Source organism: Tachypleus tridentatus, chromosome 13 (assembly GCF_004210375.1).
Source record: "Tachypleus tridentatus isolate NWPU-2018 chromosome 13, ASM421037v1, whole genome shotgun sequence".
In the NCBI taxonomy this organism is placed as follows: domain Eukaryota; kingdom Metazoa; phylum Arthropoda; class Merostomata; order Xiphosura; family Limulidae; genus Tachypleus; species Tachypleus tridentatus.
This window is the reverse complement of record NC_134837.1, coordinates 52,197,412-52,257,720: the sequence shown is the minus strand read 5'-3', so window position 1 is coordinate 52,257,720 and position 60,309 is coordinate 52,197,412. Positions and strand designations below refer to the sequence as shown.

The following is a 60,309-nucleotide window of genomic DNA, read 5'->3' as shown; positions in this document are numbered from 1 at the left end:
GGTGATAACTAACTGCCTTCCCTCTAGTCTTACACTGGTAAATTAGGGACGGCTAGCGCAGATAGCCCTCGAGTAGCTTTGCGCGAAGTTAAAAAACAAAACAAAAAACATTAATATATTTTTTAGATAAACATTTAAAGCGGTATTATTTTTCAGTCAATGAGTTATTTATTCAAAAAATATTGTTACAAAAGATATACGGTAACACTCTATACATTATACTGACTACGATAAATGAGTGTGAAAAAAAGAAAAGAATAGTGGGACTGTACAGCTGATTGTATTTTGTTTGCTTATTGATTTTTTTTCGATTTGAGCGCTTCCCTGCGTCAATCTCTGTCGTCATATTCTGTCGTGTTTGAAGGGCGATTTATGTTTAGCTATTGATAACGTTTATATCAGCAGTTTTTGTATTTTAATGTTTAGATAATTTATTTTGTAAATGTTTATGTACTTTTGAGAGCGTTAAAAGAGAAGTGAAGCGCTGAATATTTACGTTTTAGATCGCTAATGATAAGGTAGGGTTAACGTAATCTGAAGAGTACAGAATAGCGCCCTCATCAAGATGGGTTGTGTGTTACGGACACCTTTGCCAAGGATATCCTCATCAATTCGTGAATGTTGTGGATTTTCATTTAGTGTTGGACCATTGAAGACTCAGAGATTAGTACATATTTCCGCAATGACTCCCAAAACATTAACTTTGGACAATATGAATCCAAATGTAATTAAAATGGAGTACGCAGTTCGAGGACCGTTGGTAATTAGAGCCACAGAAATTGAGAAAGAATTAGAAAAGGTATGTATTTTATAAATCTGTATTATTATTTGTTATTCAGTGTTAAACATAAGAGAAAGAGTTAAACAGTTATGCTATAATTATTAATATTGAATTGACAAATTATGCTGTATAACGATAATGAAAATTATTTTACGTAGAGAACATACCACACTGAGTTATCTGGAGAAAAACTGTCTGGCTGTACCTGTTACAACTTTTTTTTTTAATCTATTATTATTAGTATATACACATTTGTTTTCTTGAATTGCTGATTTTAGGAATGGCAATTGGTCAGCAGCCCACCACTACATTTGTTTTAATTGCTTCTAAGTTCTAAGCACCTTGTTTTAGAGAACACTGTACTTATCAATTAATCATATATAATAGATTATTGGGACTATTAATTAACTGATTAGCAAATACCACATTTTGTCCAGCTCTACAAGTAGATGAAAATTATGTGATACGCAAATATTATATTTTTCTAATTAATGGTTTAATCTAATTGAGTCTGCTTTAATCAGTAATTTGCTAAATAAAATAGCAGCACTGACATTGTAAAATAAACTTCATATACTTTCTTTTTTTTACATAAGACACTTTCTTTTAGAATTAGCATATCACATTGAACTCATTAGTTATTTAAGGAACATGTACAGCATTGTTCATTTTCTAATTTCTAACTTGTATCTTCTAGCAACCTACAGCAAGTAGTAAATTATTTCAAAGTTAATAAACAGAAGAGAAAATTGTTTGCTTTACATCCTTATTTACTGTTCTATATCTTAAAAAAATAAGTTTGAGAACTTGTTTGTAAATAGTAAGAATGTATAGACATGTATAATAATTGAAATGTTGCTGTATTTTACACAACACTAGTCCACCAAAATACAACCAAGATAGGTCACTTTGTAAAGTCTAAAGGTCAGTTTTATATTAATGGATATGATAATATGGGTGCTTGTGCACTTTGTCATTCTAACTTCTGTATTGTTAGCCAGGCACAGCTGAATGGCCAGTATAGTAAAAAAAAAAAAAAAAAGTATAAATGTATAATGTTACGAAATTTAAGCTGTTTAATCTAAACACTTGTGTTTTCAAATTATAATTTGTAGTAATTCTAGAACAAGAAAAGCATAATGTATATTTATTTCCTAATTTTTTATGGTGGTTACGAGATTTGTCAAATTGACTGAACCCGTACAGAAATTCATTTGTGAAAATAACATATGAAGTTTTTCTTAAGGAACATTTGATAACTATCTGAACATTATAAGATTTAGTGTGTGAAATTTGAAATCCTTCTGATGCATAAAAGTGTTTTTGGTCTTAAAATGAAAATTACTTTGCATGTTAGATAGGCAATATGTAAAAAGAAAAAAGGCATAATAAAAACACTGCTTAACAAACCTTAAGGCTTCATAAAAAAATGTTATTTTGCACAAGGAAGCCTTGTAATTTTTCTGGTGATAATCTGAACATATGCTTACTAATTTAAAAGTAATAGAATAAAAATTATAGCAATTACAAAATGTTTGAGGTCAGTCCCAAAGAGTGAGTCCATGCTGAAAGAGTTAACATGGTATACTTCAGCAATTTCTGCTAGGTCATTTGTTGTTTCTCATTTTTATTAATGATATGGAAAAAGAGATAACCAGCAAAAAGGTAAGTTTGCAGATGATACTAAATTGTGCTATGGATTTTGGAGCTTTGCAGACTGATTTAGAGTGTGCAGTCAGTTTATTAACACCTGGTAGTTGCCTTTTAACACATTGGCTCCTAAGCCTATTTTGCCGATACTTTCCAGGGTCTCATTAGTCATTTAACAGTTACTTTTTTAAGAAGAGTGTATATGTAGCCATTATGTCCCAGCCAATAAATGGTATTTTAAAAAGAAAATAGAGTGAGTCTTACTGGTAGACTGTCACCACCCACTGCAAGACCCACTGGTGGGTCCTGTAGGAGCCAACATATTAATCTTGATTAAATTAAGGATATTGATTATTGGTTACCACATTGTTTATTATTATTATAGCTTTGCAGGGATATTTGCAGGTTTAGTTAAGAAAAAGATCTGGTATAGCTTTTACAAGTAATTTAAAAATGTTTGTAGACAATATACAATGCAAACAATATATTAAGTTGCTTATGTGGAAATGTTTAATACAAGTTGAAAAAGGGGATCATTCTATAATGTACTAATTAAACATTCATTTGTAATACTGCTGTGGCTACTGTATTTGAGAAACGATGTTGAATTATTGGAAAGGGTTCAGAGAAAAGTTATTAGGATAAATCCAGGTTTGGAGTGGTTTATACATGTATTGGGGATAAATTTAAAATTCTTGACATATTTCTGTGTGGTAGAACATGATTAAATGTTTTGGATTGTTAGAAATTTGGAATCCACTCAAGTTCAGAGGATATTTTCATATTCTTAAAATGTTTTAGGTAGAATGAGAAATTTAAGGTATGGAAATTTCAAACACAAATTAGGTTGAAATTGTTACTTTTCTAATAAAGTAGTCAGTTTATAAGATAGTTTCCCGTCAGTTGTTGTTATAGTTGGAGAATTGAAAGAAGTCAAAGAGCAGATTGCATTAAGCAGCACTGACCCTTTAAACTGGGCAAATTTACATGCTGAAGAAACAATGTCAAACATTTTGAATAATCTTCAAGTTGAGCATAAAACAAAAGTATGATATTGAATTTTCTGGAAGCCCACATTCATATATGTTATATGCATAATTAATGTGGCAGGGATAAGTAAATATATAACAAACTGCTTTCACACAGCAACTAACTAATTTCTTCATTAGTGGTAATTAGCCTTGTATCAAGACAGTAAATATTTTTGAATTTTAAAAATTTAAACTATGAAGATGTTCACAAAGAGCACATGTATTAATTTTTATATCCATGTCAAGTTTTTAACATTGAGCCTTCCCATATAATTTTTTAGCAACACCCATGTTATCAAAGGTATTCTCAATATAAAAATATATATCAGTAACGATGCCTTTATCCAGGAAGGTGGTAAAGCAAAAAAGTCCTTTTGGAAATCATGCTGAGACTCATTAACTACCATCTTTTCAAATGTCTTTCTAAATGACTGAGAATTGACTCCACAATCCTGATAGCAACACAAGTTAGATTAGTAGGCCTAGAATTTTATGGAACCTTTTGTTTAAAGTAGAGATCACATAGGTACTCAATCTAGAATGCAAAAATGTGGTTACAAGATTGGTCAAATCAGTTGAGCACATACAGAGATTTGTCAGTGAAAATAACATAAAATGTAAAGTTTTTCTAAAGAAACATTTTGATAAAACTGTCTGGACATGATAAGGTTTTCACATGTGGAATTTGAAAATTTTCTAATTTAAAAGTATTTTTAAATCTTAAAATACAAATTACTTTACAAAAAGATAAAAGGCATGAGAAAAACAATGCTTAATAAAAATGATATTTTGCATATGAAAGCATTGTAATGTTTACTGATAATTTGTCAAATTTTGTGAACATTCACTTACTAATTTAAAAGTAATAGAACAAAGATTATTACAAGCCCAAAATGGTTACAGGGTCAGTCCCTGGGACTGACTCTATGCTGTAAGGGTAAAGAACAATCTTCTGGAATGTTTCATGACCTTTACTAGCCTGTGCCCTGTGAAATATTAACTTGCATCTTGTTTGGTATGTTTTAGTTTGTGCAATAAGTGCTGATTTGCAAGTTAAAAACTTGATGTTGATGTAATGCTGGATAAGTAAAAGTCTTTTGCCCTAATTAAGGATATAATATTGATTGAAATGGCTCAGTAAATATTTATAAGAAGTTTTTATTAACTTTACATGCAGATATAAATTTTTGTATATAGATGTAGGTGTTGATTTAATCAGTAGTTGTTAGAGCCAATATTCTGTTTTTATAGTAACTTATCTTTTTACAGATGTGCTCTTTTAAAAAAGTTTACTTATAAGAATAATATTTAAAAATAATTCCATGTTCTAAATAACCATGAAAAATATTCATTTTTAGTGTGCAGGTATTGGAATGATGATGGTATACAGGGTGGCCCATATATCCCTACCCATCCATATATCTTATGTATCCAGTGTATCTGTGGGGTGTCACCAGTATTCTTGAGCTCATGTACCCACGTACTTGTCACAATACGCTCTTCAAGTATAAATGGGCTTACATCAGCCATATTTCTCTGAAAAAAAAAGAAACAAATTTATAATACATGCATAATTGAATATAACATAACATATGGATGGGTAGGGACTTACGGGCTACCCTGTATTATATGTTCTGTGTACATCTCTTTGTACCATCAGCAAATTAGATAAAACTAATACTAGTGTTGGAGAAGCACACTTGTACTGACTATCGAGACTGCTGATCACCTTTCAGGTACTGAGTACATATCTGAGTACCAAATTTCAAATTTCAAGTTAAAATAATAATTACAACTCTATTTCAACAATTTTTTACTTGAAAAAATTTATAATTAATATTTACTACACAAAAACAATGAAAACAGTTTGTAATTTATATTTCTGCATATTTCCATGAAGTTTTGCTTGTGAAATACAAGTTTACTGATTTATTTTTAAGAATTTTTCTGTACATCCCAAAGCATAGGTCTATGTTTGCTCTGAACCCTTCATCCATTGAAAATATAATTCTCAGGATTCTATTTTCATTTTCTTTGGTTTTATTAGTACAGCATCTCTTTGGCACCATTTTATAACCTTTAAGTATGTAACCTGAAATTCTAGTAATAAAACTGTTCTTTGAAAATAGCTAGATACAAATTTTAGATATCATTAGATAGAACATATTTTGAAATGGTGTGAGAAGTCTTCTTTGATAGTATGTACGGTAAGCTTATTTAGGTTTAAGGAATATTTAAGTGTTGGTAAAAAGCCCATTGACTGAAGTTCTTTATTATTGAATGTTATTATTACCCGTTTATAATATTCAAACAATTTAAATAAATGAGGTAACTTTTTTATTAAAAAAGAAACTAAATTTATTAGACATAAATTGATCTTGATGAAGAATATTGTGAGAAAAAAAACCTGTTACTTGGATTGTCACCATTGTGAAAGGTCATGTTATTGATAAATCTATTTAAATATTTGTTTTTTTATGATTTATAACCAAAATGAATTGCTTTTACAATTAGCCAAATAAAGAATTAAAAGAAATGTGTTAATGAGTATCAGTCAAATTGATGGTTATTGGGTATTTTTATCTTTATATTAGAAATTTCTGATCAGCAGTAAAAATATTTAAATTCAAAGACAGAAAAATAAATATTTTAATGCTTTTTCAAAATGGTTTTAAAATAAAATTTTGGATATTGCATAGTATAAAATACTGTAGAAAAAATAAAATATATAATTTTTCTTAGAGATGAAACTAATTACTATTTAGTAGATTTTACTATGTTTCATTCAGTTTGGGTGAGTACTCTTATTGTGAGAAGAAAAGAAAAATGAAGACCTTCAATTTAGAAAATATTAGTCAAGGACTGCTAATTATAATTTAATGGAAAAACCCTGCCAGAAGCTTGTAAAGTATTTTCAAGATTAGTGAAGTTTTAGGATTTGTGCCTTAAGTATTGTTTTGCAATATCCCATTGGCTCAGTTGGATTCATGCTCGGGCTGACTAAAGTACTTGTAGCATCTGACAGTTATCTCAAACCTCTACTAGATGTAGCATGTGATACAGTATGGTGAAAAAAAGATATTATCCTGCTCCAAGGAATTCTGTTACAACAGACATTGCAGAATTCACCAAAACAAATTATTCATGACTCCTTTAACCTCCACCAATAGTCTATTTCCAAACTGGCTAAACCAATTGTGCATCATTCATTAGGATTTGGATAACACAGCTATGTTAAAATATTTTTTTTAATATTTTAATTAGACTCAAATACATTCAAAGGTAATTTTGGTAAGTAGAATAAATAATTACTTCTTTTGGTGAGAACTGCAGTTCACAACTTCATACGGTGAGTTTTGGCATTTATTACTCTATAAGTAAGTGGGGATTCATAACTCCATTTGATAATTGAGATTCATTTCCATGTAGCGAGTACTGGAATTGTTAATTGTTATTGTATATAATGTTTTCCATTTTCAATGTGAGAATGCACACATAAAGAATACACATAAATTTGACATATACTTGTGTACCAATACAAACATATTGTGTATAGGGAAGAGTATGAAGATGTCATAAAAGCCAAAAAAAAAAGGCAAAAACTAAATCTGTATAATGATATTTCCAAAGACTTCTGTGGTATATAATCAACAATTTTCCTGTCAGACAAAGAATATGGTAATCAAATATATCACACTGCATTAGCTGGAGGTGAGTTTTATGTGTATTAATACTAAATGTAAATATCACATGTTAGTAAATAATTTTACAACAGTCATTGATACTGCCTTTAGCAAAGTGAGCTGGTAGAATTGAAAACAGAGTATGTTTACCTTTAGCAGTTGCTGTCAATTTCATCATTGTAATCATGGGATGTCAAATAATTGCAAGTTTTTGGTTTTGTCAAGTCTTAACGTCTGATTACAATTCAACAGACCAATATTAAACTTGCACACTCATAAAGAATGAGGTTTGTTTCATTATATGTGTGTATGTATATACATATGTATGTTTTTTTCTTATGATGATGACATAAAACATAATTAATTCTTAAACAATTAATATTGGCCAATATACATAATTAACAATTGATATCTGCTGACATAATTGTAAAAATGGAATTTGCTTCTTGGTCTTGAAAATTCCTAGTTGAAGCTTAGAGGAAATTGTGTTGGATAAATATTTCTAGTGAAATTAAACTGTTGGGTATGGTTGTATGTAAAGGTGAACTTTTGGGAAACATTTGGACTTATATTAATATCAGTTTGTTTTTTTTTACCCCTTTTCCAGGGTATGAAAAAACCATTTTCTGAAGTTATAAAAGCAAATATTGGAGACTGCCAGGCTATGGGACAGAAGCCCATTACATTCCTGCGTCAGGTGAGTAAGCTGATAACTTTTTACATTAAGCATTTAAGGTGTAGAAACATCAATTTCAAAAGTCAAATGTTGCACACACCACTATTCTAAGGATAGGTTATCTTTTATTCTACAGGTGACAAAAATTCTTTCAAAGTGTTAAAGTTGAAAATTTTATTACTTCAAGTAGCTTGGCACATGATGTTGTGATTGTTCAATAAATGTTAATATTGTCTTGTACAAAGTTGAAGGTTAAAACACTTTTTACTGTTTATTCGAATATGGTGCATTATCTCCACTCACATAAATGGCTATTCTCGTTCATTTCTGCCCTCTATATGCAAAACAAATTTGTCCACACACCACAATCCTTGAGTTCCCATATATATACCTTACAAATCAACTAGCCCAAATGGGTATCACATGTAAATAATTATGTGACAAACCTCTACCAGAAAGAGTGCAACACACTCTCTTGATTCATTTGACTCTGATTCCACCAAACTGTTACTTCTCATTTGGCAATACTGATGTCAAAACATTTTAGTTGTGATCTTCATATTTGTTCAACTTCATATTCTTGTTTCATTATTATTTCAAGATGAATTATATTTTTGTTTTTCAACAGTTAATGACTTTTCAGATAACTTATTTGGTCCCTTTGGTGGGGATTCCTGAACATGGTGAGGGGGACCTCCCAGGGAAGGTTCTGTTCTTTTAGTTCACATCCTCTGGGATCTAAACATCCACCCACGTGTTTGCCGTGCATGGTGACCCATGAAGGGGAGGAGAGGGTCCTGTTGGTTTAGGGGTCCAACCCTAACACACCACTTTGGCCTTGAATTCCTGTAGACGGGTGGCCTTGGGGTGGCCCTCTAGGGTCAATTGGCTGGTCCACTTGGCCTGGGATCAATCAATTACCAGTGTTGGATGTTCTCAAAAGGTGTTGTGGACACTGTATCTGATGCTGGTGTTTGGGTATAGTGCTCACAAAACCCTGGCATTGTTGCAGTGTCCTTGTTTGGAATTGTAGTGTGTCCCCTCGTAGGGCTCCATGGTGGGTGGGGTCAGAGGGAACTGAAATTTCCTTTATTTATTATGGATCTTTCAAATAAAAACTTAAATAAACTAATGGAAAAACAGTCCATTGGTAAACAACCACATCTTGAAGATTCTGAGCAGCAATCTTCAGTATCTGTAACACATGTACTTGATTTTCTTATATTACATTCTCTTTCAGACAAATCTTCAGGGCAAATTTCTCCCTTTTTTATTCAGAAGGGACTAGAGGTACTTGCTGACTCTTCAAAGTCAATCAAAAAGTTTTGCTCTGGTGACATATTGGTGGAAACATTCACATCTAAAAACAGTGAACTCCTCTTACATTCAAAGGTGATTGGGGATATACCTATTGAGGTCATGCTCCATGCTACTTTGAATTCATTACAAGGAGTTATTTGAGAGGGATTTGAAGAACATCCCCAAGTCAAATATATTTCTGCAACGAGGCATATCTACACTTACATAGATGGAATTACGATGCCAACCAATGTTCTCATTTGAACATTCACATGACCACATCCACCTGCCATCATCAAGGCAGGTTACTTTAATTGTAAGATACAGTCATACATTTTAAATCCTCTCAGATGTTTCCAGGGTCAGTGGTTCAGTCACTCAAAGTCATCATGTCATGGTTCCTTGACATTTGCTCATTGTGGTGGCAAGGACCACAATGCCTATAATTGTAAAACAGACCTTCATTGCTTCAGTTGCTGTAGCTCTCATACATCCGAATTTCATTCTTACCCTAAATAATTGGAAGAAAATGAGGTTCAGCATTTGAAGAAGAGTCAAAACATTATTTACCCTGAGGCTCGAAAGTTGCTGTCCACCACTTCATCTCAGACGTATGCTGCTGCACTTTGTCCCACTAGTACAGTGGGAATGCAGATGGATCTCTCTGTGCCTCCAAAAGAATCATTCTCAAACCATATGAAAAGCCTTTTGACCTCCATGGTTAAAAAAAGTTGATGAATCAATGTCAACACCCATCTCTGTCCCTGTCATTCATTCCAGCAAACCCCAAGATTCACTTTCTTTGGTTCCAGGTATGGGCATTTCCTCAGCTATATTTTCTTTTCCAGCCCCAAGGTTGAAAATGATCATTCATTCATGTTCTCAATTGCTGGAATCCTCTTCCAACAACAAAGACCTGCCCAATCGACCCAGGTCAAGATTCATGGAGGTTGACAGACCTGCTTCAAATAAAGAAAAAAGATGTCATTAACAGAAGGGCTCTCCACCCAATTTGCCTACGTATAAATAAAAATGGTCACCTTGATACAATGGAACTGTCAAAGTTTATGTTCCAACCTGAATGACATCAAAGCACTGATTGCTTCCTACCATTTTGTATATATTTCCTTACAGGAAGCATTTCTGAAACCTGCTGATACAGTCTTCTTTTGGCAGTTTTCTATGCACAGAAATGACAGGCTGTGTGATGGACGAGTGCATGGAGGGGTGGCATTGTTGGTTTATTGGCATGTGCCCACCCTGTCTTTACCACTTGACACACCCTTGGCAGCCGTAGCCATCCATGTTTCCTTGGGTCATACCATCACTGTTTCTTCTCTCTGCTTGTTGTCTGGAGAGACATATGATCAATCAGACTTTGATGCTCTCATTGAACAGTTGCTGTCTCTCGTTTTAAACCTGGGAGACTTTAATGGACATAATCCCCTCTGGAGAAGTGCTGACATTGATGGGAGGGGTTACTCCATAGAGGGTATGCTATCTGATTGCAAACTTTCTCTTTTCAGTACTGGCTCTTATTTTCATGCACTAGTCAGTCACTTACTGCTATTGATCACTTAATTTGCTCCCCTTCAATATTCTCTCACTTTTCATTGAGGGTTTACAATAACTCATGAGGCAGTGATCATTTTCCTGTAAGTTTGAGAGAGACTGGCTGTGGTTGATGCCACCTGACCCACATGCCCAGGTGGAAGCTGGATCAAGCCAACTGGTCCTCTTTCATTGCTCTTGCATAACTTGATCCTGCCATCATCTGTAAGCCATCAATAGATTACTGCATGGCAGCAGTAACTGTGTTATACAGTTAGCTGTTCAATGTATTCCTAAAACCTTGACACATTTTTCATGATATCCTTGTCTGTGGTGGAATCCTGCCTCCCACATGGTATGAAAGGATCAAAAATGGGCTTGTGATACTTTTCATAGGTATCCCACACTCTTGGACTACATGGCTTTCCAGCAAGCCCGTGCACCTGCTCAGTGGGTAAGATGTCAAAGCCAGAAGGAATCTTGGATTAAGTTCACAGCATATCATCTGTCACAGTTCCATTGTCATTTGGGACAATATTTGAAAGGTCAGTGGGCAGTGTAATTCTGTTCCCCTCTCCATCTTGTTGTCTGATGGCCAGAAATTAGCTGGTACCCAGAGCATCACCATCATTGTAGGTGAAAACTTTTGCCGGATTTCAAGCACTTCTGCTTCATCCTTTACCTTCTTAGCTAGCAAGACTAGGGCAGAGTGATCACCTCTTTCCTTTTGAGCTGATTGTCTCTCTGACTATAATCACCCTTTTACACTGATGAAACTCAAACTGGCTCTTCATTGTTCTGGCAGTACATCGGTCAGACCTGATGACATACACTACGAAATGCTGCACCATCTACCTCATGCTTTTCTTGCTATTTTTCTGATTGTTTTTAACTGGATTTGGCAGAGAGCATTTTTCCTGATGCCTGGTTATTGTCCTACCATTCTCCAAGCCTGGGAAGGATCCCAAGATTCCTTCAAAGTACCGTCCAGTTATTTTAATGAGCCATCTCTATAAGACCTCGGAGAGGATGGTTAATACTTGTTTTGTGTGGTTCCTCGATTCAAACATCCTCCTCTCACCTACCCATTGTGGGTTCTGATGGCAGTGCTCCCCCATGGACCACCTGATTTGACTTGAAATATCAATCAGAGAAGCCTTTTTCAAATGACAACATTTTGTATCAATATTCTTTGACATTGAGAAGGCTTATGGTACTACATGGAGGTATGGAATTTTGCAAGACCTCCTTTTATGAGTTACATGGTCATTTTCCCATTTTTGTTATAAATTTTGTATTGGACAGGCAATTCCAAGTTTGTGTGAGCTTAACACTTTCCCATCCTTTTCTACAGGAACTAGGAGACCCTCAGGGCTGTGTTTTGAGTGCCACACTTTTCAGTGTAAATATTAGTGCCATCACTGAGGAACTCCCTCTTACTGTTGCAAATGGGCTCTTTGTTGACAACTTTCACATCTCATATCAGTTGTCAAACATAAGGTATATTGAGGGACAGCTACAGACTGCCCTCAATCATTTACTGAAGTGGACCACAGCAAATGATTTTAATTTTTCTCTTTCTAAATCTATTTGCATACACTTTTGCTGCCAATGGGGTATTCACCCTGATCCTGGACTCCTTATTGGTGAAATTGTGCTACCTGTGGTCCCTGAGACAAAATGTTGGGGCTTATCTTTCTACCACACATCAAGCAGCTACAAGTCAAATGTACAAGAGCACAAGATCCTCCATATTCTCTCTTCAACCATTTGGGGAGTGGATCAATGTTCTGAGCTAAAGATATATCGTTAGACAGTGGTATTAGCGATGGTAACACTGTTCACTTTGAAAATGTTTTAGTTTTTCAAAGGCCATTAATCTTTTTAATGCCAATTAAGTTTTCAGTTCATAAATTAGACCTCTTTTTTTTTAGTGTAATTCATCTTTAAGGGTTAAAGTACATCTAGTTCGATATGAACTTAGAAAATAGTTGTGATGTCAAATAACTTAAAACCAGGACTGGAAAGGCGAACTTCGGTGACTAATGCTGATGTTTGAACTTATCCATTATTCATCGTGGTAAGTTATGATGATCAAAATTGTGCTACAGAAAGTCTTTTAAAACTTGTATTACTATAGTTTCTCTCTTCGTGCTGTAAACTAGATATAAAAATTGGATTTAATGCTAGTTATGTTTTTAATTCAAAAATTAAACTTTGGTTTGTTTTACCTTAATTTCTTTTTATGAATTGTAATAATTTTACTTTAATTTTAACTTTTTTACCAGATGTTTGGTGCAGATAGCTTAGTTGCTTTGTGCCATAAAACAAACACCAAACCACCCAACTAACCAATTTATTTGGTTAGATTTTAGTCAAATTAACATCTGAGGTCTCTTCATTGGACTCTGCATGACCACTGGAATCTTTCATGGGATCCATTGAAGGTACTATTTCTCTTCCTTTCTATCCTTATAAACAACCAATATTGGTGGCTGGATAAGACTTGCACATCAGTGGATGTTCTACTTTTCTGCCTTCATCTGAATTTGCCAATCTTCACAAAAGCTTCCCATCAGGGTTGGGGGTGTAGGTTGATCAGCAGGAAGTTTCAGGTCGGTGGTTTTTGGTCAAAACATCTCACGTTATCAACACCCTATAGATTATGACTTTATTCCATACCTTGAATCATTTTTCCAGGAATTGTCAGATGATAATCCATTCTAACAATTTTAAAGTGGTGGCTTATTTCAACCACCAATGCAGCAACCATTCTTGTTCTTTTTTTTGATCAACCTTGGATTTTCCTTTCTTTGGGCTACAAATTCATTATTCATGACATTGCTTGTCTTGATCCAGGTGCTTTCAATCTTGTTGCATATTATCTTTTTTGTTCCAACAAAGTTTATTCAACAGAATGGTCTCTCAATTCTCTTGTATCAAAGTGGGTATGCCTTTAGAGGGATACTCCTCACCTGGATACATTTGCCACGTTTATCAATAGCAAATTACCTCTGTTTTGATCTTCAGTTCTTCATACTCTTGGTTTGGATGTTGATGTATTTAGTCAAAATGGAATCAACCAATACCCATATGTTTATCCTCCATATCCATTTTCTTCACAGGGGGCTCTCAATCATCCATGCCACTCTGAGTCAAGCCTTTCCAGTTGCTCCTTCCTGACTGGCAAAGCTGTAGTTCTTGTGGCTGCTCCAACTCCAACCTGCCCATCTGTTACCTCTTCCTATTACACCATCTCTCAGTCACCAGCATTTCATTCATCCCTTAATATCATTTATCTTCATGTCTGGTTTTTATCTGGTGTTTGTGAGGATATTTGGTTTGTCCTGGCAGATCACTTTCTTTTTAGCTTGTTCTAAAAATGTTCATCAGCATAATTAAAATGTTTCTGCCATTAGTCCTTGGGTCAGAAATACTTCCTTCACTCAACCCACTGTTTCTTATGTTATGAATTTTCTAACTTGGCTGTTTGATCAGGGTTTTTCTGTTTTTATTGTACGTTATTAGGCTTTTCTACCCCACACTTTTCATTTTTTCAGGTCCTGTAAATTTTTAACCTCTCCCACCACTCTTTCATTCTTGTTGCATTCCTTCTAGATTAGCTGGACACCTCAACATGCAGTGCTTTCAGATTGGGATGTTAATATGATTTTTCACTACTTCACTTTGGATTCATTTGAACCACTGTTTTCCTGCTTGATTTTTCACTTATCCCTTAAGACTAATTTCCTTTGCCTATTGGCCTGTGTATGTAGTCAGTTGGATTATTTATTTATTTGCCAACAATGTTTCACCTGCTTTATATTATTCCACAAATTTTCTCTCTGACCTGGATCAGTCTTTCCTTTCCAAAAACTTCAACAGCTCAGGAGACCAATTTCTTCTTGTTGCTAATTTTTCTTCTTTCCATTTCCAGTGATTATCTTTGGTTAGATCAAGATATAGGATACTATGTCTTGTCTGTGCTCTTTATTTTAAAGTTTCTCACACAGCCTTCTTCCATGATGCCCATTTTTACCTATTTATTCCTTGGTAGGCATCTTCTGTTCATGACATTTTTTCTTCCACCTTGACCAGTTAGTATTGGTTTTAATTTGATTGTCTTCTTGTAATTTGTTCTAGGTGTCTTCTTATCAAGTCAGACACCTTATCTTTTACTTTAAATCTCACCTCTGTTGCCCCTTGGAGGAAACATTTGCTATTTGAAAGTTTATAGGTCATGCCTGTAGAAGTGTATATCATTAGTTACAACTATTATCTTACCACAAAGGTGTTTATTAACCAGGCTAGGATGTTTAGAAAGGAACTCCAATTTCCTCACTGCTGTCTATTTCTTTAGTTGCCTGGTTGTTATGTTATTTTAGCCATTATTGATTATTCCTGAATAATTTCTATTCATACCTATTTCAGAAAAATTAAACACCCTGCACTGATTGTCTAATTTATGAAACTAGCATTAATTGTTCATCTTAGGGTTAATTAAAATCTTGTTCTGACTGGTATTTTTACAAGTAATGACTATGTTCACTGAAAGGATATATTATTATGTATTTTTTTAGAGGTTTTAGCCCTTATGAAGTGTATTTTAAATGTTCTAACTGTGTATTGTGGACAGAAACATAATACATTTGGAAGTTTCGGGCATTTTTGCATATATCTATTAATAATTATTTACTATTTTTCTTTTTCTTTGTAGGTTTTGACACTGTGTGCATATCCAGATCTTTTACAAAGTGACATATTTTCTTCTGATGTGAAGGAACGAGCACAAACTGTTCTTTCTCACTGTGGGGGTAAAAGTGTAGGTATGTGCAATGACAGGAAGTGCTTGTTTGTCAGTTGATGATGGTAAAAGTGTCTGTTTGGTAATAATAAAAGTGAAGAGGTGTGCAAAGACAAGCTTTTTAAATATTTGCTGCTTATTGTTAAGAAGTTTATTTAGAAAGTTAGTTAAATTTATGACTTATTTCATCTTAGTAATGAAGCAGGAGTCATAAAAACATTTGAAATGTATTACAAATATGTAAAAAACATATCAGTTGATTACAATGTTGTGAAACTTGCAACACATACAAGTAGAGATTATGTCAGGTAATGAGCATGTTATAAACATTTTTTAATATATCAGTGTATGTGTAGAGATTATTTCAGCTGATGAACTTGTCAAATTTCTATGATACATAAAATAGCAGAACTTAAGGGTTTCCTAAAGTAGTGATTGTGAGATGTTGAATTAAAAGTTGTGTATTCAATGTAATTTTAAATTTGTTAACAATGTATTAAAATATATACATTCATAATACTAATACTCAGCTTGTTGTACTCATCTGACAAGATATAGTGTTCATAATAATAATTTTTAAATTTAATGCTACATGTTATTTTACAGTTACCACACTGGTTATTTATTGTGGCATTTTGGTAAAGTTTTGGGTTGAGACAAAATCCTTTGGTTCACATTGTGTATATGTGCACAGCTATTTTGAAATCCTTTTGTAAAATATCAGAAATTATTTAAATGTAATTCAAAGAGTCACTTTTTTCTATACACTTTGTAGGAAAATTATATTAAAAAATTCAAATATTGAACTTTCTCCAGCACATCAATGTAAAGCATAGTACAATTTGTAACAATATTAAACCTGCTATATTAGTTCCAGTTACTTACTTCTGCTCACATTTTCAACTATCCTTGACTTAACTACCCTCTAGTGTACAAATTTCCAATTGCCTCTAACCTTGAAAATCCCACCTAATTGTACATGTATAACATAAGGTTCAGCTGCATTTAAGCATGCAAAATAGCATGCTACAGTCTACCGTTAATAGAAGTGCAGCAAATTGATAACTGACTCCCTCAATACAGTTAAATGAAATCTCCACTTCTCAATTTGGCACAACTGTGTTAAAACCTAGTGCTTGCTTTTCTTTTTTTATTTATCTTTAGTGCATTTTGGAAAATATTCATTTACTGATACTTGCATTTCAAAGTATTCTTTCTTATCTACTAACGAGTTGAATTTCTTTATTTGGTTGTGAATTCTATTTCTCACTCATTTGCTTGTAGTTAGTCATTGTTCATAAATTCACAGTTTAATATTATGACTGCAGTGGTTACTGATGGTGCTGGTGTTCAACAGCTCCCAACAAAGGCTGCAGATGCAGCATTATCAGTGGACCAAATGTCAGCTGTAGTTCATTAATATATAGCTTCTTTCGTTTTAGCCAAGGGATGTTTGGTCTACAAGCAATTCTTTTCATTACATGAAAATGTAGATAAGGACAGTGCAGACTTGGACATTTCCCCCTTTCTGTTGGGATGGGATTAATGCAGTAAAACCTGAGATTTCAGGCCATTGGTCTCAGAAGAAGTTAAGTCTTTGCATTAATCATTTGGGACTCTTTGGTATTCTTGAGAAATGGCTCATTTTCTATTATCTCTGCTGGGCATGACAGTTATGACCCATCCTAACAACTCAACAGTTGTTTTTGTATCACTAGTCAAGGGGATACTCATTTCTGGTCTGTATATTTCTGCACTCTAAATCTACTCTTCTGGACTCACAGCCATCAACTTTATGCACTGACTTGTCACATACTGGGTGCCTTAAGTCTTGTTATGGATTGATTAGACCATCTGAGTGATTTCTTGACCCCAGATATTATTCTGATGGCTATTTTCTCAGTTAGATTTTCCCCAGCTGGTTACATTTACCACTCATTTGAATGCCAAGCATTCTCTCTTTTGGCCCTCACTTCCACATCTATTGGTTTTGACCTTGGATGTATTCAGTCAGGATTGAAAAGACCTTTAGACATACTCTCCCGTGCATCTTCTACAATAGTAATTTCTCTCATCCAATCCACTTCATATGACTTGTGTCTGAGTGGCTTAACCTTGGTTTCTGTCCCTTCTTTAGGAACAACCTTAATACCTTTCCCTTTCTTTTGGGTCTTCCTCTGGCAACCTCACTTAGAGTTGCTTCATTTTTCTGATCCCACACTCTGGCTTTATAAGTGGCTTTTGTCTGGTTGCTTGCAAGGTGTTTAGTACTATACACACATGCAGCATCTCTGTTGTCTCTCACTGTCCTTTCTCCATCCATATCTGTATATCAACATAACTGGAGAATATTCTGTCATTGGCTTATCCGGCATGAATTCTACCCTTTCTTAGATATTTGATTTTGTATATGAGTATTTGACAATGGTGTGTTCTTTTCAACCATTGCAAGTTATAGGGCATCCCTGACTTCTACTTTTTGTTTTTTCTATTTTGGCTGTGTGTTTTCTTTTCCAGTTATTTCCTTTCATATCCCATATTTAATCTTGCTCTGACCCAGATTGCCTACCACATCTGATCTGTGCTTTACAGTGTTAAATCTGTGAAGTTGGATGTTTAATTCATTGTGAACAATAGTAAACCTGCTATATTAATTCTGGTTTCTCTGTCTATGAACTAGAATATGTTTATTTCAGTGTATGAAAACTTTAGTATAATTTATTTTTCTTGTTAACCTTTATTTATAGTGTTAAATAACTTAAGTAGTTTTTCAGTTAATATTCATAGCTACATTATTTCAGGTTTTGAAAATAATGTTAGTCTTGTATTGTTACAGCTTTTTTAAGGAGAACCTAAAATAGCACTACAGATAATTGGAGTTGATATTTTTAAACATTTATTGCTGTAGTTTTTTAGTTTGCTGATGATGTATACATTTGAAGTCATCAAAATTAAATCTGTATTTTTCAAATTTTCTTATTGTTCCTGTAGAGAAACTACAGATAACAGTATAGTGTCTATACTATTGTAACTTTTCTAAAGGCTATTATACTGAAACCATAGATAACAGTGTAAAGTTTATACCATCATAACTGTTCTGAAGGTTTCTTTACTGACATTACAGATAACAATATAAAATATATTATAGTTTTTATAAGCTTCCACCACATTGCACCAATGAATATAATTGAAAATAATTAAAGAAAAGGAGGATTTGTCAATTTTTTTCTACTGGGCAAACAGTAAAATACAGTATTTTAAATTTACAGTAAAAACTACTAGTATTTTTTACTTTTATACAGGTTCTTACAGTGACAGTGCTGGTGTGGAGGTGATAAGGAAACACGTTGCTCAGTACATTGAGAGACGTGATGGTATACCTTCAGATTATCAGAACTGTATTTTGTCTTCTGGGGCAAGTGAAGCTGTTAGGGTCTGTATTTTGAACATACTCTTTTATCTAAAGGAATTTAAACTTCATAGTATGAAAAAACAAAAATACAATCATTATTACTAGAATGAAGAGATAAACTTGTAGACCTGATAATGTAGAATGTAAATGAAATTACTGTAAAGGAAAGTAAAAGTTGGTTACTTAGTAATAAAATTAAATTGTTAAAACTGTTATAAAGAAACAAAATCTTGAAGGTTTGATAATATAAAGAAATAATTGGCATTTAGCATAAAGGAGTTAGAACATTGATGATTTTCTATTTATTTTCCATGTAGAAAATTAATATGTATTTTAATCAGTATCTTTTTAACTTATGATAGATTTTACGAAAGTGTAATGTTTGCAAGCAGGACTTGCTTTCACTTTTTTCTATATAAAAAGCAGGTTTTTCTTACATTATCATGAAACCTTTGTTTTATTGGTTACTTCATTCTAATACAAGTATTTAATGAAGAACATTCATTTTAATAATGATTGTATTGTGAAGCGATTACATTTTTGCTTTTTGTTCAGAATGTTTTAGTAAATTTTACTATAAACATCATCAAAAATATGAATATTACTTCCTGTACTGGTATTCAGTAGTTTGAAATATTCCTGAAATTTCACACTTGTTATTCAGTTTTTTTTTCAAAACAAGTAACTTTTTACAAATATTCAGTTAAGTTTGTTTGTTTGTTTTCTTATAGCAAAGCCACATAGGGCTATCTGCTGAGCTCACCAAGGGGAATCGAACCCCTGATCTTAGCATTGTAAATCAGGAGACTTATCGCTGTACTATCGGGGGGGGGAATTCAGTTAAGAATAATTGCTAGACAAATAGTTTTAGTGTGTGAGATTTTTTTTTTTTTCATTTTAAAATACTTAATTTACTAAGGAAATTCTGGCTGGAGGTTTGGCATAGTGATCCTTTAATTGAATAATTTTAAGACTTGATATCCATCTGTATTTAATATAAACTACGTTTATCAAGCAATACTTTTGCATCACAGCTAGTGAAGAAGAGAAAAGGTTAAGATAAAATACAAAGCCTTGTAGTTACCTAAACATTATGTGCTGAATTATTTGTTAGGTACTACTGATGTACAGTTTTGTAACATATCTAAAAACATCAAGTTTCTTGCTGAGTAGCAAAGTAAAAGAGTATAATGGGCCCTCATAATCTTATAATGAAGATAATGACATTACTTAATAAACAATTTATTACCTGTTCAAAAGCCTCCATGATTTCACTTATTATACAGATCATTCTTTTGTATTTAATTTTTCTTTTTTAATTAAGAAACAGTAGTGTAGCAGCTAAAGCCACGGTATTCTCATCTTCATAACAAAAATTACAGTGTGTGTTTACCTCTTAATTAATATATTAGAGATTTTGGACACTTTTGATTCCAAATTTATAATGAATGGATGTAAAGTCAAAGGCATGTAAAATTGTAATGTACTGAATACAAAAGAATTTAAAAAAATCATCTACAGTCTAATGTCTAATCTTTAATTTTAAACCTTTTATTGTGTTACAAGCTATCATCATTTTCATGTTACATTTTGTTTAAGAGCATTTTCTTTTATCGAATGAGTTTTTAAAATAATGTGCACAGATATGAATATCATATTATAATGGAGCTATTGCTTGAATGATACTGGAAAAAAATTTTTATTACATGATTTACAATCCACAACTTTGCAAAATTTTTATCCTGTGTACATGTAGACTTGCAATATGGGTCATGATTTTCTCATATTGCCTCAATTTCCTGTCACAGAGAACTTTATTTTTGTCCATTCTTAGGATGCAGATGTGAAATCATGAACACATTACATGCAGATTTAATGCACTTGTGCTATCTATATAAATGTAATAGTACTGCCTGTTGCAAGTCAATATAAGTACTTTGCAAGATATGGATGGATCTTCACCAGAATTGCTATGGAGGTTCATTAGGACCATGGGAAAATACACACAAATTTTCAATTTTGCGTTTTGCTGTTTTTATGAGTATTTTTGTAGGCTTTTTTTACTACTCCTTTGCCAAATTTGGCATGAAGGTTTGTTGGATCTTTAAGGAGATACGTTCAAATGTATGGTTTCACATTTTGTGTTTTTCTGTTTTTATGGGTGTTTGGTGTTGTTTTTTAAATTGTACATAAAGGAAACAACTTTTTTTGTTTTAAGGTAATCTTTCTTTAATCATGAATTTACATAATGTCTGTCCGGGTTATGGGTACCCCATCTAATAAAGTAATAAAGGAAGAATATACTTTTGTGGTATGAAATATTCATTATCAACCTTTTTTTTTCTCTTAACTTATAGTCTGTTATTAGCATTCTGAATCATTCAGAAAGTGGCAAGCCACCTGGTGTTATGATTCCAATTCCTCAGTATCCTCTGTACTCGGCAACACTAGCTGAATATGACATGTATCAGGTAAGATTTGCATGACAAAGTGTAATGATTCTCATTCTCTGATATCCTCTGTACTGAAAAATAACTGAATATAATAGATAGCAAGTAAGATTTAGTTCAGATGGTGTCACCAGGGAATGATATCTGAATATAACGTGTCAGGTAAGATTTGTATCGACTGGTGTAATAATTAATCTCATTCTCAGTATAATGATAATATACTACTGTAAGTAAATATCATGTATGTAATATAAGAATTGAATTACTTTGTATCATGATTTTATCATCTAAGAGTAAATGATGGTTAAAAGAGGTAATTATTAAATATTTTAGTCATAGAAGTTTTTAAAGATTTTTCACATTAAATCAGTAATCTTGTTGTTAAATTATCTTTAGTAAATTAAGTGATTGTGCATCATTGAATAATCATAGTGATGGAGGTAATTAATCATGTACTGTTGATCAAGTGCTATATTATTGGACAGTTTATTTCATTCAGTAAACCAACATTTTTAATATCATTTTCTAAATTGCTTGCATTAGGTTAATTATTACCTTGATGAAAAAAATGAATGGGCACTAGACATCAGTGAATTGAAACGAGCAATAAAAGAATCGAGAAGCCATTGTGAACCTCGAGGGCTTGTTGTAATCAATCCTGGAAACCCAACAGGTAGATAGAAATGAAATGTTTAAAACTCACATACATTTAGTAAGCATGAGTTCATTTGTAGACAAAAGAAGCTGAATTTTTAATTGAAGTATTTCCACAAAATATTTCTTGAATATATGGAGTCAAAGTATTGACTGCTCTCTGTGCAAACTGATTTTCATGTTGAGATTAAAAAATATTTTTTCCTCTTAAAAATCTCATATATTTGCATAATCTCTAAAACCTTCTAAATAAATCTCAGAACTTTTTTTTTTTTCAAATAAAATTTTGATATTTTCTCTAATCTATTTATATGAGGTTGGTAAGTTTCACAAGCCTCAAGATCATCATCGTGAGTGATACCATGTAGGAACAAACTTTCGTAAAGTGTAACATTTTGCAAACAGAAATACTCATAAGGGGTAGCTGTGTGGGACCTAACACTTATGAGGCTTTTCTGCTGACATTTTATTGTGATTGAAAAAACTAAAAGTTATTTATACTTTGTTTATTATCCAGAAAACACTTAAGTTACGAGTCGTTTTGCAAAAACTTTACTAACAAGAGAAACAATAAAAGAAAAAGAAAATATAATTTTTGTTTCTTCGTTCAGGATCTGTGCTTACACGAGAAAACATAGAAAATGTTATCAAATTTGCTCATGAAGAAAAACTTTTTTTAATGGCTGATGAGGTAAGCTCTTACAAGTATAATATGTTTTTTTAACTCTAAGGACATGATCTTGTAACCATTATGAAACTGTGAAGGTATACATACAAAAACTTGTAATAAACATCACAAGACAAATGGATACATTCTTAAATTATTTACACTGAAGATTTGTCTGTGAATATATGGAGTCAGACTTGACTGTTCTTAATGCAGTAATTTCAATATTAAGATGAAAAATAATTTTTTCATCTGAATATTTTCAAATTTCATATGTGTAACTTCTAAAACCTTCTAAATAAATATCAGTCTTTATTTTTTCAGTGAAACATTATTTTATCCAATTAAGTATGGACTTATTTGATTTAATTGATCTTGTAACCACCACAAAAAAGTGGGAAGTAAATATAAATTACCCTTAATATTTTGTCTTGAATGATTGCAGATTTTAACAGTAAACTATAATTGTGTGTCCTGAATACTTAAAATATATCCATGAAACAAACTGTATATCACTCTGTAAACACTGTGGATCAGGTTATTGGATTGTATGAACTAATTTATGAGCTACTCCCAAACATGGCTTGTGAAGAAATTTTTTATTTTACTTAATTTAATCTAATAATTTCTAAATTATATATTCTAGTTACTTGTATAAGAATAAATAAATATACATAAAAATACAATAAATTTAGTACTTACCTCTGGCCTCTTGTTTTTTGCTGTTGGCCTACAGATGAAATTTAAGACTACTTTTTTGTAGTAATAATATTTGTATACAGGATAATTTTTATCTATTTGAAAAATGCATATAATAAAATATTACTATTATAGTTAAAATGGTTTTCTAATTAAAGCATAAGTCAATATAATTTGGCAATAGATATTTTCAATCTGAAGATGAAATGTGTTAACACTGAGCTGAAAACAACATAGTTTTATATGACATTTGGTAAATTAAAACTTTTTCTTTCTATTGGTTGTAAATGAACTTATAAAACTGTCAGAGAAAGTCATTAGCAATTTGTGAAAATAGGTTGTGAGAGGTTAGCATGTCAGGTGGATCTAACTTTCTTGTTTTTGATTCCATAAACAAAGAAAAATAAAGGCTACACAAATTATAATTTGCCTTAGTAATTTCTGTGCTGTAATGACTAAATTACATTGAACTCAGGAAAATAAAGAAGGGTGATGGTAAATGAATGATGGGTAAAAATGATATTAATAAATGTCACTATTTTCATACAAGGTGAGGTTGAATATTTAAATATTTTCTTTTAAAATTAAGAAATTAAAACTTGTATTAAAATTTGGTTTATTAACAACATTTCAATATCAAGTTCATTTATATAAATTGATAATAAATATGAGTTTAATTAAATTTTAAATGTAACTGAAAAATCAGTGATATGCACACTTTTAACTCCCTGTAAATAAAGAGTTAATAACTGATAAGTTCTTGTGAGTATAAGATATTTCTTGGTTACTATTAATCATGAACCTAATGCCTAATGAAGTAAGTTGTGAAAGGTATATATACATTTATTTATTTATTAATGGCTGATAAAATATAAGTTCTTAAAAGTGTCATATGTTTTGTGGTTACTGTTATTCAGTTGTTCTCTTTGCGTGAAATGTATACTGTATGTACTTTCTGATGCACTTTAGGTGTACCAGCACAATATCTATGCAGAAGGGATGAAGTTTCACTCATTCAAGAAAGTGTTGACAGAAATGGGGCCACCATACAGTAAGATGGAGTTGGCATCCTTTATGTCTGCATCCAAGGGATATATGGGAGAGTACGTTCAGGTCATCTTAATAGATAAACATTGTTTGTACCCAGTGTTTCAACTTATGTCTTTATCAAGGGTTAGGTTATAACTCTTAATAAAGACATAAATGTGTCAGGTACATTAAAATTTTTACTTCCCATAAATTTGCAGTCATGTTTATTTTAGGAAAACTTATAATCTTCTAGTATGCATTTAGATGTCTGAATTTAAATTATAAACTTTGGTTGGCTGAGATGCTATAAAAAGTTTAGAAATGGCTGTGAAAGGCTAAAACAAACAGTGAAATACATGTATAAAAATATATGATGCATTAAAGTATAACCACAAATTTGATGAAACTTTGTAGAATGGATGGCAACTGCCTGTTGTGGAGACATAAGCATAGAGGACAACGTTTCTAAAGTCTACCGCCTGAAGACAAAATGTGGAAGACTTTCGAAACATTGTCCTCTATACTTGTGTCTCCACAACAGGCAGTTGCCATCCATTCTACAAAGTTTCATCATAAATACTCTCTCTAAAAAATCTATCAAAGAAAAACCCCAAATTTATTACAGTGTTGTTTTAGATATCCCACTGACTTTAAGAGTTACTTAAAGCAAATTGAGAATAAACTTAAACATGTGAAACCACAAGTTGTGAGACAAATATTGAGTTTAACTTAAGCATCTACAGCTCTGTAAATAATTATTGTTTTTAATGGTAGGTGTGGTCTTAGAGGTGGCTATTGTGAACTTCTTAATATTGATGCTGATGTAAAGGGAATGCTCTTAAAGTCCATCTCAGCCAAATTGTGTTCAAGTGTCCTTGGACAGGTAAGAATTGAGGTTGTCCCATACATCTTAGATTAGGTGTAAAATGGAGAATTTTGGGGATTATTAATGGTAATTAAACATTGACATAGTATTATATACTAGTATTCTACCTTAACTCTTTTGTAACAGAAGCCCCTTTAAATATCTTGCTGTGCAAGTCACAATGCTGCATTCTGATTTAATCAAATGCCTTTAATATCAGTGTATGTGAATGAAGTTAATATTATAGCATGTTTTATGTTTCAAGTTTTATTTTGTCCAAGTTTTATGTTCTTTATTTCAAAATAAACCTTTAAAGAACTACTTAAGTTTAGGTGTAGTAACTAACAGGCAATGAAAATTCTCTACTTTGACACTGTATTTTCAATAATATAATGACAGTACCATAGAGATTACATCTAAACAATAAATTAACCTTTTGACCCTGTCCTTTTAAAGTATTCTGAATGATTACAGTTAAAACAAGTAATAAATTTTCAATCCCTGACAACTGTCATGCCCTCCTTCAACAGAATTGTTTGAGCTTTATAATTTCCATGTAGACACTAAATATATGTGTCTGACCATTAAAAAGAGCTTATTTTACAGTATAATATAACAATTATATTTTGAAATTAGCACCAAGCTGTCATCATACAGTACATGAAATTGGCGATTACATGGTTTGCTGTTTGATTGACTATAGCATTTATGGTTGATTCTTACCAAAATATTTTATAGTTAGAGATACAGTTTAGATTGTATTTATATCTTATAATTATATTTTAGTAATTATGTATTAATTATGTTTTAAAATCCATAATTAAAAAATAAATGTTTTTTAAAATATACATTATACATCTCCTCTCAAGGCTTCTGATATTACACACTGAATAAAAATTTTGTCAATAGGTTATACAGCCCAAAGAAAGTGTAATGTATCTCAAGAGCATTGTTGGCTTGTACTGAAATGATTACTAAGTTCTAAAAGACAAGAAAGGAAAATAAAACATTAAAAATTAACTATACATGACAAGGAGAAGAGATGAAATTATAAATTTAACAAAAGAAAACTTTGTAATTTATTTTTTTCTGTTTCCTAATATCTCATTAGACTGTACATTAATGATAGTAGCTAGAGTTAGTGATATGGTGAAGAAAATAAAAAATAAAATATATATATATGAACATTTGCTTTGAAAAAGTTTTCCTTTTAGGTAGCTCTATAGGTTATGCAAAAAAAATATGAAAAATTATAAGATAATATTGTATTTTTATACTTAAAATATAAACTGCCTTGCACTCCACTGGTTAATAGTTTGAATGGGAGTAACTACAATAGGGAAGTTACATATTTTTAGTAAAAACAGTTAGTTTTATAAACCTGTCATTATTTGTGTACAAGATACTTACAATCTTTAACAAAATATTATCAGTTTTTGAGAGGATGCATTAAGAAAAGTTGTATTGTTGTACAAGTGAAATTTGCAACTTATTTTTTTGCAAAATATGTGAGCTTGACATGAAAGGGTTAACCATAGATACATGTATCGAGATTTTGGATTATTAAGTTTTTCATTTGTTGTGAGTTTTGCTTTAGGTCTAAAAAATTTAATAAACTTTATAAGCTTCATCTTTGTTCATTGTTGTGTAGAAGATTGCAGTAAATTATTTAGACATTGCTAAATTTTTTAGCAGTAGTTTAAGTACCGAGACAGCAAGTTAAATTTGATTTGCTGTAGAACTGATGGAAAAATACACAAAAACTTTAAAATTACTTTGCGTATATGTATATGTGTGTGTGTGTTTATATTCTTTTAAAATATAGTTTCTTTTTTCACACTATCTTTGCTGAAAGGGTTATTTAACTTACTACCAGTATTATATCCTTTCTTTGATAACATTATAGATTAGTTTTTCATGTTTATTTGAACCTTGTTATCAAAATACTTTGCACTTTATTGTTTTATATTTTTAATTTCTTGCAATTAAATCATAATTGATTATTTGGTTCTTTAGTATGAATCTGTCTTGTGAAAACTCATTGATAAAGTTATATCTATAAGCAGAGTATACCTTCTTCAATTACAGTTACTATTCTGGATATCCTAGACTGTTTGTTTTTTTTTCAAAAAAAATTATTGGCTAATTTTACCATTTAAAACATCTTAATAGATAAGATGAAATTCCGCTTATGTTCCAGAGGAGGATTACTATTAATGACTTTTTCTACTAAAAATTTTATAAATAATTTTAAACTGCCATTTGAATGACTGCTGTATTGTTAAGTAGAGTTCTGTAATAGTCACAGCCATGCGATGCCCTTTCAGTGCATGTGATCTGCATGAAACTTGAAAGAGCTTTATTTGCATTCATTTAAAATGTCAAAACTAGGTAAGTTTTGTGAATCACTAAATCTTCAAGAACATACAATGCTTAAATTTTGCAATATGTAAAATAGTTGCTGCTAAATTATTGATAAATACATCAACCAACACAGTATTTTAAAATAAATATGAGGTTCTTATTTTATATTCTAGCTTGATAATATTAGTAATTTTAGTTCCTAATTTGTACAAAACTATAGACTTAGTATTTTTACATCACAAACATCTAATTGTAAAAATGCTGCATTCAGCATCCAAACTGACTTACTAAAATCTATATTTACATGTTATTTTAATATTTAGTTTCAAAAATTGAAAAATATTAACTCGTATATAATATTAACATTTGAATTATAATCAACAATATGACTACAAGCTTACTGACATAAATTCATAAAATATTAGTTAAATAATATTTTGAATGCAAATTGCCAAATGTGAAGACATGGCCTTTGACCTGTAACCTGTCACAAAAGGGTTAATGGCATTTTTATTAAGATATTTAAATGTTATGGCTTTGAGAAAGTATTGTTTTACCAGTATATTACTGTATGTAACTTGCATTCAGAGGTTTCATTTTTAAATTTCTTACTGCTAGAATTATTATAATTCATTTCTGTGATGTAAAGGTGATCTAATGTATTTATTATTGATATTGAACAGTTTATACATTTTAATAAATCTTTTTATTGTGTTTAAAATTATGCTGTTCAGTTTTTAAAGTTTCAAAATAAGGTTCAGTGTCTTATGCATTTTCATTAGAAAGATGTAGAATCTACTTTGATTTTATTTGTATTAAATTATTATTTCTTAACAGGTGGCAATGGATTGTGTTGTTAATCCTCCACAATCAGGAGAGCCGTCCCATGAAATGTATATAAAAGTAGGTTTTAATGAATTTTAAGTCTTTTAAGAAACACAAACATGGTGGTGAAAAATTGGTAACATGATTTACTCCAGTCACTAAAAACACATTTTCTTGTCTATAAACTTAGATTAACCACATCATCTCAGTTTTAAACAACTGATAAAAGTTCTCTCTAAATGTAACTAGTTTGAAGTGATCAGAGGAGTGTACCTTTTATTATAAACAAATTTTACTAGAATTCCTATAAATAACTTAGTAAAAATTTATTTTTATGTTTGCTTAAATCTAAAATTTCCATGATAAATTTATGGTTATTTCTCAGGAAAAGAATGAGGTGCTAGATTCGTTAAAAGAAAGAGCTGTTCTTGTTGCAAACACTTTCAACAGTATTGACGGGATACAGTGTAACAAAGTAGCTGGAGCTATGTATGCTTTTCCACAACTGTTGCTGCCAGAAAAGGCCATTGAGAAAGCCAAGGTAAGAGGTTTCTTCAGCAATCACATGAGTTCAAACTGTTTGTGTTAAAGTGTTTATTTACAAAGTTTGAATAATTTATTTCCTTTATATAAACAAGTCAGAATGTTTTAACAGAAATCTTTGTCTCATTCTGGGTATGCTTGTTGATCATTTTCTAAATGATTAATGACTTGTGTAATGCAGGAGGGTAATATATGCTTGCTACCACTTAGTTAAGATGTATATTTAAAAAAGTAATTCTTATTTTTAAGAATTCATAGCTTAAATGATGAGTTTTATTTAAGTGAAACTAACTTTGTTTTAAAAGCTTGCAAGATTTGGAATCACCAACTTCCTTGTGATGTCCAGGAGTAGAAAAATTATCTTTCTTTTCAGTGAATTGAATAAGAGTTAAGACAGCCATTCTGTAGAGTTCAACTCTCAATGAGCATAGATCTTGAAAAGGAAAGCACATTACCTATGCAAGTCTGGCTTTCTGTATCTTGTGAAAATGTCTTCTCTTGTCCCTGGAAGAGACGATGTTTTAGGATTTTACAGATTTTTAGAGGATTTTTCAAGTGTAATAGATTTTGTAATGTTGTAAATTATAACTTTAGCCTGAAGTTTTTGAAGGATCTGGAGTAGGTAGATTTTTATATTATTTTGTACGTTTACTTTGTGAAGTGAATGCTGTGTTTGAACTGGAGAAAGGTTTAAACATTTTCATTTAGTTTAACATTGAGGTAATATTGGAACTTTTGGTTTAAATGCAACTTAAATAGTTATATTTCTGATTTTAACTCAGAGTTTCACTTTCAATTTTAACTCAGTATTTAGTGTAACTTACAAAACAGAACACTTGCTTAGTTGTATAACTTTTTTTTTACTCTGATGGAAGTGATTTTTGTTTCTGAGCTTTTAAAACTGTTGAGTAGTTCTTCTCAATGATCCAGCTATAGATCAGATTCATTGGTCAGATTGACCACCTTGTATGGAGTTAGAGCAGAGAAAATAACAAGATAAAAAGTGTTACTGAAAAAAAATTTCAAATTTATTTAGGAGAATCTTAGAGATTATGCAAATGAAATCTGTGATTTTTAGAGACAGGAAAGTATTTTTAACCATAATGCAAAAATCAGTTTGCACTTAAAGTAATCAACATTTTGAATCCATTTATTCATGGTGAAATTTTTGGTGAACATACTTCATTAGAAATTATAATTTTTTTTGTCTACAAGTGACTTAATATGTAATGAAAGTTTGTGACATTTCATGAAGATACAAAAAACACATTAAAAGTTATAGTGTGAAAACTAAATGATGGTTTGGGTTCATTTATTAAGTCATATTAATTGAGTCTGTAGTTAGAGAGTTTTTATATTTGTCATAGATAAAAATTGCTCTCATAAGTCCAACATCATGCTGTTAATGCCAAAATGCATCTTTTGTAAGCCTTTGAACTTGTGTTTTCAGTCATTAGGCCAAGCACCTGACTTCTTCTATGCTATGCAGCTTCTTGAGAGCAAAGGAATTTGTGTTGTTCCTGGTAGTGGTTTTGGACAGCAACCAGGAACATATCATTTTAGGTAAGTTTTGAAAAATATGTTACAAAAGAGTTTTTAAATACAACAGAAATATTAAATATTACTATGAATTATCAGTTATTAAGATAGTTATTTAAAAATTGTAAAAATATACCAGTTGTTATAGATTAACCCTTCATATCTCTGCCAAGCTGTTGCAAATGTCATGGTCTTTTCCAGTGTTATATTCAAAATTTAAGGAAAATCTTTTATTACTATATGTCAATAAACATGTTACGGAAATGTGGTTTATAATTCACATTTGTATGTTATCTAAGTTTTAACACTTTTATTTTTTAAAAAATCTGGTTGTTACATATGCAATGTTGGATTTTAATATGGAAATTTGAAACTTGATTATTAGTGGCATCATGATTTTCTGAGATTAGTTTATGAAACCCATTAGAGAAGCCTTTCTTGCATCTTTATGATGTTCAAAATTGTTTTTTTACTCAACTTTGCATGGCTAATGGACATTTTTACAACAAAGAGGAAGAACACATAGTTCTCTACATAACTCTCATGATTTTGTTGCTCATAGAATAACAGCCTGTCATAGTTTTTTTATGTATGCAACCATTATATTCCTGCTTGGAACTTGGAATGAAATGTTTGGACCTTTTTTATAGTTTTCTTAGAAAGCTCTGTAAATTATTGTATTTTGAGGACATTCTGTTGTAATAATTGTTATATTTTTGTGTTTAAAATACATATTTGAAAGCTATATTAATTCTGTTTTCAATACCAAAATTTGTGAGACTTGTGGAAGAATGTCTTCAAACAAATAAATGCTACAAATTCTTATCTTTATGTATGTATTTTCAGTGTTGTACACATGTTTTATGGCACCCTGTGCAACATATAAATTCAGTGAATTTATTCGTTTTTTCAGTACAAATTAGAAATTTTGTCAATTATATTAACAAAACTTCAATAGATTAAAAAGGTTTGACGATATGTGCAACATAATCATGTAGTTTACCTTCAACTAATGGTCCTTGTGCTATGATTTATTGGTTTGGATGTAGGACAGTTACTACTCCATTGTTACAAAGTACAGAAATAAAATCATAAAATTAAAAGAAGTCTATGTTAAAAGGTTAATAGGTGAAGCTGTTAAGACAAACACACACACATTTATGAATGGCAATGCCTTAGTATTCTTATTTTTATTTTTATTCTTAACTTCCCACAACTGTCTGCAGGCAGTGAAGGGTGATATAGATGTGTTGATGTTGTGGGTTTGAGCACCCACATCTCACTGTCCTAATTTCTAGTCTAATTGTATTTATTTCTTATGTGAGACTGGTGAATGGAGGTTAAGATTGATAGATGGTATATCCCCATTGCTGAGCTGCACTCTAAGCCATATTTAAAGTCACATAAGTCAGGTATATTTTTTGGCCTCAGTATTTTCAAGTTCTTTTTCACATTTTTCATTTATAATTATTCACCCACAACTCTATAGACATTGTCTTCAGTGGAATTTAGGTCTAATTTTAAGTTGCTTAGCTCCTTCTTTTGAACCAACATAATTTGTTCACTCTATCATCTTCTCTGAAGATTTATTTTAATATTTGCTTCAGGGTAGAGATGTGTAGACTTTATTTTGCTATAATGTTTTTATACTTTTTTTTTTTCTTGAAAGCCTATATTCTTATAATTATGTCACAGCTTTCCTGTCCTATGGATCATTCTTCCCTCATATTGACAAGTTTTATTGTGCAGCTGATCCATTTTGTTTACCATGATCTCACTGACCAAATGTATATGTAAAAATGGCTCGTTTGGGTTTGTGAATTTTTTTATTATTTTTTATTTTTACGTAGAGAAATACTTTTCTCAACCCAAATGAGCCGTTTTTGCATATATATTTTTTCTACAAGTGGGTTTTCTCGGCATCACTGATCTTACTGAACACATTATGTGTGGATTTCAGGTTATTTCTAATTACATTCATCATTTGGTGTTGTGTTTGATATCCTTGTCTTTGTACCATTTACTGGGCATTTTGTAAGTTAACGTGGGTAGAATCTGCATTTTTACCTTCATCACTTCACTACATCTTCAATTTCAGGATTCTAATTATTACTTATGGTTATTCTTTTGGCTCTATGAAATATATTTCTTACAAAATGGTCCAGCATGGTCAGGTGATTAGGGTGCTCATCTTACAATATGATGGTCATGAGTTCAAACAAAAATGCTTACCCGTTCAGCTGTGAATGTGTTATAATGTTACAGTCAATCCCATTATTCATTGGTAAAAGAGTAGGCCAAGAGTTGGTGGTCGGTAGTGATGACTTGCTGCCTTCCCTCTAGTCTTACACTGCTAAATTATGGATGGTTAAAACAGATAGCCCTCATGTAGCTTTGTGCAAAATTCAAAGCAAACCTATTGTGAATTTTTGTATATTCTACTCAACACCCATTGTTAGCTGCTTCCAGGATGTGTGGGATTGTGAATAATTTTTACCTCAATATAACAAGCAAAAGTGACAATAATTCTTTTTATGTATCAAGGTATTGTATTTTTTTGGAAAGTTTATTTTAAAACTATTTAGGAAAAAAATTTAACAGTACTTTTGTCTTAGATTTTTGTGTCTTTTTTTATTATGTGTCAAAAGGTATGTTTTTTAATGACTATGATTGTTATATTTGTGTTACTCTGATAACTGCATACTTCTCGAACTCAAAGCTGTTAAGTCATAATAGGGTGCAAGGATGTACTCTGCTAAGAATAATGCCAGTGAACAGAAGGGAGACGTTTTATTTTTCACAAAACACCAATCTCACTAAAATATTACATAGTTCTGATGGCATACTAAAATAACTGTTGCTTCTTTTACACAATACAGCACTCTTACCATAGTCACAAATGTACTTCTGCATTAGTGTATATAGTATTGATAGTGTTGAAATAACCATTATTTGTTTGTTTCACAGAAATCAACACTCTCACGAAAGTCAAACATGTAGTTCTACACCAGGGGTTCCCAACCTTTTGGCACTCGCGACCTCTTACCTAGAAGTTTGAAACCCATGTGACCCCCTACTTAGGGCTTACTATCAGCAGCTTAATTTTTCTTTTATTTTCTGTGAAGGAGAGGGAAAGAAACATCTAAAAAAAATATTTAAAAATTCTGTAATTATTTATTAGCAAATTAAATCACATTGGTCCAACCTGAATTCACAAAAAGAACATATATTTCTTAAAATAATATTAACATAGGTTTGAACAGCTATCCAACCCAGCTAGTGAGATGCCTGATGTTGCATTTCAGCAGCAAGCTTTGAAATTCATGGCCAAGCGTTTGTTAGAGCCAGTCTCATATCATCTCCAACATCCAATCTGTTCCTATTCTTTGTTTTTATATTGACAAGAGTGGAAAATCCTGCCTCACACAAGTAGGTAGAAGCAAATGGAACAAGGACACGTAAAGCTATCATGCTGACTTTGGAGTATGACTGATACACAGCACACCAGAACTGAGTCACGGATTTCACCTTGAAGAGATCACGAGCTGAAGAGTCATTCCTTAGATCCAGAAATTCATCTTGGATATCATCTGGGATGCTGGATACATCAACTTCAGTACAAAATGGGTTCCTTACCAGGGCCTCCTGCTCCTGTGATAGCTCAGGGAAGTAACGCTTGACTTCCTTTTCTAGAGACTGAAGATGTTCGGTAATCTCATCCTTGAGGAACTGATCCAGTTGGATCTGAGACTCATCCGTCACTCCACAAAGTTTTTAAAACATAGCGATGTTTCCAAGATTGGTTTTCCGACGCCAGTTCTGCAGTTTGGAAACAAAGGCCCAAAGACTATCTTGAAAAAGGAGAACATGTGTTTCCCTTCCTTGAAGCTTCAAATTGAGCTTGTTCAGCTGGTCAAAAATGTCGGCTAGGTAATGCATAACCCTTTTATTCCATGCTTCATCTTCAAGTGAGCTACAAGATCTTTCCTTTCTTGAGTCTCCAGTAATAGCTTTATTTCATCTTTCATTTCAAAGACACGATTAATAACGTTTCCTTTCGACAACCAACGTACTGCTGTGTAGAAGAGAAGGACTTCGTGGTCAGCATTCATGTCTTTGCATAGTTCTTTGAATGGGCGAGTGTTGAGTGCTTGAGTCTTCACATAATTTACAATTTTGATTACAGATTCAAGCACTTCCTGCAGAGAGGCAGGGAGAGTCTTACTGGCGAGAGCATATCGGTGAATCATGCAGTGGATGCCCTTGCTTGAGGTGCTAGCTTCTTCACTCGACTGGAATCCTGATTTCGATCCCAGCATAGCCGGTGCCCCATCCGTACAAACCCCACACACGTTTTCTCATTGAAGATCTTCGTCTTGAAAAAAAGTTGAAACTTTTTCCATGACATCATCAGCTTTTGTTGTGGTTTCAAGTGCACTGCAAAATAAGAATTTGTTTTTGATGTCACCTGAATTAATGTATCTCACGAAGATAAGCAACTGAGAACATGAACTTACATCTGTTGACTCGTCGAGCTGAAAGGAGAACAAAGGGGAACCCTTGATTTCAGTCAAAACCTGTTCCTTCACATCCATAGACATTTTAGAAATGCGCCTCTGTATAGTATTATTTGACAGGGATACTTGCTGCATCTTCTTTGCACTGGCTTCTCCAAGAATAAGATTTACTGCTTTCATCGTGCAGGGTTTAAGAAGTGTTTCTCCAATCGTGTGAGGCTTTTTTTGTTTAGCAATTTCGATTGCAATCTTATATGAAGCTTCCACTACAGCTGCACTCTGCTGCTGAAACGACCCACTTCTATCGATTCTTTGGCTTTTAAGACACCGTTCATGCCGTTTGAAGAAATCCAAACCCTTCTTTGCGTGTTCTGGATGTTTCGTCTCGAGATGACGCTTGAGTTTTGATGGTTTCATTGACTCTGCACTCAGGACAGCATGGCACAAAACACACTGTGGTTTCTTGATGCCATCGTTGGCGAGCACAGTGGTAAAGCCAATGTTGAGGTAGCATTCTGAGTATCTGCGCCGTTTAGCCATGGACACAACTCACCTCTACTGCTTACTTATCTTCTTGTTAAAATAAAATAAAAATGTTGAATAATGAACGCTTTGGCAACTGTAGATCTTACACTGACTACTTGTGGGGGGTGCAGGTAGAGTAATGATGGGGTAAGTATTGGGAGGGAATGGAGCGTGGCCAGTCGCACGATTCGTCATCCACCAATCAGCAACGGACATGTGACTCACGTGTTGACAGCGAGCACACACACACTTAACCACAGCTAAATAGACGCACAAACATACGTACATGCGTGTGCACTCACATACTCGCTACTCACTAGTACACACATACATACAGTTGCAGACAAATACACATTCACACAGGCACATTCACTCACAGGCACGCATACATACACCCATAATATCACCTAATGACATTGAACTAACATAGCACACGTTTTGCTTTGCACCGAAACAAAAAAAATGTAAGAGCATGAAATAAAATTAATGTTATCCCAAGCTAGTTCTAACAAGGCTTCGCGACTCCCCTGCCAATGTATTCTACACGAATACATACACAGTTTTTAATAGTCTTAAAATAACTATTTGTGTCTTTCACAAAAAGTAGTAATCATTCAGAAAATTAGATAAGTAGTTCTACCTTGATATGGATTTTATTGTGCTGAAATAACTGACAGTTTGTTTCACAGAAAGCATCAATCTTATCACAGTCAGAAATGTTTATTCTGAATTTTACTGCAGATTTTTTAGGTTTTGTAATGGTTTTGTTTTCTTGATTTATATCCAACTTTCAGTTTATCATTTTAGTACTTCTCAGATACTATTTCTGGAATGTACAAAGATAATATATATTAAAATTCTGAAACTGACTTACCTTCTTCTTGCACAAAAGCTATCTCAGTCATTGGCTGCCCTTTAAGCATTGCTAAAAGAATTTTCAGTAATAAATGCATCAGTCACTATATCTTGACAATTTTTCACTATTACTGAACATACACATATCATGTAATTACTCTCCACCAATAGTACTGTACCATCTATATTGGCACAGATAGCTTCCTCTGCTCTTCCTACACAAGAGTGTAGGAATTAGTATGACATAGTTTATACATGTGTTTAATTTTTTTTTCAAATGTAACTAAATATTTTTATTGACATTGAGCTTTGTAGCCATTTCTAACATAGTTTATTCAACAATTTGTTGAATTGTGCTTGGTTTCATTTGTTTCCATGAATTTACATTCAAACTTTTCTCATTTCAAAATTCCATGAGTTTTAGTATGAATTCAGTGTTCTTTGGGGTGGACAACGATATTACCGTGACAGGCAACAATGCACATGGCACAGCTTTCCAGAAAATAAGGTCAGTTTTACCTGCTGATGATGTACATACCTTGATTCCTAGGGAGTTAGATTCATATGTTTGGTTGGCATTTTCTTCTTCCTTTCAACATGATCTTGTTTCTTAGAAAGAGGACAGCCATTGAGTTGCTACTTTGGTATCTCCTCATTATTCCTCATATGTCATCCTCTGTCCTGTCCTCGGTCCTTCCTCCCTAGGATTTATACTATCAGTGATTGCATTCTTGCTTTCACAACCATTTCCTTGCCTTCCATTTTCCACCTGTACTTTTATTCTGATTAAGATAGGCTTTCTTGTTCTATATATATTTCTTCAGGTTTTATGTTACATGTTCAGTCTCCTTTCAGGGTCCTTATTCCTTGCTCCCTGGTAACTCTCAGTTTCCAGTATTCTGTAATCTTTTACTCTCACTGGTTGGGTTTAGTCAACTGATCTGCTGTCTTATTTTATCCATGGAAGGTTGCTGACTCTATAATATTTCTTCTCATCAAATTCATCACATTGCCTTGTTCTTTTGTTGTTCATTCAAATTGTTCTTTGAAGGAAACCAATCAGCTAAAATGTGAACTACTCCCGATACCTTCATTGATCATTATCTGCTAAATCTGGCTGTGTCTTCCTGTGACAATTCTACACATGTCCTTTCACCTTTACATAGAGTAAGTCTTTTTGCTTACTTTCACCTCTGTTTTATTTTGATCTTTCCTAATCTTAGCATCTTCTTTACAGATCCTACCTTGTGGTGGGTGTTGCCTGGTCAAGTGTGCTTTGTCTCAAACCCACACTAATTGAAGTAACTAAATAACACTCAAGGTTGAGATGGAGTGTTTTGATGGCACAACTAGGTGCTTTCCTGTTGGTGTATATGTATATCTATACATTAGAAATCATTAAAATTATATATTTGGGGGATTATCATTCCTGAATGTCATGGGTAAAGCAGAAGGGGTTTTGCTTATTCCTACCAATCCTTTGATTCCTTAATTTGGTTTGATCTGCTTTTCAAATAGGGAATCACAGTCACTCATTGTACTGTCTCCTGTGTAACATTTCTCTGGTCTCCCCAATACATTTAACTTTTTACATCTTTTTCTTCTGGTGAAGCATGAGCACCCTTACCACTCTCATTTTCCATTTGCTTGGGTGATGGACCATAGAGGCTTCCTCTTGAGTGTAATTCCATGTTGTTATACTTGCGCTCATTTAGTCAGTTAGCAAGAAGAGGATGAAGCTGGTTTCCTATTGGTGCTTCCTCCAGATGTTTTCTGCTTGGGTAGACCACACTCAATAAAACCAATGATAAAATAATTATTGGAGCCAACCTGTGTGGGATCCTTCTACTAATTCTGGATTCAGGATGACAACACTCTGTTCCTACAGTTGTGTGCAGTAAACACCTCTCTTATTAATTTCAGTTGCAGAATGTTCTTTTTTGCTTCTGTGGTGGGATTTATGAGACTGTCTACCTCATAATACCAGCAAAGGAGCATCTGCACTCTGTTCCTGTAGTTGGGCAAGTGCTGCATGTCCTCCTCATAATTCCAGATGCAGCATGTTTCTGTCCTGCATATAAGGTTGAATTAGTTATAACTTTGCCTGTAATACCAATTACAGCTTTTTTTGTTCTTACAGAGAAGTCAAGGCAGTACCAAGACTGTAATGCCAAGTTTGGTTTTTCAAACTGATTATCAAACAAACGTTTTGGAAGTTTGTCCAGTTATGGCTGTTGCTTTCTTCATCTTCATTTTTCTTGTTGCTTGATGTATGACACATTCTTTACTTACACTTGAGGATTATGAATATTGATAACACAATTCACATGCCCTGGCCACTGGTAATATTTTCTTACACTGAAAACCTAAACTTGAATGCAAAATTATTTTAAAGTAGCTGAAATAAACCAATATTTTAGGCTTAAACAATCATTTAGCCATATAAATCAAAAGTGAGGATTAATAGTTTTAAATACGAGAATGAAAATTAAAGTTTGTCATGTAAAGACTACATTTGTTAAATGAAGTACCAGTAGATAATTTAAAATAAACTGCTTGTTATATTTTAATGGATATGATTTGAGTGATGAATTCTGATCAAATTCTTTGATACTGTAAATATTCTTTAGTTTTGCTCAATTTTTTAATATGATGATATATATTAAAATAGAGTAACTATTAACAGGGTGACACAATTTAATAGGACCTGGGAATTATGGTTGTTCCACATATGAAGAACATCCAGATGCTGTTAACCTTTTTTTAACTGGTCTTTATTGATACTTCAATTAAAATGTTTCCACCAGTTTTATCATAATTTTAAGACTTAAAAAAAATTGAAAAATTTCTGCAAAAAGTACCTAATCAAAAACACCTACAATTTATTTGGTTAGATATCATGACATTTGGTCTATATGCACCAACAAACCTCAGCAAGTAAAAAAGTTACAATTGATAGTAACACACTTTATATTTAGGATCACAATCCTATTATTTGGTAGAGACCTATAGTTTACAGAACAAACCAGATTCTTTATATATGATGGTAGTTTATCCTCTAAAACAGGGGTGTGCAACAGGCGCCCGCGGGCCACAACCCGGCCCGCCAAGCCATTTAGTGTGGCCCTAGTTGTTGTAATCTAACCATGTGGCCTGATCTGTAATCCAACGCAAATGGAATATTTTTAAAAGCATCGATCCTACGGGATTCCCAGGCTTCGACTCGACAAACTTCTAAAATTATCTTTGCTAGAGAGGAGCAGGCCAAATTCGATTGGTCGGCCTCCTTAGGGCATGAATAGGTGACGTGCACTAGCACTATTGTCTACGACTCAACGTCATGTCCTGAACCTCGCCTTCGCCCGCTGGCGACAATTTTCCCTAACCTCTGCTGTCCGTCATTCATTATTGGTGAAAATTTTATTACCTTTTACAGTTACTACAAGAGATTGAAGGTAAATTGATTATTATTTAGCATATTGTTGTGACTTTACTGAATTTATTAAAATTTTGCTTTCAGATGCATCTGATTCTATGTACAGTGTGACCTCGTTATTCGCGGGGTTACGTTATTTACCCTCCCGCGAATAGCGAAAACCGCGAATATTGGACGCAGTTTTAAAACGTATATGTATGCGATTATATACTATATGAAATGCTTCCCAAACACTAATGATACTTATACTCATTGATGCAGTAATAATGTAGCAATATTGCATACTGTTATGTATTTCACTAAATTGTACCGTGCGTTACCGGGCTGTGCTTTGCCGTTTGCGTTGTTGGGAAGCTGAGGCAGTCAGCCAATAGCAGTCCAATCTTGTTTGGTGAAGACGACAATTGAAAAAACGGCTTGATTGAGTAAATACAACAGAAATCTCCTCGAAAAGCCCTTTCAGTCTCTGTGACCTACAAAAACGCAGTTCGCGCATAACCCGCGAATATGCGGGGCCGCGAATGGCGAACCGCGAATAGGCGAGGTCACACTGTATTTTGCTATTCTCAATTAATTTAAGTACCGGAAGGCTATGATCGGGATGCCAATTTAGAAACATGTGTTTCTGTCCATAAGAGGTTCCATGTGTAAATAAATTCTATGTTTTTTTCTACTTTGCTATTTTCGTGAGAATAATTTTTGTTTTGATTTCAGGGCTAGTAAAATGTCAGCAGTTAAGAAACGAAAAATTGATGATGAGGGAAGGTTATTCAACAGTGAATGGTGCACAAAATATCTTGTTGTCCCACATAATCAAGGTGTTGTCTGCCTCGTCTGTCAAACTACAATTGCAGTCATGAAAGAGTACAATATTAAGCGACATTACGCAACTAAGCACTCCTCCCAGTTTGATGAAATTGTTGGTCAGGCACGAAAGGACAAAATTGAACATTTAAAACATCCATTGAAAAGCAACAAGGTGTTTTACCACTTTCAAGAAAAATTCAGAACTGGTGACAAAACTGAGTTTTAAGCTTTGTGAATGTATGGCAGAAAAGGGAAAGCCTTTCAGTGATGGAGAATTTATTAAAATTGTTTAACAATATTCACAGAATATGCATGTCCAGAGAAAAATATTTGGTGGAGCAAACTAGCCTTTCCGCTTTACTGTCTCACATGGGACAAAAGATCTTTCAGAAGACATCAAAGAAACTTTGAAAGAGATTGAATTCGTGTGAAGCTTTCAGTCTGGCTTTGGATGAAAGCACTGATATCAATAACACATCCCAACTTGTCATTTTCATCAGAGCTGTTACTGCAGGCTTTGATGTTTTCGAAGAGTTTTTAGATATGGCAAGCCTTTCCTCCACAACCACAGGACAGGATATTTGTGAACAAGTGCTTAAGGTTGTAGAAAAGTTTGAACTGAATCCTTATAAATTATGTGGTGTTACAACAGATGGTGCTCCTTCCATGACAGGTAGGACAAATGGATTCACCAAGAAATTTCTAACTGCAATTGGAGCACAAGACGTAGTTGTAAGCCATTGCATTATTCACCAAGAGAGCTTGTGCACCAAAGTTCTGGATTTTGCAGAAGTCATGAAAAATGTCGCCCAATGCGTAAATTATATTCGAACACGAGGATTAAATCATTGACAATTTAAAACTTTTTTAGATGAGCTGGACAGTGAGTATTCAGATGTTTTGTGCTTCTCTGCTGTACGTTGGCTTAGTATCTCTTCAAAGTAGAGATTCTGGAATCTGCGAGAGGAGATTAAGTTCTTCATGGAGAGCAAACGTCAGAATGTGGACTTCTTGAGCAATGAGAACTGGCTGAATGACTTAGCATTCCTCACAGACATTACACAGCATCTGTCTGATTTAAACTTAAAACTACAAGGGAAAAGTCAACTTGTGAATAAGTTGTTTGAGCATATTTGTGCTTTTGAGAAGAAATTGGAACTTTTCCAGGTTCAGTTGAGAAGAGCCATATTGACCCATTTTACATGTCTTGCAACCAGGAAACTGGAATTTCCTAATCTGGATTGCACCAAATATGGAACCAGTGTACAAAAGCTGCGTGATGAGTTTGCAAACAGATTTCCAGATTTCAGACAAATTGAAATTAGATTGAAATTGTTCGCTCAACCTTTTGATTTGGCAGTGGAAGACAGTCCTGATGATTGCCAAATGGAACTCATTGAACTGCAGGCTGACATGGACACTAAAAGGAAATTCTCTGAAAACAGTTTGCTAGACTTTTACAAACTCTGTGTACGTGAAAAGTTTCCCAATTTGTCCCGTCATGCACAAAGAATTGCCCCCTTTTTTGGTAGCACCTACTGCTGTGAGCAATTTTTCTCCAAAATGAAGCTCATCAAAACCAAATGTAGAAGTCAGCTGACTGATGAACATTTGACCAGTCAGTTAAGAGTGGCAACCACTTCTGTCAAAGCTGATATTGACAAGCTCTGCAAGGACTCTAAATTTCAAGTGTCGCACTAAAATGATCACTCATGCAAAAATATAAAATATTATTGCTTGCATTTTGAGAATTTTTTTAATTTATTGTGCATGTACACGAATAAGCTTGTTTTTTAAGTGGCCCCGCTTGATTGATGAAGTTGGTTATATGGCCCACCTACGAAAAATGTTGCACACCCCTGCTCTAAAACAATGTTCATTGCTTAATTTGTTTTAGTGCAACAAAATCTAGATTAACAGTTACCACCAGTAAGCACTTGCTACAGCCGTATCAAGCATCATTATTTATGCTGATTTTTTCATCTAATATCATGTGATACTAAAAGCTCTTTAATTAGGAAGATTTCATAAAATTTAGCAAATTAAAGAAGTTGCAATGAATAATAACTATCCACCCACATGATTCTTTTGAAACTTCTGTTAAAAAACTGCTAATCTAGTTTGCTAGGCCTAAGTAATACTTATATACCATTCAGACCCACATGCTGGACAATGAGATATAGTGGCCAACCTTTAATTACAGCCATTTTTGGCTCAGTTCCAAATATTTCCTGTTTCATGTTTGTAAAACATCTGCTGAAATTGGCACTCATACTGAGATTAACTTGGCTTGTGGTTTCCCATTTCTCAGTTCCAAGTAATCTCTTTGACTTCAGTAACATGGCCACCCAGGCTGGCTCTCATCTGCTACTGCCCAATTGAGAACTGTCAAGCAAAGTGAGGCTATTGCTGTATGTTGACTGAGAGCTGCCACATTTTGTAGGTGTAACAAACAGGTAACCATTGATGTCCCCTATTAGTGGGGCGTTAATCCTACCTGATGCTTCACACCTCATGTTGCACTGATGATCACACATACACGATCAAACAAACAGTATGCTTTCACACTCGTTTAAACTTTGTAATTTGTAACATTTCAAGTTCAGTGTCACTTTGGTCATCTCATGAACAGAAGATTTATTCAAAGGATAATATTCACAAATTACTTTCAAATTTTATCACCTTTCCCTCTATTTTGCAATAAATAGAGCTTTACTTTCTCAACCAAATCGTTGTTTTTGTTTTGCCATACTGTGCACACATTGTGATTTCCCACTGTGATTACCCCTACAAATCATGTAATGACCACTTCTTGTCATTTCCACATCTAATATTGATGGAAACAAGTGGCCCAGCATGGCCAGGTGGGTTAAGGCATTCAACTCGTAATCTGAGGGTCACAGGTTGGAAACCCTATTGCACCAAACATGCTTGCCCTTTCGGCCATGGGGGCATTATAAAGGGATGGTCAATCCCACTATTCATTAGTAAAAGAGTAGCCCAAGAGTTAGCAGTGGATGGTGATGATTAGCTGCCTTCCCTCTAGTCTTACACTGCTAAATTAGGGACAGCTAGCACAGATAGCCCTCATGTAGCTTTGCATGAAATTCTAAAAACCAACAAACAAACAGATGGAAATGACAGAAAGTTGTTGTATTTCTCATGTATTTCTTAACAGATTGCTTTACAATTTTGTCTGTGAAGTAATGATACAGTAGAGCACATCCACTGAAAATATATGATAGTAGAAAGTGGAAAATCACTAAACTATCACTCCTGTTAATAACACAGTGTGTGTTCTGTGCATTGTTTTGGTCACATGACACACTATTGTGTGTCTTGATTTAAAATAAAAACTAAAAATTAGGATAGTAGTTATTTATGTATACAGATTTTATTGCTGAAATAACTGTTAAATGTTTTCTCTTTTATACAGAACAACGATCTTACCACAAACAGAGAAACTCAAGACTATGTTAAGTCATCTGAAGGATTTTCATGAAAAATTTATGGAAGAATACAAATAGGTTAGTATCTAGATAGCTTAATTAAAATTACATTTTAAAAACTTTTATTTTTAAAAAATGCTATGACTCGTTAAATTTACCTGGCATTATCAGATGGAAACAATTCAATAAGGGGACAATGTCATAAAGCATTGCAGTATTGTTAGTAATGCTACATAACTAAGCAATAAAATAAAAACAAGTCAATAATAAATCTTAAATGAAAAGAGATTGAAAGAAAATATACTTTTATACCTGAATAGTAACTGATTTGTTTTTTAATAAAGATATTTTCTGATTTTTTCTATTTATATTATTTTCTCTGCTAATGATTTTAATATCTGCAAAAATAAGTGTGCTTATTTTGAGTTATGTGCTCAAACAAAATGGAAGAGGCTTTTAAATGTTTTTTCTAATTTTGCAAATACTTGTCGAATGGTTTCTCCAGTGTAAGAATTATCATAATATTTAAGCACACAGCTCAAAGTAAACGTTTTTTTGTTTTCAGATGTTAAATTCATTGGCAGAAAAAAATAACATGAGTAGAAAAATTCAGAGAAGCTCTCTTTCATTAAAGAGAACCATAAATTAAAATTGTTCAGATGTGAAGTTATATTTATTTTAATTTTTCTCTATTTAACAACTATGTTTGGCTTGCTTTTATTTTATTTCTTACCTAGGTAGTTTCACTATTGATCCAAGGTCAATCTAGCAAAATGAAATGTTTTTTAAAAGTAAAAAAAGAAAGTTTTTAAAAACATAAGTATCTGTTTTATCCATAAACAAAATGTTGATTTTTCATGCTACAAGTTCTTTCTTTTATTTAATTTAGTATAGAACTTAGTTTTGTCTGATTCATTTTTGAAGTACATATTATGACAAAACTGATTAAGAAACTTCATACAAGTTAAGCTCTTCTAACTTTTGAACTCCCACTGCCAAAAAATAGTGTTGCATTTGTTATCTTAAGATTATTCACAGACTAACAAAATATTCTGAAACTTGCTTGTCAAAAGTATGCAACAATTTTTGTTCCACTTTAGAAGTTTAAATGCATATTTAAACAGAAAGAATGGTAATTTTTGTAACTTTAAAATAACTTTAAATTTTACACTATTCTGAAAAGTGCATTAAATTTACTACTTAACTGGTACTTCCTGTCAAACTTAGCATGAAAGAAAAGAAAAAGCTTTCCATATAGAAGGGCCACAAATGCATCAGAAAGAGAAAACATAATGTGTTCTTAACACTTGGTAGTTTTTGTGTGCACTCCTTAATGGTTCACTGCAGTTGGTTTCTTGTGTGACTTGTAATACTAGAACTTAGGATACCAACCCATTGTTTGGTTCTGCACTAAAACTATCAAAGGTACCAATTCAGCATGCTAGTTCTGTGATTTTCATGGCTTAAATAAATAGTACTAAAGTTACTACTATAGTTGTGTTCCAAAAGCTTGCTAGTTATATGTTTCTATGGTTTATAAACAGTGTTATAAACTACCAAAATTACTACTAGAATAGTTTTCCTAAACTGACTAGTTCTGTGATTTGTATGACTTATGAATAGTTTTGTTAACTATCAAAGTTATTACTACTAGAGTGGTTTTAAAACTTGCTAATTTTATGAGTTGTATAGCTTATAAATAGTTATAATTACCAGAGTTACTATAACAGTGGTGTTCCTAAACTTGATAGTTTTGTGATTTGCATGAATTATAAGTAGTGTAATAAACTACTAATGTTATTACTGCAGTGATGTTTTAAAGCTTGCTAGCTCTATAAACTAAACTTATGTCATTGAGAAATTAATATAAAGTTAGTAGGCAATAAACTCTAAAATAGCTATAGTGTATAGAATGTAATAAAAACCGATGACTAGAGTGTATAGGATATAAATAACACAGAAAGACTTCAGTATTTTGAATATAATTGGAAAAAAAAACAACTACTGTACATGTAATGTAAACCAATATGAAAGACTACAATGTATAGAATTCCAACCAAAAGAAGAAAAATATGGTGTATAGAACATCATCCAAAATATGACAATTGTATTTAAAGTGAATTTGGAATAAGAAAACAAAAGTATAGAATAGCTATTTGGAAGAGTGTGAAACTATTTTGAGGAAGAAAATGTGGCAGAAACCTTTTCTAAGCTGTTTGTATGATAGAAATAACGTTTTTTGAGACTGGAAAGGCTAACATTTGCAAATGAATGCAGTATTTTTTTTCCCCAGTCTCCTTATTTACATAATTTCAACCTGGAGATTTCTTTGTGACAATGTTTTATTGAAATATATTAAACTGTGATCTTACAATAGATTGTTTCTACACAGATAAATTTATACACAATGAAAAATACCTTAGGTGTTATTTGCCCCAAAAGAATTTCATGTATTTTGAGAATCAAAACAACCTCCTTTAACATTTCAGATGGATGCTGTCTCTCTAGATTTAAAACTCCAGACTACTTGTGTCACATTTTATTTTATTTTTACTTGTTATCCTTACAAAATCATAAGAAAGGCACACATCCCAAATATGCCTACTCCAGTCTGTGCAGTTTGTCACATGGTATCTTCCTTCAAAGTTGCATCAATTTTGGTATCTATAAAGGGTGAGCCAAAAGTGTGGACAGCAAGAATAGGTTTATGGTTATATTAATGCAATTGTATATTATAACTATGTTGCAACTATATTATTTGTGTACAATTTTATAATTACATTTGTTTTAATTTAATCTGTTTTCTTTTTTTTTTAGATTGTTAATAGAACCCATAATGTCACCTACTGTCCACCTACTTTTGGCTCACCCTGTATTATAATATCATGAGAAAAGCATAAACCTATCTGTTTCAGTCTGTAGAGTTTGTATAAAGTATTGTATTAAGTCTCTTTTGAATTGATGGAAATGTAAGGAAACTGCACATCAAAATGTTTTTTTTTAATTGTTTGGTTTTTTGATCCCTTACAATCAGAATGGCAATACAAAGAAAATTAGTACATTGCACCAAAGTATATGTTTTTCAAGTTTTAAGACAATTAATCCAGAAAGAAAGAAAATACAATGTATCTCCATTCTTGTTGGGGAAGAATTAATTATTGTATGATAAAAAGGGCATTTCTGAGGTAATAGTGTAATATGAAGAGTTTTAGTATGACATGAAGTTTTGTAGGTGATAGTATTGTAGAAAGAGAGTTTGGGCTGAACAATAGTAAAACATAATGTTTCTTCTTATTTTTGCTGCAAACTGGAGTTTATTCAATTTGTGATTTGTTGATTATATTTTTTAAAATTCTGTTGTTGCATTGATTCCATTCAGTGTAGAACTTTATTTAGTCTTGTTTGTTATTATTTTTAGAAACCTTGAAATGTATTTTGTAATCTTGCCAACAATATAAAGTTCCTCACCTAGCACAATGCTTCTCAACTATGGTTCCACAGAACCATCTGGATCCTGTACAGACATCTAGGGGTTTCACAAGATATTGGGATTTCTTGAAATGCAAGAATTTCACATATTCCATTGCTTTAATACGTACTAGTTACGTAATTGCAATCCAGTTACATTGTATTTCTTTATTAGTATAGCAGGTTTCATAATAACACAATATAAGTCACAGCATTGTTTTAAATTAATGAATGAGACTAGATACAAATAACTGATAGTACTGCAATAATGTGTTTTGTAAAGAATGCTGTGAAAGGTTCTGTGATACAAATTTGATGCCAGAAGAGTTCCATGGATACAAAAAGATTGACAACACCTGTCCTAGCATACAAGAGTTGATAGTTATAACTCTTGTAAAGTCTGAGTAGTTTTAAGGTAATTGCATTTGTTATTTACACCAGTTTCAGTTCAAACCAGTACATGTCTGTTGTTGTGTGGTAATCAAATGAAAAGTGTTAAAATAAATTGTCTTGTTTTTTTAGGTTAATCTCTGGACACAGAAAACGTACCAAAAGTGGATACATACATGTTTTATATATTTTTTGTGCCATTGATATGAATGTAAAAATTGCTTTCACCATCTGTGTTGTATGTCTGAAGCAGCATAGTTAAACCAAACAAGTTGGTGTTGTGGCCCTGTAGTTAGTATTAAGTTGGTTTAAAAAAAAATAAAAAAATTACACATTTGTCTTGCAGGTTATGATACACATTATTTTTAAATGTTCATTTTTTGAATTAAGATATTCTATCCTTGTAAACTTACTTTAAAAAAATGTATAGCTTCAAATGGTTTTGTAATGAGGAGAAAGTAAAGAAAAATTACTATGGTTTATAATGTACAAAGAAACACTTAAAACTAATTGTAAGTAATGATATTGAAGGTATTTGATTTATTAGGAAAATAGGTTCATATTGTAACCTTCGTGAAGTTAGAGATATATCTTGAAATGTGTTATCTTAAAGAAAGAGAAAATAATTTTAATGTTTTGTGAAATGTTTTCTGTCTTTGACTGAAAAGATAGGAACTTCACTTGCTTTGATGTATTTAAACATTAGTATCACCTTTTTATCATTATAAAATTGGTATATGCTAAACCTGAAAAAATGACAGTTTTAACTAAAGAAAGAGTTTAAAAAGTTTTCAACAAATATTCCTGTTCATAAGTACTTCTCTAAGTCAAAGGTACTTTTGTGATTGTTCTAATTGTATTTTTATTTTGAAAATAATGTATTAGTAAATAGTGTTTTGTTTTCTGAACTAGAAATGTTGATGAGAATGATGTTATGTTACTAAATAAATAGGTTTTTAAACAAATTTTGAAATATTCAGGAATTTTTGAAGATGAAAAGTAACTTCATCCTCTTCTTCAGAAAACAAACACCCTTCTTGCTGTTGATGAAGGAATTGTCACACTTTTAAAGGGTTTAAACATTTGAAGCATTTTTCGTCCTTTTTGTATTAATCCATGGTGCTCTTTCTTTCAAAGTGACATACATAATATTTATATATTAAATATACTTTTCTGCAAAATAAAAATCCAATTTAAATGTAACCATTTACTTAAATACCAAGGATCTTACTACTGTTTAGGTTTTAGTATAAATTCATTAAGTGTCTCTTATCACTAAGAAAAACATTTATGTGAAACTCAGTTCTGTTAATATTTTAGTTTGTTAACGCCTAAGTTTGACATTTTTAACTGAAGCAATAACTGTTCTGTTTAAAAAATGAAGAGAAAAATCTTTAATTTTCAAAAAATTATGTATCTGTGGTTGAGCAGAAAAGGTTTATTTAAAATACACAGGATAGTAGATTAAAGCTTGAGAATGTTTTCAGTTTTTTCTTAAAGAAGAAAAAATGTGATTTGTGTATTTTTTTTATATTATATGGAATACTAATAATTCTTTTCTGTGGCAGAAAAGTTGCATTAAGTAATTAGGGACAATTTGATACACACATGTTAGTTCCAGAAGTCTCTGACACTTCATGAAAATGGTCTTTTTCAGATTTTTCTTTTGTGCAGAATATATATACACTGAGTTGTATGAAATTCTGTATTTGCAGATATGGTTTAGAGTATATTTTTATTATACAGAATTGTTTGATATTAAACCAAGGGTTGCATTTTAGAATTATTTTTGTGATAACATTGTTTATGAACTTGTATAAAACCCAGTGTTAATTTATGTTTTTCTCTTTTAGTTCTGTTTGTAGTAGAATTAGACATGAACTTTTCACTTTTTTTTAGAATTTCTAGAACATATCTGAAATAACTATTTTTCTATAAATCACAGTTGTATTTTAGTCATTAATCATTTAGATTTGTACTAGTTTTAAAATTGTCATAGTTAATGCATTTAAACGTTTTTAGATTTTTATTGCAAAAAGTATAATTAAGTTCAGCAAGCAGTACTTAATTTTAGATAGTTTTTACATAGTAGGTTATGTTCAAAATTAGAAAACTGTATATAGAATATTAGATATCTGTAGTAAAGATCAAATGGTAAAAAACAAAAGATGCAAGTCTCTCACCATTGCCATAGGAAAATAACTTTATGAAGATACTCACCTATTAAGAGTTCACTAGTTTAGGTATCTGAAATGCATTAATGATGGTCACACTAACTGTATACATTTCAGGACTCAGTGTTTTGGTGTTGAAATAAAAATACTGTGCTGTTTTGTTAGGCCTTTTTGTAAACCAATACTGAAAGGGTAGTGAAAGTGTATTTCCTCACATATTAATCAAAATCATGTTTGTTTAAACAAATAGGCTTCCTTCTCCTGATATTTCTTTTATTTTAATAGTAACAAAGAAAGCAAATCAGCACCTTGTTATTGAATTCAATAAATTTTGATATGAAAGTAACAACTTAAGTAACTACTTGCTATGTTTTTCATCACAACTTTCTGTTCCTTCTTTAAGGCACTACAAGTTACAGTTTCTTGTTATTCCTTGAGAAGCAAGTGTTGTTTTGAATGAGGATATTGTTTTAGGTTAAACTGTGGTCTGTAGTGGTCTAGTCTTTCTACTCGCAAACTGTATTTTAATTTAGTTTTAACTTTTTTCTCAAATACGTTAAAATCATGAAGTGTGAAATGTTGATGAACGTGACCGTCTTGTGTCTCAAGTAATGCTGTTGTACTAACCTAACTTGGTTGTAGTTTGTATTCTCAGAATTAAAAATTGATCTTGAAGCAGCAGATCCTTGTAGCAAGAAATTAAATTTCTGTAAACGCTACAGACGACTCAAAGAGGCATAACATAAGACACAACAATGTAATAAAGTTTTCATTACAGTTAAACTACTTTTCTATTACCAAAAATACTAAACTTTAAAGGCTCGACACGGCCAGGTGGTTAAGGCACTCGACTCGTAATCCGAGGGTCACGGATTCTAATCCCCGTCGCACCAAGCATGCAGTAGCTGGTGATGACTAGCTGCCTTCTCTCAAGTCTTACACTGCAATCGCAGATAGCCCTCGTGTAGCTTTGCTCAAAATTCAAAAACAAGCAAACTAAACTTTCAGATATAGTGATCTACTATAAAAATACATTTACAAAGTGTACGTTAGAGAAATAACCTCGTATGATACAATATTACCAATAGTTTAGTATAACGGATAAGATAATATTTCAAATAATGTTACAATTACAAATGCGTTGTTTTAGCACAGTAGGTGTCAAGATGTCAACACAGTTACTCGAGTAAACAAAAGTAAAAAGAACAACGTAGTTTTGGTTAAATATGCTATTAAAAAGGGAGTTCTGACTGAAACGATATCTTTGAACCTCGTTATTAACCGAGTTCTAGAACACACCCCGCCTTTTGTTACTTTCAAAGTTCATACAGATTCACGCCAGTTTTTGATGTTAAGAAAACGAACAACAAACTTCCGGCATAAAAAGTTGTGTATTATGAGGATTATGTATTTCGTCTGATAAATAATTTTAATCAATGAAAACAAATCACAAAAGGAAATTATTCGCTTATTTCTAAATCATGAAACCTACAAAATAGTTTGCGTTACACGGCCCGGCATGGCCAGGTGGGTTAAGGCGTTCGACTCGTTATCTGAGAATCGCAGGGTCGAATCTCCGTCGCGCCAAACGTGCTCGTCTTTTCAGTCGTAGGGGTGTTATAAATTCACGGTCAATCCCATTATTCGTTGGTAAAAGAGTAGCCCAAGAGTTGGTGTGAGTGGTGGTGACTAGCTGCCTTCCCTCTGGTCTTACACTGCTAAATTAGGGACGGCTAGCGCAGATAGCCTTCGTGTAGCTTTGCGCGAAATTCAAAAACAAACAAACAAACTTTGCGTTGTAGCACGAATTGTAGGAGTGATGTAGTGATTCCAAATACCGCTACTAGATGTATACATTTTCAATGTATAGAAGCTTCAAGGATATTCCAACATTTTTGTGTGGAAATTTACGTTATATGAGAATTATTTGGTTTCTTTATCGTAATAACCACATTTCTACATGGAAATCTTATTAATAGATATTCGGTTGTATCATTGTCCTAATACACCGCAATCCTAATTACTATTGAATCTCTAAAATCAAACTGAAAGGAAAACTTGATCTAAATAATTTATCCATTAGAGTTATTAGAAAGATTGGGGTAACGTAAATATTAAGCATAGTTGAAAAAAACCAGAAGAAACCAAGTGTGATTATTATTGCCTGGTAATTAGGGCGCATGGCCAGGTGGGTTAAGCCGTTCGACTCGTAATCTGAGCGTCGCAGGTTCGAATCCCCGTCGCACCAAACATGCTCGCTCTTTCAGCTGTGGGGGCGTTATAGTGTTACGGTCAAACATGGTAAAATAGTAGCCCAAGAGTTGGCGGTGGATGGTGATGGCTAGCTGCCTTCCCTATAGTTATACACTGCTAAATTAGGGACGGCTCGCGCAGATAGTCCTCGTGTTGCTTTTCGCAAAATTCGAAAACAAACCAAACCAAATTATCTGTTACCAAGTGTTTCTTATTGGTTCCAGTTTATGTAACTATTACCTCTTGTTGATAATTATCGCACAAAACTATTCTAGGCCTATGTGCGCTAATCGTCTATAATTTAAAATAATAGACTAGACTCACTAGAGTGAAGGAAACTGGTCGATACCCCTCACTACCAACTCTTGGGGTTTATCGTAATATTATAACGCCACTATGACTGAAAGGACGAACATGTTTGACAGCGGGTTTTGGTCCTGCGGTCTTCAAATTGTAAGCTTTGTTATCATCTGCTAAGCCCGAAGAGCTGCGTTTTGCATAGTTGATATAACCCTTAACTCTTCGTAATAACATTGGTGAATGGAAAACGTATGAAACACAGAGAATAAAACTGTTTCTCATGGCGAATAAATAAGTGGTGATAACTTGGAACTGAGGGAAGTGTACAAACAAGCACACTTCAGCTTTTCTTCACTCCAATAAATCTGATAATCTAACACAACTCTGGAGCGTTTTGGTTAGGCATTTTTATATTTGTCTAACTTTGGTGGCTTAGTTGTTAGCATTCTGGTGCTGGATTGTAAAATTGAGGGTCCACGGCTTGCATCATGTTGCTGCTAAAACGCTTTCTATTTTTGGGCCATGGTTACATTATAAGAATAGAGCAATTCGTAAATCTCTCCGTTTCACCAAATTAAAGCTATATCTCCAGCAGATAGATCCAGTGTTAATGTGAGATCAAAAGCAAAGAGTGTATGCCATCCTATGTATATGTATGACCTATATCAATTCTCGGTCAGGCTGTTTTCCCGTTACACTAACTAATGTTTCATGGCTTCCTGCATATAATATAACATCAAAACCTGGTTGTAAAGGTCCAGAAGGAGTCTGTTTCCCATCCATATTGATTTCCACGAAACTGATACTGTAATGGTTGAAATTGATTAGAAGTGCATCATTATAAACACAGAACAAGATATGAAGGTACTCCTTTTCTGGGGATAAAAGTGTATATGTATATATAAGAAATTAAGAGATGAAAATATGCTGAATTACCTTTTTTGTATCAAATTCCAAATTTTTATCGTATTCGCATCTGACACAATATCCTAACTCTGTTACTCGCTTTCAGTGTTCACCAACGAGTTTTTTTAATTAAGCACAAAGCCGCACAATGAGCTATCTATGCTCTGCTCAACACGGGTATTGAAACCCGGGTTCTAGCGGTGTGAGTCCGCAGACATACCGCTGTACCACTGGGGGAGGCACCAATGAGTCATGTTTTTGGAGTAACTGGCATGGCCAGGTGATTAGGGGACTCGACTCATAATCCGAGGGTCGCGGATTCGAATCCCCGTCACACCAAACATGCTCGCCCTTTCAGCCATGGGGGCGTTATAATGTGGCAGTTATCCCACTTTTCGTTGGTAGCCCAAGAGTTGGCGGTGGGTGATGATGACTAGCTGTCTTCCCTCCAGTCTTACACCACTAAATTAGGGACGACTCGCGCAGATAGCCTTCATGTAGCTTTGTGCGAAATTCAAAAACAAACATTCGTTCATTGAGTGAAGGATACAACGCCATGTTAGTTCGATTTAGTGTTTGTAAATCTATTACAGATTCAAAATTATGAAATTATTGGTCTTCTTTCGCGACAATATATTTGTGCGAAAAATTCTTGCGGTAGCCATTTATCCGTGATTTTTTCAAACACGTGTTCTCAATGGTCTATTTCTCAGCTTCAGCTAACAGTTTTACCATAGCTTTATGTTTCGCATTTTCCTTGTAATCGAAAAGTTTTTGTTTTGTTTTTTCTGCTAAGATAGAATCTATATCTGTCAGCTTTCAAAAAAATAAGCTTTTTCATCGTTGACCCATTCTTTAGAAACTTTCATTCCAACCTACGTTTCCACTCAAATAGTTCCAATTTTATGGCAAGGTGTACAGTCAAGTTTCTAATATTCAGCCAACCGTACTTACTGCGAAAATCGTTTTGTTTTTTTGTTGTTTTTTTTTATCAGCAGCTTAGCCAGTCGTTGTCAGATAGCTCGTTGACACTGGATGGAGCAGGAATAGAAACTGTCACTGATGCCATTACTTCCTGTTCTTGGATCAATTTCTCATTTATTCTAGCTTTCATATTCACAGAAGGTGAAAAGAAACTTATAATTCATTTCATGTTTACGTTGGGATGTTTTTCAAAACGCAGTTAAAACAATATATAGTCGCGGTCAAAACAAAGTCAAAACACAGTAGAAGTTCTAGAAAAGCACACCCGCTCAAATTGGCATAACCACCTCGACTGAGCATGTCAGACCAAGACGACTTATACGCATGTACGTATTTTCACCTTGGCTGAGAAAGTACAGTGTGATTAATGATATCAATTCTCTTTGTCCACTTCGTGACTTATTTTGTTTAAGTGAATGTACAATCCAGGCCTGTATATTGGCCACTATCAGTCGATGTATGGTAGTGACTTCATTTAGATTGAGAGTTTTCAATTGGTAGTTGCAGGTGAGAGTTCGAAGAGACCGCTTGGGCTGGCAAACAGGTGACCACATCTTGTGCGTGTTAAAACCACGTGACCATTGATATTCACTACCTGATCCATCACACCTCATGCTGCACTGATGATCACATGATCAAACAAACAGTATGATTTTACACTTCTTTAAACTTTGTCACTTGTAACACAGTTCAATGTCCCTTTGGTCTTCTCATGAACAAACTATTTGCTCAAATGGAAAAATACAAACATTCATTTACATTAATTACTCTTTCAAGTTTTGTCACATTTGCCTCCATTTTGCAAAAGGAAAAATGGTGCCGGTGCACCACACTGATATGTACCGTATTAAAAATACCCTAGGTATTTCATCTGAAAATGCGTTATCAATAGATGCTTGTAAGTTTCCATGAAGAACTAAAACCGATTTGCATATCATATATTCCAAACCATATTTAACTGTTCCTTCCTGAAATGCTTTAACGTGTGGCAGAACTACTGATGGGATGATCATGACTTTTCTAGGGTAGATAGAAAGGCTTTGTAGTATAATTTTGAATCCCAGTTCATTGTTTGGCATAACAAAAATAGAGTCTTTACCTAGTACGAGTCAGAGTTTTAAACTTATACCATTAGGCAAGAATTTGTTCGTTAGAAAGATATGCAAATATAATTGACCGATCATGTCGTCTGTTTGATTATCACTCTATCTTCGTGTCATTCTTTGATTTTTTTGTTCTCACCGTCGTTGGTGTTATCAAAACTACCCACCATGTGTTTTATCCGTATGGCCCATATCAAATAACTTCTCTGGCTTCAATTTCTTGGCAATTAACGTGGATGGAAAAGAGATTCATACTCAACCTTTACTATCAGATTTGCTCTCCAGTGTCACAGTAGTATGGATGCGACTTACAATACTAGAAACCAGGTTTCAGTACCCGTGTTGGGTAGTGTACGGATAGCCTGTTCTGTTGCTTTGAGCATAACTTCAAACAAACGAACAATATAACCAGATTTTGATGGTGGATTAAATGCACGAAGTTATGAAATGTTATTTAGTAGAACGGGAAAACAGTTTGACCAAGGAATTGATATAGGATATGACAAATACTTGGGTGGATATACAGTCTTTGTCTTTGATCTTCCACTGGATTTATCTGTTGGCCCGGCATGGCCAGGGGGGTTAAGGCGTTCGACTCGTAATCCGAGGGTCACGGATTTGAATCTCCGTCGCACCAAACATGCTCGCCCTTTCAGCTGTGGGGGCGTTATAATGTTACGGTCAAAAAATGGTGAAAGAGTTGCCGGTGGGTGGTGATGACTAACTTCCTTCCCTCCAGTCTTACACTGCTAAATTAGGGACGGCTAGCGCAGATAGCCCTCGTGTAGCTGTGCGCGAAATTTAAAACAAACCAACAAATCTATCTGTTAGTGGTTCGTAACTTCAAACATAACAAAAAAAAACAACATCAAACTTAATTGAAGTAGTTGCAGACAACAGTCAGGACATAACACAACTAATAAATAATGGTATCACAATGTGGTATCAAAGATACACTGTAGAACAAACTAAAACACCGTCAGTGGTAGTAACAGAGTGTTACCAATGTCAAAGGTTTGGACATGTAGCAGCAGCATGCCAAGCAACTGCGCGTTGTGTAGGCTGTGGAGATAATCACCACATATCACAATGTACTAAACAAAACCTCAAACCTAAATGTTGTAACTGTGGGGAAGAAAACACGGCAAACTATAGAAGATGTCAAAAATACAAATCAATTAAGACACACCTATACGAACTTAAAAATCCAAACACGCGCAAGCCACAGACACACATAATCCAAGAACAATCAAAATCAACTACCACTCAGAAACCAGAAAAACAACTTGCATCACAAACGCACGAGTAAACTCATATGCTGCAACAGTCAAAAAAAACATTACACAGTCAAGAAAACCACCAATGATTAGTGAAGATTTACCCAAAACAACTGAAGTCACACACAAAACCACACCTTTAAATATTGAAAATACATTGACCAATGCCATTTCTCTGAAATAATTGCCGAATACACAAACTCAAATAATGAAAACAGTTTAATAGGCATAATCATTAAAATAATTATGAAAAACATCCAAAAATACCTACCACAAATATTAACATATATCATGAACTCTATCACATCAATATACAGAGTGCTATTGCTTTCAAGAGATGGAAGATATAACCAACTCCATAAAACCAGATGTCTTTGTAATTAGTGAAACAGCTCTCTATAACTATCATAGATTGAAAATAAAAGGATATTCAATCATCATACAAGATAAAAGGATAAGAGAGATCCAAACAGAGGAATATTATTACTATATAAAACTGAACTTATAGTTCAGGAACTAAGAATACCTTCTTCCAATGAAACAATAATAATAAACGTAAGAAATCAAAATAATACTGAAGTAACAGTGGCGGGCATTTATTGCTCGACTAGCAAAGTATTAGATACTAATCTATTACATTCCATATACAACCACAACCCCAATAAAGTAATTACAGAAGATTTAAATAACAAACATATAACATTCAACTGTAGATGTACAAACCCAAATGGCAAAATACTATATACATTTCTCGCCGAAACTAATATGATATTATGATGCAACACCGACACATATCTCGTACGCACATGGCACCAGTGAAATACTGAACTTATGCCTGTGTTTGTACAATATGAGTCATAAATTTGTAAACTTCTATGTTGGTCACGATCCCCAGTGACAACCTCCCAGTTTGGTGTATCTTCAATCTCACCCCTCACTTAAACAAAATAAAAGTTAAAGATAAACTAAATTATAAAAAAGCTAATTGGCCACTATTTCAAACTATTGTAAACCAAACTTTACCAACTGAAGTACTAAATTTTGCCGCGGACGCATCAGATATAGATGCCTATAGTCATATAATCTCTGAGTGTCTGAAACATGCAGCCAACAGCTCGATACCGAAACAAAAAGATGGCAACTACATCAAGAAATAATACACCTAATAAAAGAAAAAGACTCTACGCGGATAGTACATACAAAATTGAAACCCGACACTAACAATACAAATAAACACTATAGAAATAAAATCAAATACGACAACAAAATCAAAACAGTTGAAACACCTTCTGTTCAGAACTAAATCACAAAACAGATCCAAAATAATTCTGGACACACATGAAAAGATATACTAACACAGGAAAAACAAACAAAGAGTACCCACCACTCGAATAACATGACAAAACAGCTTACATTAACCTATTTAAAGAGATATTTAAAGACCACCTACAAAACACATCATGAACCAAACATGAACAGATACTTCTATAATAAAGTCAATAACTTCATTGAACATGACAAAACCATATACATGCCAAAATTCCCAGTAAACACATAAATAAAACCAGATAAAACAATAGACTGGAGCACTCATCAACTAATAAAAGATATAACGGTAACGGAAGTATTGACAGCTATCAAAAGCACAAGAAACAAAGCTCCTGGAGAAGATGGTATACAAGCTATCCTCCTAAAACATGGTACTCAGAAATTATATGAATACCTAACAGCCTTATTTAACCTAAAATTAACAGCAAAATTTTAGAAAGAATAATTAGTAATCGACTATCTATATACCTAGAAGTAAATTCAAAATTACCCGAAATTCAAAATGGATTTAGAAAATACAAACAAACTACAGACCAGCTAATCAGATTAACAGAAACAATTACAGACAGCTGTAACAAAAAATGAATGCACTATATCTTGCTTTCTCGACATTGAGAAAGCATTTGACACTGTGTGACATATCGGATTACGCCACCGGTTAACGGAAATGGATTAATCCCAGGGAATTATTCACTGGCTATCTAACTTTCCGGACAATAGAACGTGTAAAGTAGATGGGGCCCACTCAGGGTCCTTTTCACCTGAGACAGGAGTCCCACAGGGAGAAGTAGTTAGCCCTATCTTATTTATCATGTATGTAAGTAATATGCCACTGTCGGACCTAAATTTAAGTTTTGCATCACAATTTGCTGACGATGTAGCGGTCTGGAAAAGTGCCCCCACTCCTTCAATAGCAGCAACAAACCTCCAATCAGTCCTAAATAATTTAGAAGAATACTGACAGAATAAAAATTAATATTCCGAAAACCTAAGTAATACTGTTGAGCAGATTAAATAAACTGAAAAAAGATCCACCAAAGTTATACATGAACGGATCCAGGGGCGTAGTTTCTGGGGGGATGGGTGGGATACATCTCCCCTTCATTTTGTATGGTGCATACAATCATCCCCCCTACACTTTGGTCTGTTGAATTGTTTTATTGCATCACAGGCCTACAAATTGTGTGTTTGTTTTTATGATTCTCGCGTTCTTACCAATCGAATTACATAACTAGGCATAGATGTAGACTTTTTCAGTAGCCGAAATGTACATCTTTAATATAGGCGTGCTTCTAAGCTTTTGATCTAAGCGATAGTTCTTAAGCATCAGTCAGTAGGCCTAAATATACATGCAAGGCTTGCAAGCACTATCACAGAATCTACGTCTTGTACGAAGTGTAAAATTAAGTAAAATTTTCATCACAACAGATTGAACAGAGCATGAAATTCGAAAATATTACTCCCAAGTGTAAACTCCTGCGATCTAGATCTGGCAGGCCATTTGTAGCTTGTAGCTGCATCAATCTTATGTGTATATTGTGCGGTTTTTCTACGCCATTTGTTCTCATGCATGTCTAGCCGGTTTTATTGTCGAACGCCTTACTCTCCTTAGCTGCAGAAGCTGCTGACCATAGTGTACGTTTAGTGTTTGTTTGTTTGTTTTGGAATTTTGCACAAAGCTACTTGAGGGCTATCTGTGCTAGCCGTCCCTAATTTAGCAGTGTAAGACTAGAGGGAAGGCAGCTAGTCATCACCACCCACCGCCAACTCTTGGGCTACTCTTTTACCAACGAATAGTGAGATTGACCGTCACATTATAACGCCCCCACGGCTGGGAGGGCGAGCATGTTTGGCGCGACGCGAGCGCGAACCCGCGACCCTCGGATTACGAGTCGCACGCCTTACGCGCTTGGCCATGCCGGGCCATACGTTTAGTCTACAGTTAACGACAGGTTCGGGCCACTCGGATCCAGACGCGTCCTACATCACCCCCCTCCACTTCCTTTAGTTTGAA

General features: G+C 33.3%; 1 protein-coding gene across 3 annotated transcripts; it reads left to right on the top strand.

Annotated features, from left to right (window-relative positions):
* The first annotated feature begins 278 nt into the window (after positions 1-278).
* On the top strand, positions 279-50,824 carry LOC143236640 (alanine aminotransferase 1-like). Of its 3 annotated transcripts, none has more exons than XM_076475009.1 (14): positions 279-799; positions 7,753-7,842; positions 15,389-15,497; positions 18,778-18,908; positions 21,245-21,358; positions 21,881-22,010; positions 22,603-22,682; positions 24,327-24,460; positions 25,161-25,269; positions 28,453-28,518; positions 28,826-28,981; positions 30,434-30,546; positions 44,099-44,189; positions 48,102-50,824. In XM_076475009.1, exons 1-13 carry the CDS (start codon positions 566-568, stop codon positions 44,187-44,189), a joined length of 1,557 nt encoding a protein of 518 aa, XP_076331124.1. In that variant the 5' UTR covers positions 279-565; the 3' UTR covers positions 48,102-50,824. The 3 variants fall into 3 exon arrangements, with proteins under 3 accessions (XP_076331124.1, XP_076331126.1, XP_076331125.1); XM_076475011.1 differs by having other exon boundaries at positions 284-799; positions 47,530-50,824; XM_076475010.1 differs by lacking the exon at positions 48,102-50,824 and adding an exon at positions 46,601-46,784 and having other exon boundaries at positions 284-799.
* Positions 50,825-60,309: the final 9,485 nt, after the last annotated feature.

Bases quoted from the DNA above. Each gene is read 5' to 3' on its own strand.
- LOC143236640 (XM_076475009.1), top strand. From the start codon at position 566: ATGGGTTGTGTGTTACGGACACCTTTGCCAAGGATATCCTCATCAATT. The intron at 28,982-30,433 runs GTAAGAGGTTTC...TTGTGTTTTCAG, and splicing joins AGGCCATTGAGAAAGCCAAG to TCATTAGGCCAAGCACCTGA. The intron at 30,547-44,098 runs GTAAGTTTTGAA...TCTTTTATACAG, and splicing joins CCAGGAACATATCATTTTAG to AACAACGATCTTACCACAAA.